General features: G+C 33.9%; 2 protein-coding genes and 5 pseudogenes across 3 annotated transcripts; 2 read left to right on the top strand and 5 right to left on the bottom strand.

Annotated features, from left to right (window-relative positions):
- Nucleotides 1–4319: 4319 nt before the first annotated feature.
- LOC128192043 (von Willebrand factor C domain-containing protein 2-like) lies at nucleotides 4320–4929 on the bottom strand (annotated as a pseudogene).
- Nucleotides 4930–6196: 1267 nt separating this feature from the next.
- On the bottom strand, nucleotides 6197–9705 carry LOC128155921 (uncharacterized; annotated as a pseudogene).
- A 293-nt stretch (nucleotides 9706–9998) lies between these two features.
- LOC128191940 (uncharacterized) lies at nucleotides 9999–12913 on the top strand (annotated as a pseudogene).
- A 295-nt stretch (nucleotides 12914–13208) lies between these two features.
- LOC128191850 (THAP domain-containing protein 11-like) lies at nucleotides 13209–15560 on the bottom strand (annotated as a pseudogene).
- A 311-nt stretch (nucleotides 15561–15871) lies between these two features.
- LOC128155904 (uncharacterized) lies at nucleotides 15872–18054 on the top strand (annotated as a pseudogene).
- Nucleotides 18055–24399: 6345 nt separating this feature from the next.
- On the bottom strand, nucleotides 24400–26593 carry LOC128156124 (transient receptor potential cation channel subfamily V member 5-like). 2 transcript variants are annotated; one of them, XM_052818144.1, is made up of 3 exons: nucleotides 25245–26593; nucleotides 24745–24851; nucleotides 24400–24560 (listed from the first exon to the last, which is right to left on the bottom strand). In XM_052818144.1, exons 1-3 carry the CDS (start codon nucleotides 26524–26526, stop codon nucleotides 24492–24494), a joined length of 1458 nt encoding a protein of 485 aa, XP_052674104.1. In that variant the 5' UTR covers nucleotides 26527–26593; the 3' UTR covers nucleotides 24400–24491. The 2 variants fall into 2 exon arrangements, with proteins under 2 accessions (XP_052674104.1, XP_052674105.1); XM_052818145.1 differs by having other exon boundaries at nucleotides 24442–24625.
- A 4953-nt stretch (nucleotides 26594–31546) lies between these two features.
- On the bottom strand, nucleotides 31547–35030 carry LOC128155902 (transient receptor potential cation channel subfamily V member 5-like). The gene has a single exon (XM_052817790.1). The coding sequence runs from the start codon at nucleotides 35028–35030 to the stop codon at nucleotides 32661–32663; it is 2370 nt and encodes a 789-aa protein (XP_052673750.1). The 3' UTR covers nucleotides 31547–32660.
- Between the last annotated feature and the right edge of the window lie 15736 nt (nucleotides 35031–50766).

Raw genomic sequence — 50766 nt, 5'->3', positions numbered from 1 at the left:
GAATAGACACATCATATCTTGGGATATGATATGGAATGTCCTATGATGTGCAATAAGTATTTGAAAAATTAAATTTAATCATGGCAGTGAAATAGTAGCAGAAATTTACATTTATCCCATGCACGGTTCTAGAGGTGGGCCCGGATCCCCCTCCAAAAATTAAAATAAAATTGCCAGAACGTGTGCTTCCGAACCCCCCCCCCCCCCCGGGCAAACTCAAAAAACTGTCGCCCCCAACCCCCATGAAAGAAATTGCTTGATCCGCGCATGTATCCTTCCTTATTTAAACTGTAAATAGAATGACATTTTTTTCTCAAAAGAAAAAAAACATTGCATTTTTTTTTGCTTTTAAATGAGAAAAAACCTAACATTTACTTTACTCTTAATTGTCGAATGATCTAATAAAATCAAATATAATTTGGGGTCTAAAAAGATTTATAAACTACATGTATTATAAAATGTTTTCTTTTTTAAAATCGCAATATTAATACACCTTGCATAATTGACACATGAAGTATTGAAATATGATCAGAAGTCTTCTTTTCTGTCTGGGGATCAATAACTAATATTCAAGTTAAAATTAATAACAATAATTGATTTAAATCAAATGCTTTTTCCAACACCAACACCCCCACCCATCGAACCTGGTTCAAAAGTACATTCTTACGTGTGTACAGCAGCAAATTTTAAATCGTTTCTTGGTTGATTTTTTTTCACTCTTTTTTTGGAAGGGGTGGGGATAGGATTGAGGTCTATGGTATTAAATGTTTAGATTATTTATGAATTTAAAATTCACTTGTAATTAATAGTTCAACCCCAAAATTAAACATAAAGGGCGATGCATGTTTATGTATTCTCATCCTCTATAAAAATTATAATTTAAAAAAGTATCGGAAATTGCATGTGACCTTGTTTTGGACTTAAACTAGTAACAGATAGTGTTATTTAGGGGCAAACACTCGGTGCAGGTGTTACTGTCTTATGACAGCATCTAGTTACTTTTTCTTTTATGTCATTTCTTATAACGAAGCCCTGCAAAGCTTCATTTTTCTGATAAGGTCATTCAAGTACGATGGCAACGCTCTCAAACAGAACAATTTAGGTTAACTAAAATATTGTAAAAAAAAAATTAACTCTATATTTTTTATCTGTATTTTCTTTCATGTACCGTAGATGTAAAATATTTAGCATGTATATATCTGCCAGAAATGTAAGCATTGATTTGAATTTGGGTTTTTTTTAATACAACTATTTAGCAATGTACTTTATCTAGCATAAAGCGCTTTCCGCCAAAACACTAGATAGAACACACTATATAAATAATGCCTGTTTGGGAGGGTAAAACAAGGCTTTGCGTCGGTTGACAATGGTTTTCTCGGTGTGTTCCCGTTTTTCACACATTTGATAATTGGGTAACAATAGGTGTGATTTGTGTTTTGATAGCAATTATAGTCTGCTTTCGGTCAAAGATTTTACCTGGATTTTTACCTGTGTTTTATCAGCGCCTTAACGATAAACCAAGAAGAATACAGATATTTTGTTGTGTTTTAGGTCTAATAACTAACAACTATCACCATTTTTTTTAGTTTAATGAAATAAAGATAATGATATATTTAAAAAGTCTGATTAAAAAATAATGATTTGATTAGATGAATTGACTTTTACATTTTCGTCCATGCACCTTAAATATGAAACCAAATGAATTAGGAAAAATTGCTGGTACAAAGTCAATTGGAAGCTGATTCAATGGATAATTATATGATGAAGTGGAACTCTACATAGACAGTCATATGGGGTACTCCGTGTATCTTTTTACAATTGAGTTGCAAATTATGTAAAACGAATGTTTATAATTGATTGTTTGTTATCTACAGAAAGAATATTATGAAAGAAAACAGATCTTTATCACAAAATATTTCAATCTTTAAAGTAGCGACCTTGACAGTAGTTCTTATGACATCGCCGCTTTGGTATATAGCGGGTCACTTTCTAGTTTTTCAAATCAGAGGTTAAATGCATAAAAATTCTGACAAAAATAATATTTCAATATTGATGCGATATACCTCAAACTGAAAAAGGTTGAAAATGCATGAATTAGGTCTTCATTTGATAGGTTTTGTGAAATAATCTTTACAGTTTTTGAAGCATATAAAATTGCTGATTAATCACCATACAGTTTGTTTATTTTCTTCGATTATTCAAGATATAACACAACATAAAACCTCTACAATGGTGTAATTTTATCTAAGTTTTTGCATAAAAATTTGACCAATTAATATGACATTGCATTTGTTTTAATCTTTTACAATGAGGCATATTTGTGCAAAGGTTGAGGAAATTCTATTGGAAGGTTTTTTATTAATTTACTAGAAAATTGAAATGGAGTGCACATACATACATACATACATACATACATACATACATACATACATACATACATACATACATACATACATACATACATACATACATACATACATACATACATACATACATACATACATACATACATACATACATACATACATACGAACACACACACGCACGGTAGCGATGCTATATCCCCTTCGCAACAAGTTGCGCGAGGGGATAACAATTAAGCAATTATCTCATCTGGTCAAATTCCCGTTTCGCACAAATTTTTTCGATACCTTATTTTCAAATGTATGCAAAACGGGAACAAACCGTTTTCTCGAAGTGTCAATTTCAACTGTTACCCTCCCAAACAGGCACTATATATTTTATTATACTGAATGTCTTAATTATAGAGAACTTTTTACTGCCTTTATATAGAAATGACATGAATTCTACGGCGAACCGTACGCGCATAATTTACGCGCATGTAACAATTCGTTGTGTTACCCGTTGCCAAGTGTATTGCTAACGCTGAGTGTAATAAAACGGATTATCAACAGCGTCTTAACCAATCAGATTTCAGTATTTAACATGAAAGTATAACAAAGTCAAATATTAAAAATGAAATGTATTAAAATTATTAAATTCACTATTATATTTTACTTGATTGCAACAAAACATGCGCAATGAAATTATAGGTCGGCCGTCAGAAGTTCAATTTGAATTTGTCAATTTTAATATAATTTTGATGGATGTAATTTTGAAATAAATCTAAATTTCAAACTACATGCAATTTAATAAAAAGTAGATTTAATTTGTTTTTAATTGATAAAATCAGCAAAAAATTATTTTAAGTTTTAACTTGTAAAATTAATTATATATCCCTTTTGGAATATGAGGACAATAACAAAGATGTCATATAATAAATTTGACGGATTTCATTACGAATGTGGCGCTATCTAGCGAGCAACTTGAGTTGCGCCCCTTGCATATATATATTTTTATCGAATTTAACAACGGGTTATATACACATCATAGCATTCATACAATATAAAAACATGTTGATTACCGAATATCGGAACATAATTAACGATGTTATTACACACGAATTAAGTTATAACTTTGGGAAAGCACGGAATGTTTTATTCAAAGTGTTTTGTAAGACCTGTACCGGGAGTGAAAAGGTCGCCGATTTATATGAAAGCTTACATGCCATGAAACCAGGTATCGTTGTCGTGAATATTGCAGACCAAAGAAATTAAATTAAACACAGCTCATTGAACTCTTTAAAAAGCAATAACCATAAGCAGTAACGTATATACTAACGGGATAGGCAAATTCTATATTCCACATGCATTTTTCTTATGCTATCACGCCAGCCTTGACAAGTTTGTAGAACTATGTTCAATTCCAGTAATAAAGATAGGTTTTTAAAGCGATCTGGTTAGACCATCGTTTGGGGATGCTCTGTACTCGAGAACATGTGTCTCAACTTGTTCAAAGCACCGAATGAATTACCAAAGATCACACATGTGTTTTCTTCTAAAGTTTATATTAACAAACACTGCGATTGGATCAGCTAGTCGCAACTGCAGCCAATCATAAAACGGTGTTTGTCACTGAGTTTTCGTAATGAAATCCGCCAAGGGTGTATGGGGAGTAAAGTGGACCGAAACCCATTGGCTAGCGAAGATGGTCTCATACGATAACAATTAACCATTTGAGTTCAAGCTTTGAGTTTAAACTGATTATTAAGCCTCAGCAGAAACATGCCTTCGGGGACGTCCAAACCCATCAACAAACAGGCCTAGACATATTGCAGTTTCTATCTAAAAATATCGACTAACTTAGTGAACAAGATTGATGTTAATTTACAGCGACACGTGTTCAAGAATTTGAATATATTAAACATTATTAAAATATGTACGAACAATATCCTGTATGAATTTATTGCTGACTACAGTTTAGCTGACTGGTTTGGGCGGCTCGACGATTTGAGGTTGAATTGGCTGCGGGGTTTGTAGGCGCATTCCGCCAGAGTGCCGAACTGTAAGCAATGACACGTTATATATGCTGTCGAGTAGGTGTCGCCATGTTTAATAATGGTTCCATCTGGAGCCTTGCAATTTCGACCTAAAATTCATTATGGGTTCATTATCGATGATTTTAAGACTACTGGTAGTTTTAACATTTGAATTTAATTTAATTAAGTTTTGTATATTCTATATCCAATTATGAGCACAACCCCAATAATGACAAAACATAAAATAACAAGAAATTATATTGAGCAATTGTTACCGTTAGGACACACAGGACAGCATTGGTTAGGATCGTGGACGGCATCGGCACAACCGACGGAAAAGCAGTATACAATGGCACAGTAGGCTTGTCCAGAGGACGAACACTGGCAGATCTCACATGGAGAGGGATCGAAGGACCCGACCGGGTAGACCTTACCGTGGTAAAGGCAGCCTGAAGATGTGACAAGGTCCTGACCACTGACCGTCAGAAAAATTGCGGCTATAAGACAAAGGCTGTGTATTGTTAGAGACACCATCTTCTTTGTATGTCAAGGGTCGGTGGAAGGAATGGAGTGCTTATCTTTAGTTATAGCCCTACTAAGATGTTGTACATTTTATAGATATGCACATATTGCAATACAAGCAAATGTATGGTTCTGATAATAGTTCTACTAGGCAGATTTTAGATTGATTCCAAATTTGGTGTCGATCAGTTTTGCGGTTAAGCGCACTGGTCATAATAGGACTTTACTAATCTCCTTCAGAAAAAGAGTTCTATAAAACAAATAGATAAATTTCCAAATTTCAATGCATGATTATTTGAAAATGTAATAGGCCATTGCTAAAGATATCATATCTAAATTTCTAAAGTAGATCTGATGAGAACTTTGTTCCTGAATATGTTATTTCTTTTTTCATTGCAGAAATGTTCACACATATGAAAATATACATTTGATATGAACGTATAACATCAGATCAATTAAACACAGCCATTACAATACAGTTTGAGGGTTTGTTTTGAGTTTTACCGATAAATTTGTATGTCAATATACAGGAATACAGTCATGGTTTTCTAAATTGCAATTTACGGCGCACAAAAAATTGCGCTAGTTTTAGACTGATTATTCTCATTTCCAAACACTATCTGTACACATATTTGATTCCAAAAAACTCCTGGGACATTTTACTACAGATATCGTCACTTTATTTGCCTCTGATACTCTTTTAAACACCATCACCAGTCCCGTAAAGTGAAGTGGAGCAGTTTGTTTACACGTAAAATTGGCGACTCTCGATCTCGACGTACATTAACATACTTCATTTTCCGAGGTTGGTTAGCATGTTTAAGAGATAGTCTGAGACAAGTTAAGTGATGATATCAGTAGTAAACTGCCTAAAAAATTTAATGGTTCTAAATTTTTTCACAAAATTTGTATGGAAATAAGGTTAGTCAGTCCAAATCTAGCACAATTTTTTGTGCGCCGTAAATTGCAGATTTATACATTGGGAGGCACTGTAACTCCCAGGTCGTCCATCCGATTTTTTTCAGACCGGGAGATACAGACCTGCAGCTAGTCATTGCTCAATCTGTTAATTAAAAATACAATGCATTTGTACCTTTTAAGAACATTTTTAGATACCCATTGTGATGAGACCGTCGGTGTGCGCGTGTGTGCGTGCGTGTTCAATTAGAAACAATGCTATATAAGAAATCAATTTTGTTATAACTTTAACCTTTTTATTTTTTTTTTCAAATGTAACCATGAAATTCAACTATTTCAATGTATAATACTGCCTGTTTACTATGAATGCAAAAACCCGACTAGACTAGATTGAAAATGTTTACCCTTACAATGTCAATTACAAACTTCAAAATGTTTTCAAATTATGTATCCAAAACGTTTAGAAAACTCAAACACAATAAATAATCATCGTATTGAGTTTTTGTCACCGAATATCACAGCATGTCTTAAAATAGCACTTTTGATACGATGCTCCATAACCTTCAACATTATATGTACATTTTGATTTGATCAGGTATATGAATCAGCGTGATTCCGGATTTCATACTCTAAATGCTTCTGCCCCTTTTCAAAATTCAGTCCATTAAGAGGTGTCCTAGCTAGGTTTACCCGCCATATTGGCGACTCAATTTCAACAACAGGTGAGTGCTGGCTCCGCTGTTCCTTATCATTCTCAGAAAGATATCTTGTTCGTTGCGATTTTGGCGTCGGTTTTCTTGTAGGACTTCGGTCAGAAAGTACTTCGGGAGTTTTTGGCGATACCTGTCTTACGTTTTTCATTTCTTCATTTTCTTCGTCCGTGTTCCTTTCATCTAGTTTATCAAGTGGTTTCCTTTTCTTTTCTTTCGTTGACTTTCTACGACGAACAGAAGGTTGAAAGGAGTCACCAACGGGAGATCTTACTGACTCAGAAGCAAGATCTCCCGTCCTATACCTTTGCCGAAAGGAAGTAAAGTTCGAGTTGTACATTGAGTTCGTAAAATCGTTACTCATGAGCAGACTTTCCTGTATATTCAACTGTGGGCGTAGTGTTTGTAATTTACTGCATTTCTTTTTTGCACGTTTTTTGTCCTCCGTCATTTTATATTCCATTTGCTTCGTATTTCAATTGTTTTGTAATTGGATCTGACCCTTTGATAGTTTTTCTTGTCTCGGCACAGGACAAAATATTCTGAAAACAGCAAAGACAGATGATATCCTCGATGAAAAGAACGACAGAGAGTTGTTGTATTCGCCACTGAGGAAACCGTCCTTCTAGCACAAGGGAACATGTCTGTGACATCATTGCAATCAAGGCATTTAGCATGAGAATATATGTGAAGACCGTATAGACAATGAAGATCGTAATCGCAACCCAAGGAATTCGGGCGGAATAAAGTACGCCAATATCATCAACTCCGATCCCGAGCTTAAACATTGACATCATTGTGCTACCGTACGAAGTGAAATCCTCTTCATCTGTTCCTCGAAACACTATATACATTCCAGCGGTGAAAGAAAACAATACAAATAGAATAACCAGTCCAAATCGGAAAAGATCCCCAATAATCACACGCTTGATTAGTTCTGTGAAGAAACTAAAATGTTTAATTGGTGAACGAAAAAATACATTCAACCACCACCCGCAAATTAAAGCTAAGATTAGAGGAATGTTATCATGTTCCTCTGTTATCGACCACAAAACATCAACGATCATTGTACCAGATAGCATCAACATAGGAATGATGTATTCCAAATTATGAACAAAGTAAGAGCGTTTATTTTTCTTACGAAACTTAGCGCTCAACAAACAAACTGCTATAAAACCGTAGAAGGCACCTGCAACAAAAGAAACCCATCGAAATCCGTAAACAAAATTTTCAGACAGCGTAGTAGCATTGTTTTCATTCACACTTGGGATGCTTAATTCAACATTATATACGCTATAGATAGTCAAGACTATCATGAAGGCATAATGTAGTACCATCCATAATATGAAAAACCATTGGTACGAATTCCATTTCATTTTGATGATATTTTTTACAGGCGGTAACTCAATAATACGATATGCGTCTTTGCTATCGTAGTCAAATCCAAAAAGCATTTCTAAAATAGATTCTGTTTCGGGGTAGGAGCAACATTGTTCACCACAGGGTGCACACTGTGTTTCATTTGAGTGCACGACGATTTTAGCTATTCCATGCATATATTGGGGAATAGTTTTCTTTGAGAAAGCAGGTGCGTGGTAGCGTTTTCCGGAGGCTCGAACGGTGCTGACAGTATCTATTTCTGTTACATCATATTCCTTAACGTCAAACAATCCATTATTTGCACTTATAAAGCAATATAAATCTTTGATGTTAAGAATCTCTTCGAAAAGTTCTGTCACACCGTGTTTGGCGGCAAGCTGAAGTGGGGTAAGGTGTTCCCTGTTTTTCAGAAACTAAACTAATGAATGGGTATGTCGATGCATATCATTTCCAGAGTGGTCTAACGTGTTTTTTTTCGATTCGGTTTTTGTTTTCCAGTTCTTGATTCAAGTGCCGCATCATTTGAATAATGGTAACTACCTTCTCTGGATATGTCGCTGCGTACTTTACCAACGAATGGAACACAGTGTCGTACTCTTCATTTTGAATGTGCAAATCAGCTCTAAACTCTAAAAGAACATCAACTATGTCGGTATTCCCCGTTAGTGCGGCGACAGTTAAAGGAAGTTGCCCTCAACATTACAGTGTTCACGAAACGAGATCCTGTTGCGCGAATGTGCAACAAAGTGGACATCTGTCAGTGGCGTAGCTACCATGTATGCTTATATGCCTGAGCATGCACATCATTTTTGGGGAAAAGGAAGAAACTCAGTAAAAAAAAAAAAAGAAAGAAAAAAAAGAATTCAAGTATTAAGGTCCATACTTAGCTATCCCTTCAACCGGTTTCCGTCACCCAATCCTACTTTATCCGGAATAAATGCTAAACAAAGACGTCTTAAGTACCAAATATAGACACGCAATGTTGTCTTACAGTATCATAATTATTATAATTATTAAAGAACAGTACACAATGCATGTACCTAATAAAGCACATCCTTTTAATTTCCCCCATAGATATCACAGCTTTATTCATTAGCATAAACTAGGTGAAAATGAACTTAAGAATAAAAGATTTGAGTGGGTCAAAAACAAGCGTCAAAAGTGTTTTCTTCTTTAATAAGCTTTTAATGAGTTTTGTGATTTTATTTTATGCCTAAACTTTAACCAAAACAATTTTAAATGCTTAAAAATATGCTTAAATAGTGAGCATTCCTTTCAATTTCTGCGATGATTGTTAGTGTTAAAAATCGTCAGAATTCATGAGCTTCCGGGGCCTTTGCCCCCTGGGCCCCCACCAGGCTTCGTCCTGGACCCACTGGGGGCCTCATGGCGGCCCCCACACCCCCGGCCAATTTAAGCATGCACTTCGTTTCTGGTCTAGCTACGCCACTGTCTGTATATCCTTCTCCAACCAACCTCTAGCATTGCCTGGATAGCCTCGATGTTGCCTTTTGTGATGGCCATATGAAGGACGGTTTGACCATTAAACTCCTCCGATTGTTCTCTCGCCATGAGAAGCAGATTAGGGCACAACTCTGATAATTTTGTAACGAGGGTGTCGTCATCCTGGTCCTTGATTGCCAAGTGTAGCAGAGACTCGCCTTGTTGTCCAGGGTTCTGATACTTCCATAGCCAATTAGGCTTTCCCATTTGTTCTAAGGTGTCAAGCCTTATAGTGGCACTCTCGGTGTCCCCGTTCCTGATATCCTTGGCGAGTCCATCAAGAAAAGTTCCCATGTCATTGCCGTTTATTGATTTTCAATTTGACCCTTTTAATGATATATGCAGACATGCGCAGAAGAACTTCCGAGTGGATTAAGCACAAGTTGTTCTGTGAAGCGTCAAAGTTTTATATTTTTGCTAAATATGCTTTAAAAAAATCGAAAATATGTAAGTTTTACCCAACTAAACTAATAATAAAAATAAACTGAATAAAATCATTTTATGATACACTATGGGGTTTTTTCACTTCCTTTACGAGTGACAAGCATTTCCTGTTTACCGTTAACGTGTTTACATTAGCAACAAGTATGTCGACCCGCGAAAACTTGATGAAATCAAACATAAGTGTATTTCGTAACATAGCATCTGATCTGGGTATAAATTCATAGAAAAGGAAGAAAGATGACTTAATATGCGACATATTATCCAGTATCATTAAGTATCATTAACTCCAGTTGTTCAGTCGTTATCTGCGGTTGATGGTGCTGGAGCCGGAGCTGGAGTGCAGTTCAAGGAAAACATGCCTCCTTTTAATGCTGTTCATTATGAACCGATATCAAACAATATTCAACTTCCGAAGGTATCGTTCACTTCCGTCTCTGAATTCATGATCATAAGAAGAAGACAAGGGGATCAAAGTATCCAAAATTTCAACGGCCTAGATAACTCCGTGAAACATTTTGACGCTGGCGATATCCAGGATATCTGTTTAGCCAGAGTAAGTTTATATTTTCATACATCAAAAACAATCTCCCAAGCCCCAAAACTTCCATAAACTATATATACACGTTTCACCACACTGATTAGGCAAGCAACAGAAATCTTTTTTTAATATCATACCAAGGTGGTAAAGAATTACTAATATTCAAAATATAATCCTGTCTTCCGTCATTTTCTCCCCCCCCCCCCAAAAAAAAAAAATATAAATAAAAATATTGATTATTTTATTTTTTACACTGACAATATTATCTGATTATTCTTAACAAATTTCAGATTGATGGTTCAACAGTGTACATAAGAGCATACTGTTTAGCCTCCATGAAAAAACAGCGTTATCAAGTTTTTTTGTGCATTACTCATGCTGATGGCAAAAACAGAGTGGACTTCGCCCATTGTAAATGCCCTACAGGGTAATTTTTTTTTAGTTTATATCTTAAAAATAGCTAGCATTGTGAAACTTGATACTTCATACATACTTGAGGATTTACTATTTTTGTGAAGTGAATTTTGTTCTCTGCATACTGTTTAAAAACATAGTTATTGTGGTTGAATGCATGTTAGATAAATAGCATTTTTATTTTAATAGCTATATAGCTCATCAAAATTGCTTGTCTCTTGCACTTCACTTTAGTGTCTTATTAGTTTCTACAGATTAGCTCAAGCATGCAGTCATATTGGCGGTCTGCTTTTTTCTATATCTAATGTGCAATCCTGAACAAAAGCTTGGGTGCAAACGGACCAGAGCTGCACATCGTCACTTTGCCAGTGGAATGTTCCACAAACAATGAACCAGAAGCCAAAGCCTATTAGCACCCTGAACCTGTCAAGGCCGAAGGTAGTGGCGAGCAGTGAAACCGATGTCAATGTAGCTATGTTGTCATCACCATCACAAGGTTCAGCAATGGCAAGGTTTGACCCAAGACGTTCTGAGGACAGACACCACAGCCTCACATGGTCACTGGATCAACTAAGGGAGCTTAAAGCTAGTTTTCCCCTTACAGGTTTATTTGAAAACTTGCTTACATTAAAAAGCAATTGCTCCTTTAAAGAATGTGCAATGTCTTTCTGAAATGAAACAGATTCTTTAAATTTATTGTTAACTTGTGAATTCCAATCGATATATGTACAAATTTAATTGCTGCCTTTAATTGCTGCCTAGGAATGGCTCATTTCTGGAACATCCCAGACACTGGTGTCCCAAGTGTAGTGGAGAATGAAGTAGAGGTGACTACAGCTGTACACCCACTGCATCTGAAAATGGAAATGATGGTGTTTTCAGATGGGAACTGTAAGTTGAAAGTGTCTTCAATCATATATAACAAAGACCTAAACATAGATTAATTACATGACCAATTAAAAAGATAAAGCACCCAAGTGTACAAATGTGACATATATTTTGAGTTTATGAAAATCAATAATACATGTACAAGCATTGCACAGTATATTTTTCTCATTTAAACTACTGTATAATACAACAAAAAATATTTCTTGTTGCTTGTATAAAAAATACTTTCAATACAACCCTGTCTTTTCTCCCTTCCAACAATGGTAAGCTATAAACAATACAATTATATAAACAATCTATATTTCAAAAAATGCATTTATGGCAAACAATCATGAAGTCTTGAAAAGCTCGATAAGAAAATTTTTTGTAATTTGTCAGTGCCACCACCTTTGATAGACCAGGAGTTAATGAGCTATATAGAGAAACACACAAGAGCACAGAGACTTAGTGACCTCTGGAAAAAGCTTCATCTCGGAAGGATTACTAGTTCCATATTTGGTGATGTTCTTCAATCAGGAGACAAACCAACATGCCTTTCCAACAGATTTTATATGGATCGAATCTAGACAAGTAATTAAATTTTCATCACTATTCAAGTAGCACAATACAACACAATACTGACATTGTTTATTTCAAAAAGAACAAAAAACTAAGTGAATGTTGATATTAGAAACGAATTTCTATAATTTTAGGTACTCTGAGCTACCTCTGACAATCCAGTGGGGAGTTGACCACGAGATGGATGCTAAGGAAGACTACCTACAGATCAGAAGAGCTATTCAAATGGAACCTGATGTACAAGAGTCTGGTCTTACTTTATGTTCAACACATTCTTTTCTAGGGGCTTCCAGTGATGGAAGAGTGGTTGATAATGAAAGCATTGGGCTGCTAAAAATTAAATGTCCCTACTCCATCTCAGGACAAAATGTAACATTGTTGGGAATATCAGATAATATGTCAATGAACTCAAAACAGTTTTGTATCGAATTTGGTGAATTGGGCCCTACATTGAAAAAATCGCATAAGTACTATGCACAGGTTCAAGGTGAGATGGCCATCATCGGACTCCCCTGGGTGGACTTTGTGGTATGGACAGCGGCAAAGTCAGACAACATTTTCATTGAGAGGATTTACTTCAATGAACAATATGTAACAAATATGCTACCAAAATTAGTAGAATTTTACATGAGGCATATTTATCCACTACTAGTATTGTGAAAATTATAGAAAGTATATACATATGTATTTCAATCTGAAATAACTAAATGTATGATTGTATGTAATGTAAATATATGAGATTGATAAAATATGTTTAAACTTTCATCACTTACTCAGGAATCTTCTGAAGTTGGCTTTTTTCCATCAACTAGTGGCAAATCCAAATTTGTCAACCAACAACAAACTTGAAAAATTTTATTGATGAGAGGCACAATGCTAAGGGGGACCACTCCTTCCAAAACGTGAAAATTCTCAACTCGTCCGATGCTCCTCTCTACATGTATGCGAAGCTGTGCTATTTCTTGGTTCCTGTGGACATCGTCAGTAGAAAACTGATTCGCATTACCTTAAATGAAAGGGTTAAATTTCTGAAATACATGCACGCCTTGAAATTTATTACATATAATTGGATTTCAAACCTTAAGATACTCATCATGTAATTGAACTATATATATATACATTTTCCCCAAAAATTTGGATAAATTTAAAAAAAATTCATTTTAAGAATTGCATCGTGCCTCTGAATGGTGGGATGGTTAGAAAACACTGCTGTTTTTCTAACAAATCAGCAATGGTAAATCCTTTGTCAGCCATTACACTATCACCTGGCTCAAGCAAACTGATCAGCCCACAGTTCTCTTTCAGGTGACGATCTGATGTTTTCCCAGGCCATCCTTCCGAAACAAATGTGATGACACCAGAAGGGCTAATTCCAACCAAATATTTGACAGTTGTGTGGTGTTTGTAATTAGAAAAAGTCAAACTTTGATTTAGAATGCTACTTGAAGTTTGAATAAACAGTTCTGTGCAATCAATGATAACTCTAGTTGATGAGTACTTTACTTTAAATGACTTTGGCATAGTCCTGTTAATGATTTCTTTGCTCGGTAAGGGATTCAGAAACTTCAGTTCAGCATGTAGTTAACTAATCCAAGTGGTGAAGATCATAGAAAATAAGGCAGAACTTATTTGAAATCTTTCTGCAATATCTTGGATGAAAAGTCCTCATTTCAATCTCATTAGAACTGCAAAGAATTGGTCAATGGGGCTAAGATTTGAGGAAGACATCCTCACCCTATCACTGGCAGTAGTTTTGCCCTGTCCTCTCCAGTAGGTCATTCTTGAACATTTAGCTGCAAGGTAGCTGTAATAATTAAAGATGTTTAAATTCTCACCGACAGATCAGATAAAGAAACCTAGCTACATGTATCTCAATTTTAATTATCAAATTTAATTCAACAATTATAAATTTAATAGTAGCACATTTTTAATGAGTATTGCAGAGTAAAAAATATTAAGTCATTGATCAGTATGACCAAGCAATACTTGTAGTTGGGTACTCAATATTACCAGCATTTGACATTTCTACATTAAATTAATACAATCAGTTTAATTGATGTTGCATTGATGGAGCACATGCAGATTTTTAAAACTTATTCTTACTTGAACAGCCACAAAAAGATGGCAAATGACGGTAATCCTGTGTAGAACTTTGTCATTCCATCATTGTCTTTGATGAGTTCCACACCCCATTTGTGCCTGCCAAGTTCCTCCCTTAGTCGACTTATCTCCTGTGTCAGCTCCCTGTTTTCGACGTAGAGGGGGTCATCTTCACACTGCATGCCTATAATTATGTGTATTATTTTAGTACTTATATCATTTTACATTCATATGAAATTTTCACCTCACAAAAAATCAATGTCAGCTGATAACCATAATTGAGTTTTTAAGGTTATGTCAATTTGTTGTTACAATTGCATAGATATCTAATTATATTTAGGACAGTCTCACCTGAATCACATGTGAGATGAATGTTAAAATCATCTGTTGTGTCTGTTGTGATGGCACATAGATCTTCATCGTTGTCATCTGAAGCCTTTTCTGCTCTGCAGTATGAGCCATGGGCGAGCAGTGAGAATTGAAGACTTGCTATCTCCCTCTCCTTCAATATCACCTTTTCTTCATGTTTTTCCTAGTTGGGAAATAATTTTTTTAAACATTTTGTTATGTGACTATGATCAAAATATTTTCAATGCAGAACACAAAAATTAATTTTAATCATTTCATTAATATATATAAATATAACTATATATTCATGTAATGCTTAATTTTTTACTATCTATAGAATTAGAAAACCATGCATGTATGCTTTGATAGAATTTGACCATAGGCACTACATGATTATTCATATGCAGGCATGCATATGGAAAAAATAGATATACATATAAAACATAGTATAGGCTTTATATTGTATACATAACTATGAAGATTCACGATCTAATCGTCTCTTTTCTCGTCTTAAATCCTCTTCAGATCTAGTCACTTTGTATTGAAACAACGTAGGGCCGTTGTTGTCATCACTGGGGTCTTCTCCATGCCACCCGTGTAGAAAGTGATCGGAACAGATTCATGAGTGGTTGCCTGGTTCCCACTTATCTCTATCGACGGCTTTGACCCACACCCTTCGTTTTCTCTTGTCTTTCGGAAAGCGAAAGAAACTTACCCCCCTCGATCTCGCGTCAGCATTAAAGACATAACGGCACTTGTAAACACAACAAGTTTTCACCATTTCTGTCGAGTTGCTACGTCCGTTGTATCCACTCAGAAGCGTATATGCGCATGCACCATTACTGCGAGACAGATACATTAAAAGTGTTTATACAGTTTATTGAGCAGATTGATTCATTTTAAATCTCAAATGGTTTGATTGTTAAAATTAAGCTGAAAGTTTAATCTAGAAGTTCAAAAGTATGGTCATTTATCTTTTTTTTATTTAGCAACTATAAATCAACGTAAACATATAACGCCTGTTTGTACCTGATTCGAAGATGAATATTGATATTCAAAATGTGAAGAAACTTTGTTCAAAATTTAAAGAACCTTGATAAATTTGTTAACCCCTCTTTCGTATCACTTTTAGAAACACCATAATAAATTGTTCAAAACAAATTTTCCAGAATGGCTGACAAAAATCAAGCTAACAGTTCAACTAAACATGCAGAGATAAATATGAATGGTAATCTTAAACAACAGATTATTGAATCTTCAGTGGCATCAATAACCAAAAATAAATCTAATGATGTCCTTCGTCAACTTGTTAAAGATATAAGAAATAAAGAAATGGTTAACGCAGCAGCGAGACTTGATGCGTTTAAAAAATTGGGAAAATGTAAATTGTTACAGTTATATGAAATTCCCGAGCAACAAGGTGAAAGTCTGCTCCACTTAGCAATCAAAAGCCAAACAATTTAGTGTTAGTTAAAAAACTATCAACTCTGTGTCCGGATTTACTCCTTATGGGTAGAGAGCAGTCAAGAGAGTTTAGAGGACAAACAGCACTACATATGGCTATTGCCAAAGGTAACAAAAGAGCAGTTGAAGCCATGCTAGAAGTTGGCAGTAACTCAACAAATTTAATATGTCAACTATGCTGAACATTTGTGCAACAGGATCTCAGTTTGTTAATACTGTTATGATGGGACAACTTCCTTTGACAGTAGCTGCGCTCGGAGGGGATACAGAAATCGTAGATTTACTCATAGATAACAAAGCTGATTTGCACGCTCAAAAAAAGGATGACACAGTATTTCATTCGTTAGTGAAATATGCTGCAATATATCCAGAAAAAGTTATCGGCGTAATTCAAATGGTACGCCATATTCGTAATAAAATTAAAAGCGACTTTCATGAATATTCAGATATAGAAATGCATCGCTATACTCATTCATTTCTCTGGTTTCTGAGAAACAAAGACAACTTAACGCCTCTTCAGCTTGCGGTTAAGCACGGTGTGACTAAACTTTTGGAAAAAATCTTAACATAAAGGATGTCTACTGTTACATCAGTGCTAACGAAGGATTATTTGACGTTAAAGAATATGCTATTACGGAAATAGATACTGTCAGCATTATTCGCTTATGGCAAAGCCAAAAACAACCGAACTCAATATCTCGAAAGATTCAAGGCATTTCAAGAAATGTACCACAGTCAAATGAAACATCTTGCGCTGTTTGTTGTTCTTATCCTGACACTGAATGCTTTTTGGAAATGCTATTTAGACGAGATTATGAAAGCAAAGATGCGTATCGCATCATTGAGCTACCTCCAGTTCAGTATTTCATTAAAATGAAATGGAGCACTTATCAATGGTTTTTCATTTCATGGATGATTCTCCACTATGTTTTTATGACATTGTTAACCATATACAGTGTATACAATGTTGAGTTAGGTATTCCAAGCGCGCATGGCAACAATGCAACCACGTTATCTAAGGATTTTGTTTACGGATTTCGATGGGCCTCTCTTGGTGTATTCTATGGTTCGATTGCCAGTTGTTTATTGATTGCAAAGTTCCGCAAAACGAATATGACGGATTACTTTTCACACAATTTAGAATATATAAGTCCAATGATGATACTAGCTATAACAATGATAATTGATGTGATGTGGTCCATTGTAGAGAACCATGACAACATTCCTATCATAATTGCATTAATTTTTGGCTGGTGGTTGAATGTATTTTTCCTTTCTCCGTTTCAGGAATTTAGCTTCTTTACAGAACTGATAGAGCGTGTGATTACAGGGGATCTTATGAGGTTTGGATTAGTCATTCTTTTTGGACTTTTTTCATTTACGGCTGGAATGTACATTGTGTTTCGGGGAACCGACATAGAAGAATTTTCGTCATATGAAAGTACGATGATGGCAATGTTAAAACTTGGGATCGGGATCGACGATATAGGGGTGTTGTATTCCGCGCGAATTCCATTGGCAGCTATTACGATCTTTATTGTCTTTACCACCTTCACGTATATACTGATGTTGAATGCTTTGATTGCAATGATGTCACAGACATGTTCTAATGTGTCAGAAGACCGATTTCCTCTGTGGCGAATCCAACAACTCTCTGTTGTTTTCAGAACATTTATCAAGTGCAGGTATAAAAAAGGATGTTCGTGGGTTAGATCCAATAACAAAACAAAGAAATTTGGAAGAACGATACTTTTTTAGAAATACATTCCCTGCAGATGGAGTATGCCACTACAGAAGAAAAAAATCGAGTACAAAAGAAAACGAATGACTCACATTATTTTTCTAACGTGGTTGATTGTGTAGTAGCAAACAATAAACTGCAAAATTAAGTACGAATGCACGACAAAGAAACTCAAACATTCCAAGACAAAAACTTATCAGATAATAAAAAATGCAAACGAAGAAAATCAAACACGAAAACACCACGTTCCTCTCTCAACATCGTTGACGGTGTAGTAACAAACAATGAAATCATGAATTCAAGAATTCCCGTAGGTCCACTTGCAGAAATTGATGTCGATAAAATACCACTACTAAATGCAGGAATTGAACCGTCTTATAGTTGGACGAAGAACACCAGAAAAGAAAAAGTATCACCTGAAGAGCCAGATGCCAGACGAAAAAATAAGAAGCTATCTTCGACATCGCAAAAGAAAAAATATTTATCCGAGAGTGATAGTGAAAAACAAGATCAAATATCAACAAACTTAAATTCTACCCGGACGATGTTTCTTGCAAGATCACAGCAAAGAAGTTTAAAACCTCAGAAAGACACAGAACCATTAAAGTGTGAAATCCGCACTCTTACTGACCATTGATTTTTGGAACAGTTCACGCGTTGTGATAGCTAGACACTTCATATTTTTTTCTATTAATTAATACAGAACTATTGTTTTTGATTTTAATTTAATAATCGTTCTTTTTGTAGATTAGTTAAAATGCATGTCTATATTAATGAATGTGTATAAATGTATTCACTGTAACAATTTGCACTTTAGAACATTATTTTTCTCGAATTAGCTAATAAACTAATGTAATTAGAATTTATAGTTCGCTTACGATTGTCTAATCGCGAACATACTGAAATTAAAAACACTTTGATATATTTTACGTGGAAAACAATGATAACCAATGAAAAAACTCTTTAAAATTTTGTAAATATTTAACTGGTCTATTTATTTGAACTATTTATAATTAGTTAGTTTGGTGTCCATAATTCTCAAACAGGAAGAAATTCCCGGAAGCCCAGAAGTAAGTCATCCCACGCTGAAAATGTTGAAATTTATAGACCAATTCGCGACCCCATTTGCAGTCATATTTCAAACACACTTTGTACAATAGGAATAAAACATTTTTATAATTTAGACAGCAAACATTTTATAAAACTAAGTGGGACACTTAAGGGCACCAAATGACTAAATCCTACGCAAACATTTTTATGGGGAAACAGAATTGGATTGTTAGTTGATTTCAAGTTGCACTGTCTAAAAAGAATTTTATATTGAAAAATATAAAATAATAATGAGAAATATTGACTGAGACTGACCTTTTTAATGCCTTAGATTATCTAATTTTATCTAAATTAATAAGATCAAATTCTAAATGTAAAAGTATAAATTATCTTTTTGTATTTAATGTTTTGTATTAAGTATCGTGTTTAATAAAGGATACATAATACATATATTGGGAAAATCCTTATATATATCTATATTCATTTTTGCCGTAAGGTTTTCATCATCATAAAACTGCTTAGTCCGATTGTTGTGGCTTTTTACAGTACCAAATTAATTTCCATATTGCCCAATCATCGTCATTTATTTATACCAGCAGAATCGATCATATTTGAAGGACAGAAAAAAAAACTTCTGTATAGTAATACAAAAAATGCAAAGCTCATATGCCATACTTATGAGGACCCTTTCGGTTTTGTTCCCTGAGTAATTGAGTTTACTTAGCTGCACATTATGCACAATTTGTACATTTTTTTTGAGTGATAATTTTTTGAAATAATTTTTGATTGGAAAAATTACCCTGCACATTGCTTATTATTATACAAAGACAAAACAAAGCCATTTTATTATAACGGGGGTTAGAAGAGAAAAGAATGATTCCTTATTCTTTAAATAGTGACGTATTGATTAAATATTTAGTATAAAGTGTTGTTTAGCTACCTTTTCTGTTCGCTACGGTATGAACACATATTTTTTAAGGGCAAATTTATTGATCAAAAACTAGTTCAAATTTAGGTTTATGATTCAAAAAAAGTTTAAATTCTGTTAGAAACCAGGCAGATAATATTTAAACACATTTGCATTTGCATGAAAGTCTTTATTCTATAGCTAACAATAGGGACAGTTTTTTGCGGGCAATACCAACATATTTGGAGATTCCACGTAACTATTGCAAGACTAGATGTTGTTAACTTGATGAATGTAACGAATAACGGTTTAAAACGAAGTCAAATCGCCCATTCCTGGCGCTTCGTTTTAAGCGTGTTTTATTGTTTGTACATGTATTATGGAAATGTGAATACAGCTAAGAAAAACTATAATAAATATATGCATAGTTCTACACGAATGTCAGTAAACAGATCAATGAAGGTTCAATGAATTTCGAGGAAAATTCAGGCGTTTAATTTTTTTTGATATGCTTGATATGGAAAAGGGAGTTAACAGTGACACCGGTGAAATATGCAGCTATAACGTGGTCCTAGACAAATCTTGTTGATTTCAAAGAGCCTTGATTTAGTGGCCAGCAATGAAATAGACATGCAAACTTATTTCAAATATTACAATTTCTACTTAAACAAAATGTTTAGAGCAGATCTTTCAATGAATTCACAAAGACAAAAACTTATAACGCATCGGTCATTTCCATTCTTTCAGTACGTATATTGCAATTAATTAGGGTAGTTTTAAACAAGTTTTTATTTGGAAAAAATTGCATCTAATTACCAATGAATTTATAAATAAATCCTCAAATGATATTGCTTAAACAAACAGTGTATCAGAATTCCAAGCGCATTCAATACATAGTGCCACAAAAATATTTTTACAGACAGGCACATATAAAGACAAATAATGATAAAATAACACACCTCTATCCCTTTGACTTGGTTTATAAAAAACAAAGGATAAAAATTGCTAAATACTTTCGAAGGGATTAATACAATTTTTATCTAATTCCCAATTTAAAATTTAAATCCTTTTTGCAGATCTGAAACAAATTTGGACATGTATTAAATTGTCAAAAAAACATTTTGTATAGCAGAATTATTTCTTCACTGTAATTAATTTTGTCCACTAGCTTTGCTATTAAATTAACTATCGTATTCTCAGGGGTTTTTTTTAATTTTGGTTCATTTTTTGGTTTCATTTGATCTAAACCTTTATTATTATCTTTGTGCATATTTAAAAAAAAAATGTTTTCTTCACACGACGCAGTTTTTTTCCTCGACAACTTCAAAAGTTTTTTTTGTTTTCGTGTTGGAGATTGCAAAGAGTATCTGTCACTGTTAGTATTAATGGAATCACTCTCTCCCACGTTTTATTTTGGTCAGTAATATGTTCTATCATAGATCCTTTGATTCATATAAGTTTGACGTAAGGACGATACATTGCCGCGTGTTCCGCACTTTGGTATCAACAACTCTCTTTCGAACACCTCTCTTTCCGCCATCTTAAACAGATTTAAAACCCTTGAAACTGCAGCCAGAGTTGGTTTTCAGTTTTTCCGGAAACTAATTTCACTTTGAAGCTGATAAAGACAAAAAACTAGTTTCGGTTTGAAACTTGTTCAAAAACGGGTTTGCAAATAGATAAAAAGTTATGCAAAACAGAATTAAAACCTAAACTAGTTTTTTATCAATAAAATCGCCCTAAGTGTCGATTATGTACTCTGTTTAAATGTATTGTACGGAGACCGTTTATGGTCATTAATACAGTATACTTGTGTAAGCTTTAGTGTTAAAGTTTCCCTAGGTTTAGTCTCATTTAATGTATAGACGACGCTCTCTGCATTGGCCAAGGAGGTGTTTATGAGGACTGACGGCTCATGGTTGACATACAAAAGAGTTTCCGCACTTTGAAGATGACACGGGTCTTGACCTTGTGGTGGACGACACATTGGGCACTGGCTAAGGATATCATCGTTGTGACTGGCAGAGACGAGATGTTGGGAGCCGACGTCGATGCACCGTCTCCCGTCTTGAAATGTTGAATTTTTGTATATTTGTAGATATCGTATATAAATATTTTATTGTGTATAAAATTTGTGTTGTTATTACTTATTAGAGAGCCCGGTCATGATAACAACCATACTGAGATCAGAGATACATTCAGACTTCAATTTTATAAATTTACATTAAAAGATGAACATAGCTTTTTTAAATGGAGAACCTATATTTTTGTTATTTCTCACTTCAATGAACTTATAAGTAGAAAGAATGTCTGCACAAATCATATTTTCCTTATATACAGCTATATCAAACGTAAAAAATGAAACCAGAAATCTTGGTAAATAATATACGGCTGCCCCACCACTGACCGAAATATTGGAGTTTTTATTCGTAATTTCTATTTTCCTCTTCGGTACACAGTACACATCTGGGCGCTTTTATCTACAATCAAATGCGCAGTTTCAAGTTATCAAATCTACTCGAGAATCAGCAATGGAATTGAAATGTAGTGTTATCGACAGTCAACAATCATTATCTCACTTCCATTCTATCTCAAATGGGCATGGTAATAATATGAAACTAAAACTATTCGCCATCTTCATGTAAGTACATGCCTGGTAGAGTGCTTTGAACGTACATGTTTTGATACGCCGTAATAATAAGCTAACATGTCGTAACATACTGTAAAATCCGCTTCATTACATTTAGAGTAATTTGAGATTACTACATTTTGTTACGTACACTTTTTTACTCGCTGAAACTTTTATAATTCTAAGTCATTTATTATTTAATTAATTATTTAAAGGTTAATTTATGTACAAAACAAGCATTAAAAAGGTTGATTATAGTTTTCTTATGATGTGAAACTTTTTATCTCAAACACAACATACATTTCAAAATCTGAAAATCGGATACCAACAGTGTGTGTTGCTTGAGACGCATATAAAGCAGATAAATCTAATTAATTACCTTTTTACTCTTTCAAATAGCAATGGTTCTCCTGATAAGTGCGTTGGCGCTTTGATTTTTTTAAAACGTCATGTAGCATATGACAGAATGGTCTTTTTTCTTAATTCTGTTTATATAGAAAATTTTATTTTCATCAAACGTCACTAATCTTTGACATTCTTGTTCATCTTTAAACATTATACAACTAATAACTGTTGCAACTTGAATAAAATTGTAATATTGTAGGTTTGAAATGTTGGTTTTCGTAACGTGTAAGAAAAGACGCTTGTTTCTTTTAACCAAACTAAGATTCGTTATGTTAAAAACCAAAATAGGGTATTAATGATTTATAAAACACCAAAATAACATCAAAACATTTGATACTATATTTTGTTTAGTGAAAAGTTCTTTGGTTGTTTTATTACCACGTCTTAAAAAACAATATTTATAGATGGTACATTTTCATGCATTTTTAATATATGGTACTTTTGGTCAACTGTTTACCATTGAACAGATGAACAGTGTTATTAATATTACAAGAAAAAAGTTCAAAATACATATTGGTATCATTTATTATTTAATCTAAGAGACAAAAAAAACTTTTGAAATATGTTCATGATCACAATTGATTAACATTTTAATATTCAAAACATATAGATATATCAAATAAGTATCATTGTGATTGATTTGTTGATACTGTATACAGGGAAATATTGGTCCCATCTTAATTTCGTATTTTGCGCCCTCGCTTTCAGCGGGCTAATTTAAATCTTGGGCGATTCCAATGGCTCAAACTATCCCTCTTTGAACAAAACTATGTCTGGGAGAATTCAAGACGGGCGGATCAGTTTGCTAGTTTAAAACGGCGAAAGTTACACGAAGCAAAAATAAACCTGTAGACAGGTAGGAATGAAATATAAGTAAGAGGAGTTTTTAATTAAAATTTATATTGATTAACTTTGAATTTAACATTGACTTAGATATAAAGAAATCAAATCATTTTTTTTCAAAACCAAAACATAAATATAAGTATTCAACATAAGTCAATACAATAATCAAAACTTTACTACTCTAACGCTTTATACGAAAGGATTTAACTGTTTATTAATGTATCCAACACATACAGTCAGAGACATCATTAATAATCAGTAAGAGTACGGATTTCACATTCTACTTGATCTCGCTCTTTCTGAGAATTTAATCCGGTTGGCGGTTTTCTGGCAAGAGTTATGCGTCTAGTGGATGGGTCCAATTTTTGGAAATAATGGGCAACTTTGTCGTCTTCGTTTAAGACATTTTTCTCTTGTGAAAATTCTCTTCTATGTTTTCGTTGAATGTGTGGCTCTGCTGTAGAGATAGGCACTATCTGCCTTGTATTCTTTTTCAAACGAAAAGAATGTGCTAATAAGTCATTCTGCGGCGATGTTTTATCGACCATTGGAGGAGTATATCTTCCTGATGAAGAAAAATTATTCCTCGTTATTATACTATTACCGCTGTTCGAAAAATTTCGTTGTACTTCCGAGTCATTTGATTTTTTTTGTACTCGTACTTTATCCTCTGCTGTTGCAAATTCCTTGCGTAGGGCATGAATTTCTAGAAAGTACCTTTCTTCGAATTTTATTTGTCTTGTTTTTGGATCTAATCCACAAACTTTCCTCTTGGTTCCTGCACTACGTATATTCTTAAAACAGCAGCGACAGATAAGATCTTCAATAACAAGAATGATAGAGAGCTGTTGTATTCGCCATTGGGGAAATCGTTCTTCTGACACTCTAGAACATGTTTGAGACATCATTGCAATCAACGCATTCAACATAAGTATATATGTAAAGGTAGTAAAGACTGTAAAGATAGATATTGCTACCCATGGAATTCGTGCAGAATACAACACCCCTATATCGTCGATCCCTATCCCGAGCTTAAACATTGCCATCATCGTTCTTCCATACGAAGAAAAATCTTCTTCGTCTGTTCCCCTGAACACAATGTACATTCCAGCTGTAAATGAAAAAAGCCCAAAAAGAATCACCAGTCCAAACCGGAGAAGATCACCGGTGATTACACGTTTGATAAGTTCTGTGAAGAAGCTGAATTTTTGAAAGGGTGAAAGGAAAAATACGTTCAACCACCAGCCACAAATAAGTGCAATGATTAAAGGAATGTTGTCGTGTTCTTCTATTAAGGACCATAAAACATCAATAACCATCGTTATAGATAGTATCAGCATGGGAAATATATATTCCATATTGTGAAAAAAGTAATTAAAGACATTCTTTTTACGGAACTTAGCAATCATTAAACAACATACGATAAAGCCATAGATTGAACCTACACTAAAAGAATACCATTGAAAAACGCAAACAACAGACTGAGACGTGGTGGTATTGTTACCTTGCACACTTGGAATCCTCAGTTCAACATTATATACGCTATACATTGTTAATAGTATCATTGAAACATAATGAAGTATCATCCACGATATAAACCACTTATTATATCTCTTCCATTTCATTTTTATGATATTCTGAACTGGCGGTAACTCTATGATGCGATATGCGTCTTTGCTGTCATAGTCACTATTGAAAAGCATTTCCAAGATGGATTCTGTTTCAGGATAAGACCAACAAAAGGCACAGTTTGTTTGATTTGACTGTACGATATTTCTTGCTATTCCGTCGAAGTTTTCAGGGATAGATTTGGATTGTTTATGGCTTTGCGCCAAGTTTATAACGCTGACAGTATCTATTTCTGTGATGTCATACTCTTTGACATCAAACAATCCATCATTTGCACTGATATAGCAGTACACATTTTTTAGATTAAGAATTTCTTCGAACAGTTCCGTTACTCCGTGCTTTGCGGAAAGTTGGAGAGGCGTCAAGCTTTCTTTGTTTTTCACAAGCCAAAGGAAGGAGTTAGCCTTTCGGTGCATATCATTTCCGAAATGGTCAAACGTGCTACTGTCGATTCGATGTTTGTTTTCCAGTTTCTGATTTATATGTTGCATCATCTGAATAATGGTTATTACTTTCTCTGGGTATGTTGCTGCGTATTTAACTAATGAATGCAACACAGTGTCTTCCTCTTCATTTTGAATGTTTAAATCAGCTCCAAACTCCAACAAAACATCAACTATATCGGTATTCCCCGTCAGTGCGGCGACAGTTAAAGGAAGTTGCCCCATCATCACCGTGTTCACGAACCGAGATCCTGTTGCGCGAATGTGCAACAGAGTCGACATCTCCTTTTTCTTATATCTAATGCCAACTCTTAACATTTCTTGAATTGCTTCTTTGTTGCTTTTGGTAATTGCCATATGTAGTGCTGTCTGTCCGTGAAATATTGGTGATTGCTCCCTTGACATCAGAAGTAAATCTGGACACATCTCCGATAGATTTGTAACTAGAGCTATATCATCCAGGCTTTTAATTGCCAAATGAAGCAGGGTTTCGCCTTGCTTGTCAGGGCTTTGGTACATCTTCAGCCAATCGGGCTTCTTCCGGTCCTTCAACGCTTCTAGTCTCGCTTTTGCACTTATAATATCTGCATTGATAATATCTTTTCCTAGTTCAAAAAGAACCTTTTCAGAGTTGTTTGTATTTATCAGTTCTTTTGTGGAAGTTTTTATGTGTTCTAAGCGGTCTTGTTCTATTTCCCGTGATTCTACACCCATTGTTGAACTTTCAACATTTTCTTCCTGATCTTTTTCTAAATCATCTTCATATTTTTTTATATAATACAGTCCTTCCATTTCGCAATGTTTGCTGTTTAAAAAACAATAGAATGATAAGGTAAATATATTCCTAGTAATTTAGTTTTAAGAATCAAACAGAGAATGCCGGATTTTTATCACAGTTTCATGTAGGCTACAAATGTTTGAAAAATAAATCCGACAATTTAAAAATCGCGAGATGTGCTTCTCGCGATTTTACGTGGATATTAATTCCTTGCTTTTAATTAGAAATCTAAAGTAATAAAGTTTATCAGATCCATATTATGTTTTGTAAATAAGATTTTTTTTAAATTCAAAATTAAAGCGTGAACTTTAACAACACAACCTAATATTCTAACCTAATACGTTAAGTAAAAGTAACCGAATACCAATAAGTTTAACTTAATATATGTATATTATTACAAATTAATATAAAAGTAATTTGATAGACCCTACCACATCCATACCTTTAAGTACTTGAAAGCACACTGTCAATGGAAGTACCGTAGGTGTATGTCTATTTTTCATGTTGAGTGGAAATTATCTTTTAACTCAAGGTCGAAGTACATCAAATGCAATCTACTACGTCTCACTATACAGAAAACAACTTCATACTTAACAACTACAAACATTGGTGTAACTGTTGGTATCGGGAAACAACATATGTTGTTTGAATATTTTTTCAAAATTTTGTTTTGTTTAAAAGTTTAGTTTTGTTTATAAATTTTATCATTTATTTGCTGTTCAATACTTAAAAACGAATTGTGACATGCCACTACCTGTGATTTTGTTATCTAAAAACCATTACATAGAATAATATGCGATTGTATGATTTTGAAATTAACTTCTTTATATAACAAGTCTCCAATAAAGTTTGTGCTCCCCTCATTTAGAGATCTGCGGCGTTCATTATTTTATATAGAAGCTAGACAAAGACCCCTTCTATTAGATATTTTGCAAAAAATAATGTTGCATGCAATACATTACAAAAACACATTTTCAACATTTACCAGAAGGTCAGAAAAAGTCCTTAAAAGAAAACTATCTGGAGCCGATAAAGAAATAATAACAATACATATATCTTTCCAGACATTTTTTTTGCCAAGAGGCTGAAATTTAGGCTGGTAATACAAGTTATACATAGTAAATTTCTGCGATGACTTGAGAAAGCCATCAAAAAACCTAATTTTCAAGGTAAATTAATGTTTAATTTTTTACAACAATAAAACAGATTGAAAGTTTTATTTGATTATTATAAACAGTTCAAAATGGGCAAGTTTGCTGTTCCAATATTTTTTTTAACAAGAATCGATACATATTCTCTATTAGGCCTGAAAGACAAATAAACGAAGTGGTGTTGGTGAAAACAGCAGCAGAGCCCGGATCATACATACAGTATAGACCTTAGGCCAAACAAGCATTAGTACTGTTCTGTGTTTAAGGATATATATGACTATATCTGATACTTAGAATAAATTAAATACAGCAAAGTACTAAATCTTATTTAACAATATTTATTCAGATATTAACCAAAATAAGTATGTAAATGATATGTGGACCACGCTATTTTTTTAAAAACGGCGTGAGATTCACTAGTCAGTAGTTATGCATTCTACACAAATCATGAAAAACAATTGAAATGCAATTAATGCTCTCAGTGTGAGGTAAATACATGGAAAATGAGTAGTAAATTATAAAGTGTTAAGCCGAATATATATTTTAATTAACTTGTATTTCATAGTAGATAATTAAACTTATTACAAAATTAAACACAAAGAGCACCATTTGAATTTGGAAATATATAAGATTTCAGTACTGTACGAGGGTTGTCCCAAAATAGCGTAGACAAGTGGCGTTATTCAGCTAATCAAAGACACATAAAGATAAAACTTGTGCCACAAAGGGTTTTAGTAATTTGCATTTAAATTATGTTTTGAAATCAAATATTGTTTGAGATTAAATAAGTTAAATAAATGAATGTTGGATCATTAATTCGACATGAACATTTTTGACGTCGCACATTTCGCCGCCATACAAAACTTGTTGTTTCAAATTATTCATTTTCTCAAGAAATTCATAAATTACAGATTTGAATTTTTCAGTATTGTTTGCCAAAGGGCCGTTGAAGAAAACATAGAAATCTAATAAAATTGCAATGAACAGATTTTAAGTTATGTGTTCTGTCTACGCTATTTTGGGATAACCCTCGTACTTTTGCTTTAAAAACTGGTTGAAGATCATATTGATTTTTTAATCAAAAGGCATTACATTATAAGATCACTGTGCCCATTTCTATTGCAAATTTATCATCTGAAGGTTGCAATGCTGTATGGTAAGTATGCTTTTGCGTTTTCAGAAAATCTAAATCAATCCACAATACTTGGTCAAAGTACGTCAAATGATATTGGATACTTAAAACACAGATAAAAGCTTCTTTCCAAAAAATATCTTAGTTTTTAATAAACATTGTCGGCATTTAAACTCGCATCTTCGACCTAAAGGCGAAAGTGCGAAGGTCAATGTGGCCCCATCGGAACACCATTCTTCAATGAGCTTATGTAGAACTGCAAAATATTCTTTGAATGAGTTTTTTAATGAATAAAATCGGATCAGGTTAATTTTCAATTCAACAATACATTTTATATCTGTATATTCTATATTACGAAAGCTCATTAAGGCCAATTTACTTGGAAAATTAATTTCTATTGCGTTTAAACGCAAAGCTACTATGTTTAAATGCAAAGCTTTGCGTTTAATCGCAATTCGTTATGCGTTATACTTGGCGATAACAAACAGTGTTCAATATCAAAAGTCCAAAGGAAAAATATAAAACAGGAGAAAAGCAAACACGAACCTCTAAACAAATAAGAGGTAGGATCAGGTGCCATGGAAGAGTGATCACACTCTATATCCTCTGTATCCCCATTTCTGACTCAAGGATGCCAATTTGAGCTCCCTCATATTGGAAGGGGGGGGTGCTAAACTTTTAAGACGTATAACGGTTCCTGTATACTTTGGTCTCTTTTCTGATTAAAGGATGTCAATTTTGTCTCCTTCATATATTAAAATCTTATATTAGGGGTTGTCTAATTACAAAAATATTGAATTTGAATCTACATTACCTGAGGTTGCGTTCTCTAAAGTTAGATCTTTTCTTGGCAAATGGTTTTTAAGATTTTTTTTAAAATTCTAGATATTCCAATGTAAATTTTGTCCCTCTGTCACCTTGTAATCCCATCATACCCAAGGGATCATGATTTGAAAAAAAAACTTAAATTTCCCCAAACTTTAGGATGTTTTAATACAAGTTTCAGCGTTCCTGGCTGATTGGTTTTTGAGAGGTAGATTTTTAAATATCTAGTCCAATATTCCTTTGTAAATGCGTGGCTAATTTAGCCATATAGTGAAAATGTATTAAATCTTAGAAAATCTTCCTATTACTCCCACACATGTGGAGAAAAACTGAATGCATGGTTATGATGTCCACAAACCCCTCTACCTTAATTGGAAAATTCATGGCCCCTGGGTCAGGGGTTCAGGTCGTAGTGGGGGCAATATGGCCATTTAGTGTTAATGCATATAACGTTTAAAAAATCTTCTTCTCTGCAGACACAGAACACAGAATAAAAACTAACTGCATATTTAGAAAAAAAAATTATCCTATCATCTTTGATAATTTTTATGTCACGTGCATGTAAGGCAAGGGTTATGGTTGGGAAAGGGGGGTATGCATTTGTCTTATTATTTTATTCTGCTCAGGAATTTCAATGAAAGAAATGAGTTTATTTACATGTTTAGAAAAGAAAAAAAATGAAGCTGCCCATCCAAGTTATCGATAAGATATTGTGAAAGCATTTAAAAAGAGTTCACTGAAGAGGAGTATAACAGTTAATGGAGTTATCTTCCCTTGCTTTTTTATAAAGGGGTTATCTTCCTTGGCTTGTATATATGTAGTAATCAATAATTAAATATAGTGTAATTCAGAAGTTGTAGGATCAAAATAGTTATGCAGGTATTTTTATTATTTGAAACAAAAACAGCCCTCATTTCTTTGTAAATAAACAAGTAGACTTGTTAATTGTAAAGTAATAAGTAGTATACTAGCCACCTAATTTTAGTTTATCTATGAAAACATGTAAAATTTAAACCTATCTAGAAAGTTAACATATATGAGAAAAGAATTTGAATTGGATCTGTGCACCTTTTCATACACTCTGTTACGATCTTAAAGTTTTGTGCTACGCTATAGGGTTAAGAGTCCTTTTCGAAAAAATTTCAGGCAGTGAGGTGGATGTCATTGCAATATTATAATCATCTACTCCATAATGAAACTCAATTGAATGCATTTATGTGAATCCTCGACTATTTTGTGAATGGGCTATGGTATTCAGGTGACCGTTAAGGCCTATTGGCCTCATGTTATTATATCTAAGTAAACCCCAACAGACTGCCCTACTGGTCGGGCAGACTGTGTTAGTTCTGTCTTACCAGTGGTGACCTCACGGACATCGTTCAGGAGTTATCTGGTTTTTCTGCGCTCCTGTTTTTATATTTCATTTTAGGAACCAACGCTTTCTGACAAACCGTCATGGTTGTTATTCAAGGACGGCAGATGCCCTTCAAGTTGTTTGCTAACTGCGGATTTAGGCTTACCAGTTGTGTTCATATTTTTTATATGGACTGTTAAATTCTAGTACAAATATGTTCTAAGATTCGCCACCAAGAGGTGTTTATCCGTTCCCAGGGTAAATCTCGTGGTAATAGCCTTCATACCTACATATTTTGTTTTTATACAATTGAAGCCGATAAGGCCATTATCGACAATAAACTCATTTCAAATAACATACTTTTGTTAATTATTCTGACACCATATATTATAGTTACATAAGCAGTAATTGGTATTTGTATGCATATCTACTTCAATCAAAATGAAGAAAGTGTCTTAATTTTTTTTTTCTAAAACATTTTAATCGTACATTAATTCATCTCAAACTATGCACTCCGGTTTTATACACAATATAATGTATGATTATAAAGCAAACTTTTACATAACAAACATGTATCAACCATATAAGAGGCATGGTCACTATTTAATTAAGTTAAATACTATTTTTCTGTTTCTATTAGTTACAATGCTTTAGTACTTCATTTCTAATGATCAAATGAAATTTAAGAGTAAGTCGTTGAATTATCGACAAGGTAGAAGACTCACAGGTCTTGTAAACAGGGCACGTGTCCTGTTTTTGTTTACATACATGTAGGTTTACTAAACAAGCTGAATTTTCAATCTTCTTTTTCCTTTAAAGCATGAATAATCATTTCTTAACATTTAAACTATTATTTTGGGTCAAAAACTGGAATTTTTAAAAACAACTTGTAAAACATAGCAAAGACCTGTTATCTCTGGAACTTATAACTCAACTGGTGATGCTTTAATTTTTGTTGCCTATTAAAAATGCACGCCTTACTGAAGCATTGTAAACATTATAATTTGGAAGTACATTATTGACCAAAATCGTGGCCATGCCTCTTTAACAACATTCATCAGCTAAATAACCAAACATGTTTCAATAAAAAAAAATATATCTTTTAAAATGTAAGAAGGTTAACGACAACATTTCATGTGAAATCCCAAACGTGATATGCCATTCCCTTGCTGTAAAGCATCGAAAACAACGAAGCATGAATCAAAAATACTCGCTAAAATGTCTTATCTAATATTAACAATAATTGTTTCGGGGGTTTTTTCCCCTACAATATCATCACAGACAAATTCATACACTTATAATTTCCACTTTGAGATTCATATACATTTTCTAAAATGACCTACTAATTTCTTTCAAGTGAAAGAATCAGTTATATTTCAGATTTCATACTCAGATGGTTTTTTTTTCGTTCTTTTGTCTATCAAACGGTGATTTAGCTAGATTAAGATGACAAGTCAATGGCTCAATATCCACAACAGGCGAATGTTGGTTTCGAGTTTCCATGCCATTCTCGGAAAAGGATTTTCCCATCTGCGATACTAAAGTCGGTTTCTTAGATGAACGTACTCTTGGTGATACTGGTCTAAACTTTTTTGACTCTTCATTTTCTTAGTTAGTGTTCATTTCATCTAATTTTTCTAGACGCTTTCTTTTTTTTCCCTCTTTTGACTTACGAGCACCGTACGGTTGAAAAGACCCAGAGGCTTGAACGGCCGTCGTATAAATCGAACTTTGTCGAGCTGGGAAAATATTAGAGGAAAGAGGATTTGTAAAAGTTTGACTCCTTAATAGGTTTTCCTCGACTATTGATTGTAGGCATAGTGTTTGCCTTTTGGCAGATTTTTTGTTTATAGATGTTTTGTCCTCTTGTGTCGCATATTCCATTTGCAAGGAATGTATTTCTAAGACATATCGCTTTTCTTTTTTCTTCGTCCTTGTCATTGGATCATAACCTTTTGAAGTTATTGGTGTCCCTACACATGACAATATATACTCAAAACAGCAATAACAGAATATATCCTCTATTAAGAGAACAATAGACAGTTGTTGTGTTCGCCACTGAGGAAACCGTTCTTCTAGCACAAGGGAACATGTCTGTGACATCATCGCAATCAAGGCATTAAGCATGAGAAGATATGTAAAAACTGTAAAGACAATGAAGATTGTAACCGCTACCCACGGAATTCGGGCAGAATATAGTACGCTTATATCGCTGATCCCAATTCCAAGCTTAAACATTGCCATCATCGTACTTCTGTATGACGAGAAATCATCTTCGCCTGTTCCTCGAAAAACGATGTACATCCCAGCGGAGAAAGAAAACAATCCAAATAGAATAACTAGTCCAAATCGGATAAGATCCCCGATGATCACCTGCTTAATTAGTTCTGTGAAGAAGCTGAAATGTTTTATTGGTGAAAGAAAGAATATATTCAACCACCAGCCGCAAATCAAAGCAACAATAAGTGGAATATTGTCGTGTTCTTCTATTAAAGACCACACTACATCGAGGATCATTGTAACAGATAAAATTAGCATTGGAGTAATATATTCTAAATTATGCGTAAAGTAAAAAATGATATTTTTCTTTCGGAACTTAGCACTTAATAAACGAAACCCAATGAAACCATATAAAGAGCCACAACAAAATGATACCCATCGAAACCCGTATACAAAAATTTCAGAAAATAATGAGGCATTATTTCCATTCACTGTTTGAATGCCTAATTCAACGTTGTATACGCTATATATAGTGAGAAATGTTATAAAAAGATAATGAAGTATCATCAACAATAGGAAAACCCATTTATAAATGTCCCATTTCATTTTTATGATATTTTTTACAGGAGTTAACTCAATAATACGATAGGCATCTTTTCTGTCGTAGTCATATCTGAATAGCATCTCTAATACCGATACAGAATCGGGATTGAAACAGCAAGGCCCACATGGCGTTTCATTTATGTGAAGTCTTTTTGTAGGTTCTCCTTCAAACTGTGGAGTTGTGTTTTCTGGTTTGGAAGCAACTCGTTGTTCACGTCTGTGATCTGAGGTGCGAATAATGCTAACATTGTCTATTTCTGTTATGTCGTACTCTTTAACGTCATACAACCCATCGTTTTCTCTGATAAAGCAGTAAACATTTCTCATGTTAATTATCTCTTCAAAAAGCTCAAAAACTCCGTGTTTGGCGGCAAGTTGAAGTGGAGTCATGTTCTCTCTATTTTTCATGAACAAAACAAACGAATGTATGTGTCGACATTTATCATCTTCAGAGTTGATATCTATGGTTGTGTCGATTTGATATTTGCTTTCCAGTTTTCCGGTAAGATATCGAAACATTTGAATGATAGCCATTACTTTTTCTGGGTATATTGCCGCATATTTAACTATAGAATGGAATACGGTATCACCCTCCCCATTTTGAGCATGCAAATTAGCTCCATAATCTAAGAGAATGTCAACGATCTCGGCATTACCCGTCAGTGCAGCCACTGATAGAGGAAGTTGTCCCATCATCACAGTGTTCACAAACCGACCTCCTGTCGCCGTTAACTGTAATAATTCTGACATTCTGTCGTTTTCTTTCTGATGGACAACATCCAGCAGTGTTTTGGTCAGTACAGCGTTTCCCTTGGTAATGGATATATGAAGGACTGTCTGTCCACAAAATTTCTCTTGATCTTTGACTTGTGAAGTAAGTAACTGAGAACATAGTTCTGCGAGCTTTCTTATGAAAGATTCCTCATCAAGCTTCTTGACTGCTAAATGGAGTAGAGTTTCGCTTTTACTATTATAGGATGAATACTCTTTCAGCCATTCAAGACTTTCTTTTCTTTCTAAAGTATCAAGCCTAATATTGGCACTCTTAACATCTCCGCTTTTTATATCTTTTGCAAGTAAAAGAAGAAATTCTTCTTTTTCACCGCTATTAATCAATTGCGTCGTTGACTTTGTAAGGTACTTCGTTCGCTCCATGATGAAAAATTTTGCTAGACCTGAAATTAACGGCTTTTTTAAAAAACACAGAAAATAAAATTCAGCTTTGTGATATTTTTCGATCAAAATTTTCTGTTGACAAATTAAGACACATTTTCTGTAAGCACTTTTCCGGCATTCATAGAAACCGATTTTGCCGAAAATTTTCCAAGATAAAGACCTTATCAAACTGTCATAAAATAACATGTCAAATTGTATATGTACTGACCAGTTTCTATGGGAACTCGACCCAAAGTTTAAATGACATGATACAATAAACTTGTCATTGCATGATCTGGTCAATATGGGTGTCAGGAGTCAGGGTCACTTTCCCCGTTGTATCTAGAATGAAAAAAAAATTATGAAGAGAAGTAACTAATTAAATTACTGAGAGTACTGAAAGACGAGGTCTTGAAAGTTTGAATTTGTAATTGTCCTTGATTTTCTCGAATATGCTCACAGGGGCTCGTCACGAAGTTTTTTCAACCTTTTATATATACCACCTTTATACTAAAAAAATACACAAGGGAGGAATCAAAACTCGGAAAAATCGCTACCTCCCGATTTCGGTCGCCTCGTATTAATTCTTCTCGGACGTTAAACCCTGCACTCTAGGTATCATTAGATCGGGAAAGGACCATGGTTTTTAGGAATACCTGCAAAATTTAAACATCGGCAACAATTTTAGAAGTTTTCACGCATTTTTTTCCAGTTTACTCTCCGGTGACACTTTCTTCGATCAGATGTTGCGCACCAAATTTATTCATGCGGTCTCATTGGTTAATTTTGTTGATCAAGATAAATCGTACGTTGACTCGTATTTTAGAGGGATATTCAAATGATGAGTGAAGAAGTTCTTATTACGTGGTGAGTATATGTATTAATTTTCATATTTATGTAGAAATATTTTAACAATACCTCGGACATTCGGTAGGACGTGACTATGTATTTCTTGCATCAAAGCAAGTTTGAATATCGTTTGAAAATCCCTCTAAAATACAAGTCCGCGTACGAGTTATCTTGAGCAACATTGAATTGACCAATGAGAGCGCGACATCTGATCGAAGAAAGTGTCACCGGAGAGTAAACTGGAAAAAAAATGCGTGAAAACTTCTAAAATTGTTGCCGATGTTTAAATTTTGCAGGTATTCCTAAAAACCATGGTCCTTTCCCGATCTAATGATACCTAGAGTGCAGGGTTTAACGTCCGAGAAGAATTAATACGAGGCGACCGAAATCGGGAGGTAGCGATTTTTCCGAGTTTTGATTCCTCCCTTGTGTATTTTATAGTATAGAGGTGGTATATATAAAAGGTTGAAAAAACTTCGTGACGAGCCCCTGTGATATGCTTCCAAAAATTATGAATTTTAATTAGTTGTTTCAATCTACGTTAAATTGGCTTTTTGCAATTGTCTAATACTTTGTCTAAATTTTACTCAATCCCAGACCTCATAATTTTAGAAAATTGACACAACGGTATTTTGTGTGAAATAAGACACCAAGGAACAATTTTAAAAATTACTACTAACCGAGAAAATCAAAACAACTATATCAAGGTTGATAATGTAAATCATTAGATTTATTCAATTTTGTGATCCAAGAGAAAATTCACAAGTCGGACGGTATCCGTTATACAATGTTTATGAAAAAACCCCAAAATCTCAAACTGCTGAATTAATAAACAAAGTTAACATTTGTATACCGATAACAAACACAGGCACCTGACGTTAGAAATATTTCTTTTAACAATAAGATTCCAAGTACTCTAACAATAAAAGGGTTTGTCACGGTCGCCATTTTGATTTTTTAGACCGACATATCTGACACGATTTTCTTGCAGCGATTCATGCAAAATTAATAGGTAAAAATAAATCCGTTCGCCACTTACTACTTTTTGTGTAAACTCGTGCATCACCTACACGAATTACGATACAACCGTTCCGTTCATTAAAAATCATACTCCGAAAATCAGAGACATTAATAACAGAGATTGGCAACTTTGCCATTAGCGTGTAAATGTTACGGGACCGACCTTACTTTGAGAACTACAAGTGTAACAGCAATCTTGTATAAGTCATTAAGTTTGAACCTGATAGTGAGCACGAACCTGTAAATGTGTTTAAGCATGTTTTATTTACGAAACATATACAAAAAGTTTAACTCTTTATTCAGCTTTTAAATTACCTTTTGAAAACGTATTGACTTTTGGTAATGGTAATGTAATGCATTACTTCAAGACAATTAAGTACTGGTAATGGTAATTTAATGTCCTAATTTGTGAAGAAATGGTAATGTAATGCATTACTTTACAATGTAATTCACTCTAAGCCTGATTCCAACTAAGCCAGACAGCATGAACATTAACATTTAACTTGGTTCTTTAATCTATAAGATTGTATATATTATTTGATGAATTGGTCACCCAAAAAGCATAATCTATATAGATTTTGCTTACAATGCATTGTTCAAAATTTTAATTCAGTTTAATTGATTAAAGAGCCAATGAACGAGAAGGTAAATTCAGATTTGGTTTTATTTTCTATGTACAAAATTCCTTTAGAGACGAACAGCAGTCATACTGCAGGTAGACTGGAAGCCAATGAAATATCTATTTACTATGTAAGACATCTGTGTATAATCCGTCCTAATTTTAACTCCGGCTTGTGCATGAAGTTCGGTAGTATCAGGTGAAATATTGTCAAAATAAAATTCAAAACTTTTCAAAAATGATACATTGCGTTTGGGAACATTACATTCGATTCAACCTTCAACCTCTTTTATTGATTAATGAGCTCGAACACCAACTGAATTGTCAACGGCGTTGTGCATTCAGTTACGTAACTCATTCCACATTTGAACCCGAGCAGGAATATTTTGATCAATAAAACTATTTGTTTATTTTCTAAATAGAATTTAATTTATACACAGAGGACGTAAAAGATTTAATGCGTGTTTTTATAATATATATTTACTAATATGCATGAAAACTTTCTGCACTATTTTCTTACGCGTAGACTCAATTCATGTGTTCTACGCGTGCCTTCTGGTTTGAGACTTCGGCTGACAGTAAACTAATAGACGGGGTCACGTGACCCCGTCTTAAAATGACAATGAATCGTCCCCAGGAAAACACTTATTGAACATGTTTAAAATGTTTTGTTGGGTCCAAAGTATTATAATCAGAGTTACCTTTCTTTCCTCCAGCTAATGAAATTTTTATATATCTCTTATCAAATAATAAACATTCAAAATCAGTATCAAATACATGACAATTGGATAATTTCTTAATTGAATGCGTTCATAATACAAACATAAGTATCTGTATCTAGACAGACATACACAACATTTATTTAAATTTTAACTCCATGAAAGTATTTTTTCTGCTGAGAAATAATATTTTACGCATATACATTTGTATAACTCCGGTGTCGAGTTCTGTATAAATCAGACATTCTGATTGAGCCATTCCTTAATTAGAGCAAAAATTTTAAATGGTATGGAACAATCTGAGGAATGAAATATTATGCATTAGGAATGTAATAATAGCAAATTAACGTGCCTTACTAAATATTTGGATATTTCGATGAAAATATATGGAAATTTTCTGCATGTGTAACCTGCAGGAATTGTAAAATTTTATTATGTAAATATTGCATGTAGAAATAATATGTTTTACGGTGCGACCGTTGGGGCGAGCGCAGCAGGTGATCAAAAATGAATTATGATAAATCAATAAAAATAAAAGTAGTGACGTTAATTAGCAAATGAATTTGAATGCAAAATAAAATAAACATACCTATTTGTCCAGTAAATTTTCATTATGCATGTCATAATTCATAAGACTTTTTATTTATTTATATACCAATCTGATTAAAATCAGATCTTTGTAACGCTCCGAAATTCTGATACGCTGAACAAAGTGTAGCGACATCAGAGTTTGTCGGAGCGGATCAAAGATCTGATTTTAATCAGATTGTTTATATATACTGGTCGCACGCCAGTTTAAAATCTCAGATGAAATATTGTTGAATAAGATTTTAACATAATGTACATTGCAGTTTATTTCCTCTTTTCTTGCAGCATACATTTTTCTTAAACTTACAAATAAAAATTGACTTATCACAGATCCCCCCCCCCCCCCCGGTTTAAATAAAATCAAATTTACGTATAAAAAAATGTGTTGATCACATAAGGAAAATGGATCCCCCTGGAGCATGTAATACCGTAAATTGTAGTGAAAATGAAGACACTTTTGAGCAGCTAAAGAGCTTAAGGCAAACCACACTCTCCCTATTCCTCACCCCGATTAGAGTTTTCCTGATTTTGAGAATTTTATTTTTCTTTTTGCTTGTGAAGAGTTTTTGAATGATGTTGCCATGTCCCATTTAAAAACGTTCCTGGAAATTACCGTAAATATAGTGAATAAAAAAAATGTGAGCATTCATCCAAAGGAGAGCAGGTTACAGCTGTTTCCCATCTCTGAAGAAATGTCCCGATTCGTTAGCTCTGCAAGATTTTGAGAAGATTTTGGTATTTATAATTTCAGCAGATTTACAATAACTACTTAGAGTAGTTTCCCCTTATTGTGACGTCAAAGTTCACGTCGGTCAAGTGTAGTCTGTCTCTTTGAAAACACACTAGAAAAAACTACGCGAAAAATACTGTTTTGTTTACTTAAAAAGCATGATGTTCTGGAAATTACACAATTTATGTGTTTCTCAAAAGTTTTACTTTGATTCTCGCGAGATGGTATCCAGTCTAGTGAGATCGGCCGACATTGAGGAATTGCATTGTGGGTCGAAATTTACTGACGCCGAAAAATTTTGTCGGATCAATGTGTAAGAAATCCACTGTGACGTCACTCGAAAGGACGATAACTCCGTTAGTCTTAAAAGTAATGGAAATTGGCGTTGTGTTATTTACAATTAATGCTTACATGTACATAGTCTTTTATCTTGTTCTCGTGAGAGTGTGAAACCATAATTACAGGGAACTACTGGGACGATTTAAACAAGGCATTACTGGTCCGATTTACTGACGCCAAAAAAATCCGTTGAATGAATGTGCAAATAGTCCGAATTTTCTATTCACACACGCCTTGCCGGTAGAGCTCGCTTTGCACCGGCGCTGCGCGCCCGCGAGCTGCGCTCGCTATAATTATGATATCGTATCGGGTATTTGTAAATCTAGATTGTAAAGTTGAAAATTCGTGATCCTTGACAATAGATAAATAGAAAATATGGAATGAATCTAGCAGTCAGGTAAATATTTTGATTGAAAGGAGACTAGAGTGTTTCACATCAAGTTCTATACTAGGACTTCTTTAGTATTAAAAGTGTACACGTGTAACAGAAAATAACCATGGATGCTAAGAAGCAGTTTTAAATTCTTTAAACTTTCTGGAAACTGCTCCATCATACAATGAAAGCATATGTGTTCATCCATTAATAAAAAAATTCAAGCGGTTTGAGTGATTGAATAAAAATTTCAAGCAATGGAGACTACAACAATTGGGATTCTGACCAACATATATTAATAATACATAATTTATAATTAAAATTACTTTCATCTTTATTTTGCAGCTGAAATAAATGCAAGCATTATTAACCATCTGTACAATCAACAGATGTATCATTACTTACAAGTACATATGACCTATAGTAATCACTATATCCGCCCATCCATCTCTCTCTCTCTCTCTCTCTCTCTCTCTCTCTCTCTCTCTCTCTCTCGTTTACTCTGGCTCATATTTCACCCACAGAGTGTCTTTGGTCAAGGATGTTTAGTGACCTTGAGTGTTGTTCAAGGTCAAATACATATAAGACTAGTCTTAAAAGCTTTTTTCTGAGGCATATACACATTTCCTTTATCACTGTCTGGCCCATACTTTACATAAAGAGAACTTTTTCATGCAAAATATGTGCAGTGGCCCTGAAACAAGTTTTTAAGGTCAAATGTTAAGATCATAGCAGATATCTAGTTCATTATTACCCCATCCCCTTCTTCTTTGAAAAAGGGTATTGCCCTTTATTTTAACAAATTTGAACCCCGTTAACCTTGAGATTATTTGTGCTAAGTTTGGTTAGAAATGCCTCATTGTTTCTGGAGAAGTTAAAAAATGTCAAAAGTGCACAGATAGACGAACGGACAGAGACGGATGCCAGATAAAAAGATTTCAGTTTGGGTTATCTAAAACATAAGTTTGAAAAGATATGCTTTTATTTTTTTCATAAATATTTGGTAAGCATTACATAATAAAATAAGAAACATAAACATAAACTGCCAATAATACATAAAATTAAACAAAATTGTCTTTAATGTTTCCATGGAGACGGTTGTTTGATTTTCTTACCTAGGTTCACTAATTTGGGAACCAATAGCACAAACAATCTCAATATATTGCATACGTAGAATTTTGATTTTTTTTCTTCATAAAAGGACATAATCAAAAATTGAGCACATTAAAGAGTTTTAAAAAATTTAAAGTTTAAATTTTCGTTTTCATGGAAACACTAATTTCCCAATCATATTTTGATTGTTTTGATAACAGAAGACACAGTCATTTCAGGATTGTTGTCGGTTTGCATTAACTTGTCCGCAAGAGTTTACTTGCCATCACCAAACATGCCTCTTCTCTAGGTTTTTCTCACATCTGCTTTTTTTGCACAATATTTATTCAATGCTTCATGTTTGATGAAGATTAATCAAAACAAATCTAATTGAAATAAATATTTAAACAGAAAAAGTGTGGGGGTGTCAGTAAAAATCAAGACCATTTTGTCCTAAGAATGATGGGTATGTGTATCCATGGTAACAGAGTTGTCTAGCAACCAACTTTTGGTGGGTTTTTTTTTTTTTGGTACATGTATATGATGATATGCATCAAATTATAATCTGAGAGAAATCAGTGACTATGCCGAATCTCTTAAATAAGGTTCATATGCTTACGAAGAATGGTTCTTAGAGAGATCGTTTTCACTTTGTCTGATTTCAAACTGTAAAATTATCAAGTAGGTACATGTACATAAACTAAACAACAGTTAATAAAAATGTATTTCATATTTACAAAAAAAAATTGTATCCCTTAGCTGACACTGTGGTAGGTTGTCTGCTCTGCACTGTTACGAAATATCTTGCCAACTAGTTTTCGGCAATCTCTTAAACACACAAAACTAACTTAAGATATATCATATAATTTATTGCTTTCCAATTATCTATTCATAAACCTACAAATTTGTTTCAACTTGCTCTCGCTCTTTAAATTGCTTTACCAGATATATCTGTTTTAAAGTTATGATTACTAACCAGCTACATTTCAGATATTTCTTATGCACGTTTTGATGGCACATCTAGAGAAAATGAACCGATTTGTGTGTCTATATGTGAACTTATAAAAAGTACAGTCGTGTTCTAAAAATATAAGATAATTCATACACGGTATGCACATGTATTTTTATTGAAGAGTAAATCTGATTTTTTTTTGTTATTATTAAGGTCTTCCGTTTCCAACGGAAGACCTTATCTTCCGTTTCCAACGGAAGACCTTACTGTTATTGCTTTGTTTCTTTTTCCCTTTTATTATTTTTTTTCTTACGCATTTTTGTACAAGCGATTTCTTGTAAACGACTTGACCGATTTTCGTGAAAATTTCAGATCTTGTAGATATTGATAAAAACCTTATATATAATTTTTTATTTTAATGACGTCATTTCCGTTCGGGAGATATTGACGTTTTAGTGATTTTTAGAGGGCCATTTTGTCCTGCTATCTCCTCCTAAACGAAAAACGATATTGAATTCAAATTTTCAGGGATTGTAGACAAAAGATTGTAGAGTTTAAAGGCATTTATGGTTGTCTCGCTTCAAAGGCGTCGAAGCTCGCCTGGACCCGAAAATCGAGTTTGAAAAAACGACGTAATTTTTAATGGTTTTCGTTCTTTATCTCTTTTCCTGAAAATATTTTAACATAACATATAGAGGAAATAAAATTTGTATTTAAAAGAGCTTTCGTTATATATCAAGAAAAAGGGGCTAGCCCCTCAAATTAGGGGCCATAAGGGCTGTAAAATCTTTCTTCCATAGCACTTTACTGAGAAATATTTTGTTATATATTTCAGAAGCAAAAATGTTTATCTTTCACTTATAAAACTATACATTATAAAATTTTTATCATGCGTTACGTAATAAGGGGTTTTAAGGGACCAGAAGTCCAAAACTTCGATCAATTATATCTCAAAAAGGACAAATATTTTGAAAAGCAACATAGAATAAAAGATGCTTAGAATAGCGTTTTAAAAAATATTCAATCATAAAAGTTTCGTTATCTGGCCCCAATAAGGAGATAAGGGGTCGGCCCCTAAAACGTCCTATCCCAGATAGCTCAAAAACGGCAACGAATTTCTTAACACTTCTTGAACAAAATATGTTTAATATCAAAAGACCTTTCATTTGCATTTGATGCCAAGAAAAAGGGGCTGGCTCTTCAGTTTAGGAGCCAAAAGGGCTGTAAAGTCTTTCTTCCATAGCACTTTACTGAGAAATATATTGTAATATACTTTTATATGTAATATAAATTTCCAAACAATTGTTGAACAAAATGTCTTTAAAATCAAATAAATTTTCATTTAAAAGGTTTCCAAGAAAAAGGTACTGGCCCCTATTACTGGATGTTTCAATTTGAACCTTTTATTTCAACCCAGTACCATTCTTGATTTTTGTACCAATGACCAGACCAATTCGTTCATTTTTAAGCGAGTTATGAGTTTTGGGGCATTTGAGTTTCGAATGTCGTGGTTGACATGTACTGTAGAAAAAAATTCTAACTCCCGAGCCCTTCACTCAATCCTAATGAAATTTTGTGTAAATGTACCTCGGACCCCATTCTTATTGTCTGCCAAATATGCAGCGGATTGAAATTCCTGAGACCAAGCGGCGGGTATAGCCAGTACGGGGACTTAAAATTTACATAGTTCTAAGGATGTTAAGCAGCCGCGTAATATTTCTGTTGCATGTATATTTCTTGTTTTCCGTTTAGTCTGTATCTACGATAGCGTGTGAACTACTTATGGATGTTAGAGCTGTGGAAATTACTGTCATCAAATTTTTACCGAATAAATTTACGTGTTACTGATTTCGTTATTTCTACATTTATAAAGATTTTTTCAATCCTGTTGAAATAAAACAGTCAAACACAATAGTAAACGGCACGAGAAAAAAATCACAACACTGAAATACATGTGCAAAATGCATCAGTCATTGTTTTAGGACTTTACTTCCCCTAAATGTCGTTAACCGAATCCGAGATCCACACCTCAAAATTCTACTTTCGGTTTATTTACGACGAAAATCAAGATCGGGTCTTTTCACCCCCCCCCCCTCCAGACACAAACACGCATCAATATTTCAAATGACCTCGCACTGTTACCAAACCTGTGTAGTCAGACATCTCACACGTTGTTTTTCATCTCATACAAAAATTTAGCTCCTGTCCCGAGCGGAAATGCCCCAAATTCAAAAAGAAATTCGGGAATTATTTCGCGTCAGCCATGTTTTGCGTCAGCCATGTTTTGAACCTTCGCTCAAATACTGCTATGACACCTGCAAAGGCTGTGTGTTCTACTCTCACCGAACCAATTTCTTTTTCTATTTCTTTTTGGGATTTTCTAACTAAAATATTCAACATAAAGGGTTGTTGGACTGTAGTACAAGTTGAAAATACTCTTCCATTAAGACTTAGACAAATACTGTCTTTAATTATTAGGGTCTTCCGTCTTCAGAGGAAAACCCTTCCATTATTCTATTGTTTCTTATAAACTTTTCTTATTGTTAAGGTCTTCCGTTTCCAACGGAATACCTTATTGTAATTCTTAAGTTTTTCCCCTATTGTTAAGGTCTTACATTGATGTACTTAACAACATGCAACCTTCAAATTGTGGTTCAGCAGCCCAAATAGGGAGATAAGGGCCCGGCCCCTAAAATGTTTTTCTCAGATATCTCAAAAACGGTAACGAATTTCTTAACAAGTGTTGAGAAAAATGTCTTTAAAATTAAATAACCTTTCATTTGATACCAAGAAAAAGGGGCTGTCCCAATATATTAGAGACCTAGAGGGCTCCAAAATCTTATATCTATAGCTCATCGCCGAGGGATATTTTGAAATGGATTATAGAAGAAAATATTATTATATTGCAGTTATGAAGTCCAACAGCATAACGATTTTCTCATGTGTTACGTAATTAGAGGGGGGGGTTTGGGTGCAAAATTCAAAACTTTAATTACCTATACCTCCAAAAGGAATACTATTTTGAAATGCAGTATAGAAAAAAGAGGCTCAAATGATATTTAACATAATCCAACCTTCAAAATTTGGTTCAGTAGCCTTAATAGGGAAATAACGGACCGTCCCCTAAAACGTTTTTTACAGATATCTCAAAAACAGTAACGAATTTCCTAACAACTGTTGAGCAAAATTTCTTTAAAATTAAATGATCTTTCATTTGATACCACGAAAAAGGGGCTTGCCCCATATATTAAGGACCTAGAGGGCTATGAAATCTGTTATCTCTAGCTGTTTACCGAGGGATATTTTGTAATAAATTATAGAAGCAAATATGTTTATCTTTCAGTTATAAACACCGACAGCATAACGATTGTTTCATGTGTTACGCAATTAGGGGTTTTAAGGGGGTCAAAATCCAAAACTTTGATACCTTTATCTCCAAAAGTAAAATTATTTTGAAATGCAATATAGAAGAAAACATGCTCGAAAAAAATAAACCTAAAATCATGCAACCTTCAAAATTTGTTTAAGTGGCCTTAATAAGAAGATAAGGGACCGGCCCCTAAAACTTTTTTTTCTCAGATATCTCAAAAACAGTAACGAATTTCTAAACAATTGTTGAACAAAATGTCTTTAAAATTAAATGACCTTTCATTTGATACCACGAAAAAGGGGCTGGCCCCTAATATTAGGGACCGAAAAGAGCTCTTAAGTTTTTTTCTCTAGCTCTTTACCTAGGTATATTTTTTAATGTATTATAGAAGCAAATATATTTATTTTACAACCTTAATCTTGCAACCTTCAAACTTTGGCACAGTGGTTCCAATAAGGAGAAAATGGACCGGCCCCTAAAACGTTTTTCTCTTAGTTATCTCAAGAATGGTGACAAATTTGTAAACACTTGTTGAACAAAGCTCTTACACCTGAAACAAAATAGTAACTTGCCCTTAGAATGTACACCCTGTTTTTCTATTCTTAAACAAGTTTACTTGTTCACAGCAAAATCAAGATCGAACATATATCTCAAATTCTAAAATCAGACGGAAGACCTCCTCGTTGCTCGCAACGAGATCGTGTCTAGTTTGTTATTATTTTCTTAAAATGGTGAAATAATATTTTATTTGTTTTACACCTTCTTGATGTTGCTTTTCTTTTTATTTATTTTCTAGCGTATTAATTTATTATTTGTTACATATACTGGTAAGATTTGGTATTTAAGGTCAGACGACACGTTCCTCAAAAATCTTTTTTGTATCTCCTCGTAATGAAGAGTTCCAAAAAAATATCAATTTTATAATTACTTTAAAAATGATCAAAATTTACTTGAATTTGGTTATATGTCTAGATGGTCGAGTGGTTAGAACCGTGGTCGCTCACTGCCAAAAGCGCATAGGTTCTCAAGGTCGTGAGTTCAAAGCCCCACCCCGGCGGAGGTATTGTTCTAATATATTGAATTTCGCTGTGCTGTAGATGTATTTATTTTTATATCAGCAATCCAAGTGTATTTTCAAGAAGATTATATAGGATATTGCATACTCTAGTATTTTGCAGAAATGCCGGGAAAGGTACCCTAAATTTTTGCAAGAAAGCTTATCAAAGTAATCGTAAACCATTAACAAATTCCTGGAAAAGTTATCTAAAATTGAGGAACGTGTCGTCTGACCTTAAATAGCAAAGTGTTTTGCAATTTTTATGATGTTTCTTGAAAAACTGAATTCAAATGCAAATAATTGCATAGCAACGACCCAAATCTTATGTCATAGTAAAACTTGGGGCGGATTTTGATTTCTGGGGACCAGTGAAGTAAAGACTACCCTCAACTTTATGCAAGCTTTAAAGCAATAGTTTTATAGTAATAGATATTTTCCCGGGATTAAGGTCATGTTTCAAAGCATTTGTATTTTAGATAAATTTCAATTGTATATATATCAAATGACGGTCGCCATGTTATATGTGTTAAATACTATAGTATATATTCAGAAAATCTAGATTAATCTACAATCAACAATGAATCTACACGGCCAATGCACGGCCAGTGGTTTGAAACACTGAAAAATTACAGAAAAGTATTTCTTATTACAAAATATCTGAATGTGAACAAATAGTCGGAATTTAAACTTCAAAAACATATACGCTCCCTGTCCTTCACATTTTCCATATGGGGACAATTTGTTTAATTTTAGAATACGACTTTTAGTAATCGCATCTTTACTACTTTTTCAGCAAATCTAGTAAAAACTGTGTTCGATGAAATGTCACAGTATGATCTGTACGATAAATCATCTACATGTACTCCACTCCTCTGTTACCCTCATTTATTGGAACACAGGTTGAATGTGGTACTAACACTACTTTAAAAAATCACTTTTCAAATGCCTATCAATTCAAAGAAACGAAAGTCAATTTTTATATTCAGACCATTATCATGAAGCTACACAGGAAGTTTGAAATCAATTTGCTATATCATAAGAGAAAATATCCAGAAAGCGTAGTTGGGACAGAAAGACAACACAACAAGTAATATTATAATCCCTCCAACCCCAGTTCAACCAGTAGAGGACGAATAAAAAAAAATATCGATATTCATATATAATTGGACTTCAGAATGACTATCTAGTTAATAATAGTAACACAGATTTAATTTTTTTTAATCTATTCTAAAAGTTTTCTTTATAATTAGAAAGAATAGTTAATTTTTCGTGATACGGTTTCTTCCTAAACCTTTACTGCAGTATACGATACATTACAGGGAATTTAAGCGCAGGCACCTGACGATATATATTTTCCTAATCCTAAAAAATACAGATTATTAGATATAATGTATATATTCTTAATAATTATAAAAATATTTACAACGTCATATCTCTGTGGAAAAAAGCTAAGTCGATTGCCTAAAGAGTTATCGGGGCAATCGGTTTTTGGAACGCAGTTCGCAGTTCTACTTGAATAGTGAACAGCGTTCTAGAACGCAGTTTGCCTTTCAAAATTTAGAATTCATATTTGGGGCCCGACATTTTCAGGGGCATTTACTAGTGGTATTTCTCTACTACTGTGAAAATATGGTGATGAAGTTATCTATAGATTTTGAGAATCGGGCTTATATGCAATTGAATAGTGAACTGCGTTCTAGAACGCAGTTTGCAATTCAAAATTTAGAATTCATATTTGGGGCCCGACAAGTTTTGTTAGCGGTGACGATCTGTGCTTAGGTCCAAACACCGTTTCATTTCCAGTTTGACAGAGTAGCTGCATAGGAGAGTTTATTACAATCATTATCAACTCCCAAAAATGATAATCTCTGACAATCAAAAGACAGACTCTCTGCCGAGCGTCTGGTTTGTTACACGTTATACATGTATTTGGAACCATCTTAACGCACTTTGAAAAATATTTTTTTTTTATTTCAAAGTGCGTAAATATCGACGATATCAAAGCGAGTTTTAAGTTTAAGCCCCTTTCACAATTGGCGCACGAGCACTTAACAACACTTTGCGATCGGAATTTTTTGGCTTCGCGAGAGCTATTGCATACGTTGCATGATCTCTTGCATTCGTTGCATGCGTTTTTTGTGGTTGCATCAAGTCTCCTCAAAATACTTGACATGCACACTAATCAGACGCGACGGAATTCGATCTTAAATTCTGCATTGCAACGCACAAACATTACTAAGAACGTTTTACTACGTTTTGTGAACTCGCAAGAGCGATGCACGGCTTTTCAATATGCGTCTGTCGTGCGACCATAAGACTGTTGCTAAACGTGTCTCATGTAATCTTGCAACGTTTTATGATCATTGCAAGATTTATCGGTTTCAGTTCCAATGCTTTGGCACTAGAAGATACTGGATACATGGTTACATTTATACTTTCTTCCCGTGACATTTTCGCTTCTACTTACGGTTTTGGCTCGTATTGAATTTGCTCAAATAATGTTTTGGTAAAAGGGAGATGATATGAGACATTGGAATTCGCCAGGTCTTAATCCGGTAACTGATAAAAAAAACACCGAAATAATCGAAAAAAAAAAACGGGGCGAATATTTTTATTATACAGCATACATTGTATAAACATATCAGTTTCAGACCACAGTTGTCCTTGATTTTGGCTTTTGCTTTTGTCGTCTTCTTGGGCGGTAATTTCTCTTTCATTCAACTATTTTTACTGAAGATTGTCAGAAAGAGGTGGAAAATATACTCCCTCTGACTCACAAGAGCATTCGTACGATAAAACGCAAGATCGGACGAGCTGCTCGTCCTATCACATTGGCGCACGTTCACTGTCTTACAACACTCGCTTTTACTATACAACAGTCGCATATAGACGCAAGATAAATTGCAAGACTCATTGCATTGACATCTCACAGCAGTCGCTCTGAATCGTGCGAGTTTTGTACGAGTACTTTTTCATGTGCAATTATTTTGGCAACAGTTTACAAACAATATCTATTTAAATTTTTCGATCGCACGAATATTTTGTTGCTTCTGCTCGTGCGGAAATCGTAAAAGGGGCTTGACGGAGACTTCATGGAACCACTAAAACGCATGCAACGAATGCGAGAGCTCATGCAATGTATGTGATACCTGACGCAAAGCTAAAACAATTCCGATCGCAAAGTGTTGTAAAGTGCTCGTGCACCAATTGTAAAAGGGGCTTTGGTTGTCCCCAAATGAAGTTTGTGAAGGTCAGTGAACACTTGTAATTTTGAAGTTTAAATGCCGACTATGTTTCTTCAAAGATATTTTTAAAAGATTGCTTTGAAAAAAAGTTTTTATCTGTATTTTAAGTATTCAATATAACCTAACGTACTCAGACCAAATATCGTGGATTGATCTAGATTTTCGGAAAACACATTCACCTACATAGCATGGCGACCTTCAATTGATATATATGAAATTGAAATGGGCACGGTAAACTTATTATGCAATGCCTTTTTAGTGGAATAATCAATATGCTCATCAAACAGTTTAAAAACCAAAAATACGAAATTGAAATTTAAACATATTTCCGAATCCAAATAGTCCTTTTTGTGCTTAATTTTGTTTTCCAAGTTAGATATTTACACTCTTACAATTTACTTATCATTTTCCAATTAAGTGTACTTACTGCACACTGAAAGCATTAAATGCAAAATTTCAATCAGATTTGAATTTTCTGTTTCCATTGTCCGTCTACACGTCATTATACAAAATGATAATTTTTTGCAGCATGCATGATTACTGACCCTTAATTGAGAATATCGTGCAATATTTACATTTTCTCACACTGTTTTATTTAATATAGCGTGGTCCACAAATGAGTTACACACCTACCATTTTACCATTATCAATCTTATGTTTTGTTGATATCAGAATAAAAAATGTTGAATAAATTTTAGTACTCTGTTGTATAATTCTTATTTTAAGTATCAGAAACAAAAATATATCACCCAAAACAAACATCTTAACCGCTTGATTGTTGTA

This window comes from Crassostrea angulata, chromosome 7 (genome assembly GCF_025612915.1).
Source record: "Crassostrea angulata isolate pt1a10 chromosome 7, ASM2561291v2, whole genome shotgun sequence".
Classification (NCBI taxonomy): domain Eukaryota; kingdom Metazoa; phylum Mollusca; class Bivalvia; order Ostreida; family Ostreidae; genus Magallana; species Magallana angulata.
The sequence above is the reverse complement of the archived record's forward strand: the minus strand, read 5'-3'. Positions and strand labels throughout refer to the sequence as shown.

Coding starts and splice junctions, on each gene's coding strand:
- LOC128156124 (XM_052818144.1), bottom strand. CDS start 26,526: ATGGGTGTAGAATCACGGGAAATAGAACAAGACCGCTTAGAACACATA. Junction 24,852..25,244: donor GAGGATTCCAAGTGTGCAAG/GTAACAATACCA, acceptor TTTCATTTACAG/CTGGAATGTACATTGTGTTC. Junction 24,561..24,744: donor TAGGGATCGACGATATAGGG/GTGTTGTATTCT, acceptor TTGTTATTGAAG/ATCTTATCTGTCGCTGCTGT.
- LOC128155902 (XM_052817790.1), bottom strand. CDS start 35,030: ATGGAGCGAACGAAGTACCTTACAAAGTCAACGACGCAATTGATTAAT.